This window comes from Anser cygnoides, chromosome 1 (genome assembly GCF_040182565.1).
Source record: "Anser cygnoides isolate HZ-2024a breed goose chromosome 1, Taihu_goose_T2T_genome, whole genome shotgun sequence".
NCBI classification, from domain to species: Eukaryota; Metazoa; Chordata; class Aves; order Anseriformes; family Anatidae; genus Anser; species Anser cygnoides.
In genome coordinates this window covers 202,251,535-202,323,623 of record NC_089873.1, presented here as the reverse complement: position 1 = coordinate 202,323,623, position 72,089 = coordinate 202,251,535, and the positions used below count along the sequence as shown (strand labels likewise).

At 37.4% G+C, this 72,089-nt stretch overlaps 2 long non-coding RNA genes across 2 annotated transcripts; one reads left to right on the top strand and one right to left on the bottom strand.

Moving 5' to 3' along the window:
* Positions 1-34,862: 34,862 nt before the first annotated feature.
* LOC136789623 (uncharacterized) lies at positions 34,863-70,910 on the bottom strand. The gene is made up of 3 exons (XR_010828421.1): positions 70,054-70,910; positions 36,529-36,680; positions 34,863-35,973 (listed from the first exon to the last, which is right to left on the bottom strand). It is a non-coding gene; the product is annotated as an uncharacterized lncRNA (long non-coding RNA).
* LOC106034150 (uncharacterized) lies at positions 53,630-61,040 on the top strand. The gene is made up of 5 exons (XR_007168272.2): positions 53,630-53,762; positions 53,874-53,941; positions 54,925-55,014; positions 57,048-57,197; positions 59,416-61,040. It is a non-coding gene; the product is annotated as an uncharacterized lncRNA (long non-coding RNA).
* Positions 70,911-72,089: the final 1,179 nt, after the last annotated feature.

Here is a 72,089-nt window from a genome sequence, read left to right as displayed (position 1 = left end):
TCCTAATCTGAGGCAGTGGCAAGTCAGTCAGAGGGTGCTCTGAGATCATGGATGCATGGTGTGTTCACACATAGCAAATGGCCAGCTGCACAGCAGAATGAAAAAAGGTGGTGTGTCAGGCAAGAGTCACGTCTTTGAGTGTCAGTCCAGTGGGGAAGGACACAGAGGGCATTCTGTGTTATACAGGCTCCATACAAACCTCTACGTGAGGTCAGTTACTATCAAGTGCACAACTAGGATGTTTTATTCTCTATCTTTTGTAACTCCCATCTGTGGCCATCAAAGAAAAACATTTCTCTCTCTTACCTGTTCTCTCCTTGAAAACACACATTATCAATAGAAATCTTTATAAAGTCACATAAAATGCATATGGTTGTTATTCTGAATTCACTGATTGAAATATTATATATTGCATCAAATCCAGGGCAGGATTCAAAAACTGCACTTTTACTGAACATTTTTTCAATCTTTCATTACATATATTTAAAACAAAACTCAATTTTTCAGAAAATTATAGACCTAAGTCAATGACAATAATACAATACTGGTACATTAGTAAGATCTTAGTAGCTTCTTTTTAAGAAGTTTTATCAAAATATATAAACTATTTTTTAGAATTCAAATGTGTCTAGGGTAGACTGTCATGAGAGCTGGTATAGCTCTTGTAATTCCCTTCTAAGGGAATCTCATTTACTGTCTATGATTATTATTTGAATCAAAGAGATTGCTAATCAGATAATCCAACACAACCAACACACAGGGTTAGAATATTGCCTAGGTGAGACTCAAAGGCTTAAACTTATGGGCACTTTAACATCTACACTGTTATTCTTTCTCTGATTTTTTGAGCTAGACCTATCCCAGAAATGTCAATAGATATAAAGGAGCTGCATAAAATTCATGTTTTGCAAAGCCAAATATGACAACCTAATGTTACTCAGAAGTAGTTAAGAAAAATATACTGGTTTAACATAGGAAGAGCATTATAAAAAGAGCTGTCATGATATATATTAGTCATGTTGCAACTCATCATTTGGGGGTGTTGAGGTGGCACTAGGACAGGTGCAGTGTAGGGCTCAGTGGTTTAGACTGGACTAGTCTAAATGGAAAACTACTTTTCCCAGTCTCAGATAAAAACAGAAAAATTGCTTTCCAGTTACTCTCATAGGCAAAACAGATCTGACTGAGGGAAAATTATTTGAATGTGTTGCCAATTAAAATAAGTTGTATAGTGAGAAACAAAGACAAAAATTAAAACACCTCCCTGACCCATTCCCAGCCTGAGTTCCATTCCTGGCTTCTCCATTCTCCATCCCCACAAGCAGCACAGATAAATGGCCAATGGGGGATACGGTCAATACCTAACAACTCCTTCAACTTCAATGAGCTTCAGTTCTTCAAGAACTGTTCCAGAATGGGACCTATCCATGGCATACACTCCTTCTGGAACAGGCTGGCCTTCCTTGGCTCCCCCATAGTCTGCAGTGTGGATATCTGCTCTGGCCTGGTCCTCTCCACAGGCTGCAGGGAAACACATGCTTCACCATGGCCTCAGACACAGCATACAGGGCAGTATCTGCTCTGATGCCTGAAACACCAGCTCTCCTTCTCTAGTGTTTATGGTTGGCGGCATTGGAGCCAGCTGAAACAGGCTGTGCCCAGCCCAGGACAGCATCAGCCTCTCCTTACAGAGGCCTGTTCAGCCGCCATGCTACCAACACCTTGGCCAGGGACACCTCATAGACATATTGTAGACTTTCGTGTAGCTCAGCTTCTTTTTGGAAACAGCCCCAGGTTCTGTTTTGCTGCACCAGGGCTGGCTTAGTATGGATCACATCATGTCTGTGGGTAGTAAGTGCTGCTTCAGAGGAAAAGGGAACACCTGCTGAGAGTGCGCTGGCCCCAGCCTGGATGCCATGAAGAGTGCCTAGGTGCTGGTGTGTTTTGCCTGGTCCCTTCAGGGGATCAAATTATGCCCAGAATCATAAGCTTCATTTGCACCCATGTTTTAACTTCCAGCAGCAAATTCTTTTGGGCAAAACAGTCCTGTGTGACCACCCAGGAGTTTTTGAACTTGTTTCTTCTCCCCTTAGGAAGAGCAGAAAAAGAGATGAATATTTGAGAAGTCACAAAGCATTGTGGCAAGAATGATGAAGCGGAATATATCAATGCTTCTGTTTAACCAGGATACATCTACTGAGGAAAAAAAGGAATAACATATTTATATTTCAGTTTACTATTTTAGTTTCTCAGGGGCAACATTTGTGTTCCTTACAGAGACACTTATGAAAACATCACCAGTGTTCTGTATCTTACTTAAGTGCCATGAGACTGGTAATGTATAATAAAGTTAGATACATGCCTTGCAGATTACAGGTGTGCATTGCAAACAAGCAATGCAACACCTAGTTTGTGCAATTTTAAGTTACTATTTTCAACGCAAGCAATAAAAAACACTAAACATTTCCGGTATGATTTAGTTTTTAAACCAGTATTGCCCAGGAATGCAAGTATACGAAAAACTTTCCAAATATTACTACAATCCTGCTTTTCAAATTCTTGAGTATTCTTGAGAACAGTACTTGAGTATTATTTGGAATCAAAAGTTCTTGTTACAGCACATCTCCACTAACAAGATACTGGAGTATAAGACTTCAGTAGCAAGTAATTAAATCCTCACTACAGTGGAAATTGGAACCTCCTGCATCTCAGACAGTAGCCAAAATATGGCTTACCACTCGTACACCATGAGACACTTTCATTATCTCCCTCAAATATTGATGAAAAAAAATCAGATGTTCTTTGGTTCTTTTTCATCAGCAATGTGAATACACTTATGTTTAGAAATTATGTGAGATGCTACAGATGAGAATGAAGTTTCTTGTAAATTCCTGTTCTTCTGTAGTAACTGAAAGATTTGTGTCACTCCTCAGTACCCAGCTTTATTCTCTTCACCCTTAATATACTTCCAGATCAGGAAATATACTATGAAAAGTATGAATTCCTTGAAAGCTGTGAATACAGAGGTGGGCATGAAAGAAGTATGACCATGTTCAAAGAGCTGCATTGAAGTGGCATTGGGAATACTACTTTTAGGATCTGGTAATTCTGTGAACATTACTTTACATAATGTTCTTTTCACTAATGTTTTCTTAAATATTTTATTTTTAAATATAATTGTCTTCCAAAGGAGAATGTGTAGCAAATTCTACACTGTACTGGTCATTTGCATCAAATATCATCAGTATAATTTGATCACCGTCTTCAATGTTACTGTACCATTCAAACTATATAACTGGCACAAACAGTCCTCTTTGGGCCATCTTCACAGTTATAGGTACCAGTGGGATGAAACACAGCTCAGGTATTCTTGACCCAGCAGACAAGATCTCTGAGATCATATATTCAGGCAGTATGTGAATATGGGAAAGGATGTATTCCTCTGAGTCTACCCCATCTCATTTGCTGCTGTTCCTCTGGGAGTGTTTTTTACTGCAGATGTCATTGGTGTAGAGCTTTGTTAATCGCTCTGTAGATGGACATTCCTGTTTGTCTGTTTTTCTAGCACACTCACAAAATTTGTCCAAATGGCACTTGGAAAAAGGATGATGGCAATACTCCTAAAACTTCCAAAGCGGCCTAAAAGCAGGAATCCCTAACAGGTCCTAAAATACTCATTGGACTCCGTATACAACTCCTACCCAGAAAAGTATATACTGGGCATACCATGACCCAAATTAAATGTCCAGTGATCTGGCAATCCTCATTATTGACATCTTTGGGATACACTAAAGTAGTTGAAGCAATAGCTGGTAAGACAATATATATTGCTAAAATGTACATCAGCAGAGTTTGTTAAAATAAAACAACAAGAAGAAAAGGAATTTCATTGTAAAATTGCTCTACAAGGTGAAAGCCTTTTTGATAAAGTTGGATTTAATTTTATGGTTACACTCACTTTTGAATTTCATTTCTAGTTTGTTTTCAGTTTGTGCTTGTTGTATATATGTGAGGTAATTGCTCCAAAGGATCTTCCAATTAACCTTTGTTGCCAAGGAAAAGAATGATTAAACAACTTATATATATTCCGTTTTTTTTTTAATGTTTCAGGTCTATAAACAAGTAGCCTGCTTTTAAAGAAAACACATTGCTTCCCTTATCTAAAGACTAGAAACACACTTTTTTTCAGTTTAAGAATTGAAAAAAGTGTATTAACTTCAGTACGTGACAAGTAACACCACTTAACACCAAAGAAACAAGGAATGAATATCTGTTTTAATATTCCTATAATCTATCAAAATGTAACATTTTCTTTACAATACTGAGAAAGAAAAAGCCCAATATTTCATCACAGCAATGATTAAATCTGCCTATAACTGATTGCATCATCAACAAAGGTGGCTGCAATAATTATTTTGCATATACAGAAACAGACATACACACACATATATATACAGATATATACATAAAAAAAAAAAAAGTATTGAAAGATATGTTTGCATTAACATAAAAGTCAGGAGACTTCAAGGAGACTTTCCTTTTGCCAGGTAAGTTCAGAAAGATTGTAGTATGCTGCATGCTAGACCAGAGTACTGTAAATGCATGACTGAGTTTACACAGCAAAGGAGATCAAATTCTAATCTCATATTTTTAGTTTTATGTTTTCTGAAGTAAATGTATTTATTTGTTTATCAGGCAAGATAGAACAAGCTTTTTCTGTCCTTAGAAATGCTTTTTTTTTTTTTTTTCTATTTCTGTGAGCTGAAACAAATGTATCTCTTCTAAATTTAAATAGTTTAAAAAATCCAAATTGCATGCCACAGTAGTCAATATTGCCCAGTTTTTTCAATCAATGAGAAATTTTTGGTTTGGTGTGTCTATTGGTAAATTCAGACTGGTAAATGCTGAACCTAACAGATGATGTGGAACAAAAACTTTCATTCAACAAAAGTTAGATTCGAACTTTGTGCATCTTGAGGTTCAGTGATTCAAACATTTTCAGTTGTGCACTAGACCCTACTCCTTTTTTTATAGTAAATGTTAAACCAAAGATGGGAGTATAAATAAATAGTCTTTATTCAAGGTTAAGTTCAATTGTCTTTACTGCAGCACTTCCAAAAATTTTGAGAATAGTAAAGAAGTATGAGAGTTTGCAGTTTTATGATTCTTTGAGAGTATTTCATGAATAATTCACACATTCTATGCATTCTTTAGTTGTGACTTTACACATTGATACGTAGCTTGAAGAGAACTGTATTGCCTTAACTGCGTGTTTACGCTAGTAATTCCACATAGTTTAAATTCAGCAGTGAGCTACAACATAGTTCTTTTAATTTGAGATATCAGGAAACCCATACTGAATTGAGAGTGCAAATTAAATGGCATAAAGCTAGTGTAAGAGGAGCTTTATTACAAGCCACGTCAGGCCTCTGAGCAGGTCTGCTGGGAAATCTATTAAGAAGTCACTTGAGAACCTGTAGACTTATGCAGCTAATAAAAGTATTTTGTCTTTTCTTAGGGCCAGCCCAGCTCCTGAGTCTATTAGGTGTTCAGTATCAGAACTGATATTTCTAAGATATCATCAACATTTATTATAGAGTATTGCGGAAACATAGGGCTTCCTTGATTCCTTAGTAGACCTGCTGGCTCAGCTGTCCCTGAAACTTGATTAATTGAATTGACATGGAAATCATCTGCTTGGTGCTGATTGGGGCCTTAATGAGGAGGGTATGATTATTGCCTGCAGTGCATTTTGGTGTAATCAGAACTGGGAAGGTGGGAGAAAGAGCTATACCTGACATTGTTATGACAATTAGGTAGACAAAACCAACAAAAACACTCTGTATCTCAATAAGTTTATGAGAACTGAATGCAGTCTTCACGTGTGGCTGCTTGAAGTGAATCATATTCACAAATTCCTTTCTTAAGAAGTCACCCACAGAAAATGTGCACTGACATAGAAATTCAGCCTGAGAACAAAATAGGTTTAGTAGAATGTTTTCTCACACTGAAGGAAATCCTTGGTGAAATCTTATGGCATGTATTATTCAAAGAGGTAAGGGCTCTGGTGACTGTAACAATGCCTTAGCACCTTAAATAAAAGGTTGACAAAGAATAGGAGAGAATGAAAGACCTTATATTTACATCATTAATATTTTTATATTCTCTGGTCATTTTCATCATCTCCGTTGCTTTATATCGGAGTTCTGTGTTCAGCATTGCCAAATCTTAGCAAATAAAACCAGAAAATAAATAAAAGAAAATAGAAAATGACTTTTCTGTACATTTGGGATGCTGCTATAGAACTGAAAGGAAAAACTATATCTTAGCAATTGAATTTATAGAATAAAATAAAATCTTTATTGCAAGGGAACAGTTTTCTATGCTTTCTAAAAGATGAAATCCAGGCTCAACCATGTCACTGTTGCAATAACATCATTTTGACTGGGATTTCTGCACATCTTTTCAAAGTTGTTTTAATATTCAGTAGACCACTATGTCAGTTGCACTCAATTCTGTTTCATCTCTATGCACTTCTGTGAAGACGCTCAGTGGAAAAGAATGCATTCATCTTTCACTGGCCATAGTTACCATGGAGCAGTCAGTCACAAGAGCAGAACCATCACAGTTCAGGACCTTAAAACATTTATTCTTTGCCAGCTGCAATTCAGCGAGTTTACTACTCCATCTCTTACTCGTGGAAAAACATATGACTACATGGAGGCAAGAAATAGTTAATAACCTTCCTGTTTCTGAAAACTAGAATGGTTTTATGCCAAGTCCCTAAGGAAGTGCATCCCTTGAAGAATTTGAAAACTTCACTGTTTCTATTATGCTATTTTTGCTTCATCTGCCTAATTGATAGGTTCATTAAAAGGGGAAATAATAGATGCAGGAGGATGCAGAAAAAATTTACATGCAAAAGCAAATACAGTGTATAATGCTCTTGGAAGGTCCCAGTCTCTAAATCCTGGCTTCCCTCTGCCTCCAAGAAATGACTGCAGAACAAGAACTTTCAGTGAAGCTTTTCCACAACATTTCAATATAAGATGGAAGGAACAATTCAGGATTTCATTCCCTTCCACTGAGGCTGCTAATGATAGTTCCCGTGAAGTGAAAAGCCTTGGATTCAAATTGCTGTGACTTGGGTATCTCAGCCTTGACTGGGTGTTTTAATTACTAATTTCCTAATTGTTGCTGATTCATGTTCCCTTGGCTATAGAAAAAGTCATATTTTACTAGTTTATAGAAAAGTTTTCAAAGCTAGAGCTCTGGAAAGTAAAGTGGATTAAATTCAGTGTGTAATCAGGGAAGGTGAGAAATTTCCAGTATTAATTCTGGAATACTGTGGAAGAAATTTTTTCCACATTTTGCTTCAAAACAGCAGTTTTCTTTTATAAGCAGTTCCAACAATTAACAGTTTACTTAAAGTAATTATTTAGATTCAAAACTAAGTTAAAGACCCCATTTTAGATCAATTTGAGAAGTAACAGTTTTTGCTTTTCTGAAAATAAAGGGAAAAGTCCATTTTGGCTCAATCCAAATTGCTACTCCCTGGATACTTTTCCTGTCCACCCACTAAGTCCTGTTCCAATATCACAGAACAGTGAGTTTCAGATCTTTTTTGTTGTTTCTTATTGCTGTAAAAATATTGGTCGGTATCAGTCAAATCACACTCCTGAGTTTTTCCTGGTAAACACCAAAACTTATTTAAAGCTATGAAGAAAAGGAATAAAATCATTATAATGGCAAGAGTTAAAATGTGCTGAGTAAGAAAATAACTTCTAAGTATCCAAGACTTCTCTAGGTCAGCTGTGAAACCTACTTCTCTAGGTGTCACAGTATTTATCTGGAACCCAGTAGTAGAGGTATTTGGAGGTCTTGTTTCATGTACCAGAATTTCCCGCATCCTCTCCCTTCTGTGATTCTTTACCACCCCAGTGATGAAGAGAAGTTCCCCTAATCTACGATCAATGTTCCATCTCTTCAGTCTCAGCAACGTTCCTACTCTCAGTGCAGTGTCCAACCACCAAAGGCCATATTCACTACTGTCTGCATCACAACCTGCCTTCCAACTCTGTAAAGCTCTTGAATTTTGCTATTATTTCATCACATTTTTTTCTAAACTGAGATGCTTTTGCAAGTGCAGAATATTATGGTTGAATTCTGGCTGCTTTAGCCAAGTGATTTTGGAACCACGTGGATATATATATACAATTTTTATAAAGTTTCTGAACCGGAAGAAACAGAGGTGGGCTCTCTCACAGTGCTGGCTGAAAGGCATGATGAAAACTGTAATTCTGCAACAAAAAGATTTCCGACAAGTTCAACTACCTCCCAGAAAAATATTTCCCAGGTTACACCTTGTATTCTCTACATTTATGGATACAGGTGCAGAATGCGACAGACAGCAAAAGGGAAAGGTGGGGGTGTGAAGAGGATGTAATCAGTGAAGGGTGTGTAATAACATGGTACTGAAAGCGTAGAACAGGAGGCATGTAGGAAGGAGGGGAAAGAGAGGTAATATACCATGTTATACAAGGAAACCTAGAAACAAATTAAAGCGACATTCCAGCTGCATGCTTCACAGCTCACATTTACTCATTACTGCTTAAATATCAAACACTGAAACACATCTGGTGAAAATTGCATTCTGATGCTTTAAGAAAACATATGAAACCCCATGAAACAATGAAAACCCAATGTGAAAGCAGCTGAGAGACTCTTTAATTAACTTGATTTTCAGGAAATAATAAGAACTTGTTCATGCGTATCACTGAACACCACATATACTCACTGAATGCCAAGACTTGTCCAATGCAGGATCAGGCTCACAAAATTTTACTTTCAAATGGACTATGAAGCTAAGAAAATGGCTCATGCTTAAGGGGAGCATTTGTGTAAAGCACTGTATCACTCTGTGAGAAAAAGATTGTCATTGATTCTGCTTTCATAATTCAAATCATTAGAAATTATATCCCCTAAGAAAGGGGAGGGGTAGACTAGCATTTTCTATCATCTGTCCATTACAAGCAGACTAAGCAGGACTCGCCCACATGGGATCTTACTTTGCCAAGGCAGCAGCAAAGATGTCCTTCCTTCCTCTATGACTTCATCAGCACTTTAAAGCTCTGCAAACACACCTCCACAGGGGTACCTGCATAAGTGGGAAGCTCCACAGCAGGAGTATCAGCTTGTATTAGTACCATTTCTTCTGGAATTAGGCTACCTGAAAAAATGGGAAGAAAAAGACTAACAAGAATGCTGATAATACAGCTGGTCATAATTTTCCAACAGAAAGATTAGTTGGCATGTGTGCTGTGTTAACATCTCAGAAAAAAAAAAGTAAATCTATTGAATCTTTTCACTTTTGAAAGACATAGATTTTAATTTTGACTAAGTCATTTTGTGGAGTATTCATCTGCCTTAATTTGGGCATTTAAAACCCATAGAGGTTCAAGTCTCAAGTAATAACCCTAAATTGCCTTCATAATCAGGTGGGAAAAAAATGATACCTTCAAGTGCAATTCATATCATCATAAGAAAAACATCTAAGATATCCCCCAGTTTCCAGATTTTACCACTACAACTGCAAATGTAGCCAATATCTATCAGCAGACCAGTCTGTAGCTGAATCAGGATATCCACATTTTTCGCACTTTGGATTAGTCTATGGTCCTTCTGAATTCCTTTCTTACAGAAATTCAAAAATATGTGACTCGTGCATTTTTCTTGAATGTATTGCTCTTTTAGTTAATTAAGAATAGAGTGATGAAATTAAATTCTTTGTTCCCAGAAACAAGAAAAACTACACAATCTAAGATGAGTACTAAATTAGCAGCAAAAGAAAAAGAAAACCCACCACACTGGAGAAATCCATTCCCATATTGAGTGTTTATTGGCCTGCTATTAATGTTTGGTAATTTCCTAACTAATTAATTTATATAATAGGAAGGTGGAAATAATAGGCTTGTGTATGAAAGCACAATATAGAATAGAATATATTAATGTTGACCACAAAATACTAAATTTGGGGAGTTATTTTAGAAAACACAGACTCAATTATTATTAAGAATTTATTGCTATATAGTCCAGTGTGCTGAATCCAGGTTCACGACTACATAGTCGACAAGTGATTGGAAATAAGCTGTTTAGGTGATACCACATGGAGAAGGAATGCCTACTATTTCACCACTTGTACTTGTACAAACCTGAGGGTTCTCATGTCAACTCTAAGGCTGATAATGATACTCTATGCCTGGAGTAATAAAGAAGAGAGGCAAGGGAGCTACTTTTTCATTCTTTTTATTCGCCAGGGTAATCACAGATGCAGTACAACAAAGGAGTGTGGATTGGAAAGCCATCCATCCCTGGGACTCAAATTAATGGCTTTACCCATCTAACACAAAGGCTGTGTTCTTCTCTTAGTTCCCTACCTGTTACATTTTGAGGGGAAAAAGTAAGCAGAAAAAAAAAAAAAAGGAAAAGAAACACCAGGGCTGCTTCTGAGCTGACCCTCTCTGAGAAATTTAATTTGAATGCTAATTGTTAAAGAGAAGAACAGTAACAAGCAGTGCTGCACAGAGTTGCTCCAATGGGAGGCCATTCACAAGCTTTAGAAGGGCAGTCACTGTTTTTCCAGGAGAATAAATGTTACACCTTTCACAGCACACAAGAAACTCAAACGACATGTAACCAATAGCAGAAAAATTAAGGGTGATATCCAGCATAGTTCATATTATATCTAAAGTATATTAAACTCCTCTTTAAGGGAGTTAGGACCCTGGCTTCACTTACAGTAGATTTTATTTCTTTTTAAAATTTTTGCACGGTATTTTCAGTTTCATTTTCATTGTTTCAAGAGTATATCTAGAAGGATAATAAATTTAAAGGCATGAAGAGTATTTATGCTAACTATAAGATTTTCTTTTTCAAAGTGATAACAAGAAAAACTTTCTAAAGACAATAACTATGCAGCAAAGTCTTAGTTGTGGCAGTTCCCCTGGTGTAATAGGAAAATGTGGGAAAAGAATAGCCTCACATCATCAAGCTGAGGAGCATTATAAGATGAGACCTGATCATTTCATATATTTGCTCTTTAATATGAACTGAAGAAACAGATTACAGTGATACAGTGAAAATCAGTGTTTTGCCTTCCCATAGATAAATCTGACCCATTCATAGCAAAAACTTCAGTACTGCTACCTGGGAGAGCCTCTGTGAATGAAGCAGAGACCTGGGTGCATCTGTAGTTTGTCGAGCAAATGCATTTAAAGAAAATGACTCAGAAGTTATAAGGTTTCTTAAAAAAATAAGAAGCATAAAGCTATCTCCATTTGCCTTCTGCTTTATTAGGCTTGGCTCTGTTTTTATGTAATTTATTATTTTTTAAAGGAAAGCTGAAAATCCTATGTAATCATGTTTCCCAGATACTGGGCTTTAAGAAATACATAGATGGTATTATCATTCATATTTATAAGTTGAGGAAGTACCACTGTGACAAGGTAGTCCAACCTCCTACACAGCATAGACCCGCAGGAATTCTTTGACTGAATTCAGTGCTTAAATTATGAACAGTCTTGTCAGAGAACCCATCACAGCCACTAAAATGTTGTTGCAAAGATTGGTTACAATTTGTTTCAGAAATGAGAGTCTAATTTCAGTTGTCTGTCATTTAGTATCCATTTCTAGCCACTGGATCATGTTATAGCCATGCTTGCTCTCTTAGGACTGCCACTGGCACGGCTTACCTCCCAAGACCGAAGGTTGCTTGTGTGAGCTTCTGGGCTGGGGAGAGGAGCTGGAGCTGGACGCCTGAACGTGGTGGTCAGGGCCAATATGCACCCACGGGTCACTCAGAGTCACTGTTTGAGAAGTAGGGCCCCCTCTGAGAAGTGCAGCCTTTGCTCTTTGCTCCTGCATACAGAATTTTCTGTCTCAGTGGAAAAAAACAAAACAAAACAAAACACTACTTTTACCCTACTTACTGGGAGAACCATTTTGTTGTACAACTCATTCATTATTTTTTCCTCAATCTTTCTGTCTTCTCCATATGGATTAGTAATATTTTTAAGGATGGATTTATTTATTTATTTATTTGTATATGGCTGAAAACGGTGCGCTGTGAAAGGGAAAGAGCTAAGACTTTCATAACCCTCTTGGACTAATATGTGGCACCTATAGCCAGATTGTTTCCCATGTGTTTACTGTGGGCTATTTACTGAATTTAGGTAAGTTGTTCTATAATACCAGGTAAAATTCAAATAAAAATTTATGTACTTCATATTACAAGAAAATTCTTACTTGTATCAATCTGAATAACATTTAAACAGGTACTAAGTTACAGGAAATTTATTCTCCATAATTCCATACTTCCATATTGCTTGTCATTAGTTAGTGTCTTTTGTTGTTGTTGTTGTTGTTGTTGTTTTAATTATTAGTCAAGACTTCTACCAGCTGCTTCATTGTTTTGCCTAGGCTGAATTTTAGACTGATGAACTTGTAGTTTCCTGTCTTCTCCCTTCCCCATTTTTAGAATTGGCACAGCTTTAGCTTTCTACCACTTGGCCTCCCCTCAGCTGCAAGATTTACTGGAAAACAATGTAATTTAAAAATAAAGTCTGTTAGGAGCAAAAATAAAATATATGCAATTGTTATTAAATTCTTGAAACTATATTTATTTCTTTCAGGTTAGGAATTGAATTATAATTTAATCTGAATCACAGAAAATGTATTTATACATTCTTAAATCATAGAATCATAGAATATCCCAAGTAGGAAGGGACCATCAAAGAACATGGAGTCCAACTCCTGGCTGCACGTGGGACAACCCAAAAATCAGACCATGTGTCTGAGAGCGTTGTCCAAATGCTTCTTGAACTCTGGCAGGCTCAGTGCCGTGATCACTTCCCTGGAGAGCCTGTCCCAGTGCCCAACCACCCTGTCAGTGAAGAACCTTTCCCTAACACCCAGCCTGACCCTCCCCTGTCCCAGCTCCATGCCGTTCCCTCGGGTCCTGTCGCTGTCCCCAGAGAGCAGAGCTCAGCGCCTGCCCCTCCGCTCCCCTCGTGAGGGAGCTGCAGGCCGCCATGAGGCCTCCCCTCAGCCTGCTCTGCTCTGGGCTGAGCAAACCAAGGGACCTCAACAGCTCCTCATATGTCATGCCCTCTAGACCCTTCAACATCTTCATAGTTCTCCTTTGGACACTGTAATAGTTTTATGTCCTTTTTATACTGTGGCATCCAAAACTGTACCCAGTACTTGGGGTGAGGCCACACCAGTGTGGAGCAGAGAGGGACTATCCATTCCATTGACCTCCTTCTTATGAAAAAAGAAAATATACTTTTAAAAATATTTTAGAAACAACACATACTAGATAACTATACATACAAATCATCCGATTTTGCATAGTATGGTACTTACATGCATTTTTTCTGCTGCAGCATTTCTGAAACAGGTTAACTGGCAACAAAATAAAACTAATAATAAAAAAATAAAACAAATTTTGTAAGACTGAAAACTGTTTTGCAAGGCTTAGAAATGTAAAACTTGGAAATGTAAATACAGGTTCATCTGACCAAATGCAGTACATTGAGATTTTTAAAATTGTTTCTCAAAGTCTTTTTTTTTTTTTTTCATAACAGCCTTTAGAATGAGAAAAGAATGACTGATGAAGAATAATATTATATTTCACTCTCCCAACTTTTTATTATTGTCTATTCTCCCATTTCCAAGAAGTATGGGAAAAATGCCATATTGAAAAGTCTTGTTTCTTGTATTTATTATCATATTTAACTGTTAGACATGTTTCCTCGTGTGCTGTAGTTTCCATTAAAGACATTATTTGGACTCTTTTAGCTTTTAATGTGTATTTGTTGCTATACAGTACCTACTGTTTTATTTTATTGTTTTGAACCTTCAGCCATAATAGAGTTAGAGCTAGATCAATTACTAGATGTATTTTATGTGTATGTAAGAAAATACTATATCTTTATTCAAATATAAAGAAACGAAGCAAACACACATCATGTTATTATGTATCCCTTAAGTGGCAACATTAGTAATATGAAATAAAAAATGCATACATAAGACATTGCTTTTTAAGATATATTCAGTAAACCCCTGTTGTTTATATGCACAGAGAAGTGCCTTCAGTTTCCCAAATATCAGTTTTCTCTCCCTGATTATGCATTTCAGTATATTATTGTTCAAGTCATATGAGTTTTTCTTGACAACTTGCTTTTCCTTGTCCCTGCAAAACACGGGACCAGAATCATCTATGCAATCACAGCCAGGATTTCAGAGAACAAACCAGGTTCTACAGAGACAGTGGGGAGGCAAAGCTTGGAGGACACCATGACAAGAATCACACAGTGGTGGCTACAGATGAAGAAGCAGGATTCAATAGGTATGGAAAAGTATGATCAATTTAGATCTGATTCGTTGAATGGGGTAGCAGAAATAAGCAACCTGCACATTATTGGCAGTTATTAAAAACAGGATTTGTCCTTGTTTAACCCATGATTGATTTTGTATGCTTCCCAAGTAATTATGTTTTCTAATTATAGGCACCCTCACGATTTTTCTCCCATTCTTATCTTTCTGTGCATTTGGGACAAGATCTTTTTGAACTTGACAACTTTTATGTTGTATGGTCCAGTGTTGCCCATCTTTGTTACTTTATTTTAAGGCTTGGTACTTCTGGGGGTTTATTTTAAACCCCAGGCTTTTGAAACACTGGTTATATTTTTTTAGCTGAGAAAAAATAAAAGACCCTACAAAGTTTCCAACCCTGCTTCAAGTCCAGTTGGGAGAACCAAGAAAAGCGTATTCTGAATGCTCATAAACTTCAAGGCAGATAAAGAATACTGCAACATTTTTCTCATTATTTCTCATACAACTTTATCAGTCTTATATATAATCATATTTGTGACATTTGAACTTTTAGAGTTGAAATACTGATATTTTTCAGTGCAAGGATCTGTACTTTTCAGAAGTGTCTGAACAGCTGAAAACCTGGGCTAATGCAGCGTCGGGTTGTGTTGGGGTAGAGGTAAGCGCTTAAAACTGCCCCTTAAGAGCTCAGCTCCTGACTTCATGTTACATTAAATCTTCTTCACAATGACAGAGACTTACCTTCCCTTGTGGTAAGCTTATGAGACAGATGTCAAGAGCCATATGAGGGAAAAGTTGTGATGTTCCACCTCATGCAGAAAGTGAATGCATCTCCGACTGAAATCCTTTGATACATGGAGTGGACGAGCATTTGCTATCTGACCTAAATCAAACAAAGACACAAAACAACTTGAATCTTCCATCCCCATTTAAAATGAGTTAGTCTGTCCTGCTTGAAGAACAGTAAAAACTGCAGAGGAGGCCAAGCTCTACTCATACAAATCTTCCCTTGCTATTTATACACATAAGTGGTTCACATTTCCTGCATTCACCATACACCCTAACTTCCTTATATGCATTGTCATCATCTCTTCTACACATAAATATTTCTATATATTCTATATTTCCATGCATGCATGCAGCTGGATTCAGAAGGACTGGCTTTCTGGAGAATCACTGCAGAAAATGCCAGTTTACCTAGCTTCTGAGCAAACTGAATGGAAATGAATAGGTGGATGGTACATCCATCCACCTCAGGTGTAAAGCTGAAACCCTGGAGAATTTGTGAAACCCTGTCAGAAGACATTGATGAGGCAATACAGATTTTACCTGCAGTGCACATCAGGTGTGTCTTAGGGAAATAATTGTCTACATAAGCTTTATTCTGACTTGAAAGGTAATTAAAGCAGCAATGATATGGAAATTTTGATACAGGCTATATATGTCTGTGAAGGGCTGATATACCTAATTCCAGGAACGGGAAGCTGAAAAGATACCAAGAGAAGAGAAATAGAGTTAAATGAGGCAAAAGATGCCTCAAATGCCGAAAGATCTCCACTATCTGTAATTACAACCATTGACAACCATACAAGGTACAATACAGCTAGGATTGCTGTTCATGCTACAATCATACTGTCATTTTGCAGAGCAGGCAAATCCTTGATTCCCTGAGGTTATTCCACTCATTAGCTCACTGAGAGACTGTCACTCCAGCTTCTGCAATAGTTTGGGTTCTGGGAAAGTGGACGTTTATCTCTGCAAAAATGAGAGATAAGAGAGCACAAGAATCTCAAGCTTATTTCACAGAGCTGCCAAAACAGAATCCCATTTTAAGGAGAGTTTGTCAGAAAGTAAAATGGTAGCAATTATTGACAGTAGCCAACAGTAGTGGAGTGTGACATGAATGTATCTGTGTATGCAGAGCTTCCAGTATTGCGCAGCTAAGAAAAAATCATTTAAATGCTTGAGTTAACCCCCCAATGCAAGATCAACAACACATTTCCAACCAACAATTCGCATTTTCTCTCATTTTTTCTGCTAACAAGAACCTATTTATTAACTATGCAAGAAGAAGTATGAGTGATGAAGAAACTATATTAAATATATATAGTTCAGCATTTGACAGAATGGATTTGGGACACTAATCATTGAATCTGACTGTAGTTAAGAGGACAAAACATGTTTTTTCCCTTAATCACCTGTGCATGCACACAAGTATGAAAAATGGTTTCTTCCATCCAACTGGGAAGCTATAAATTCACCCTTTTATTCCTCTCAGCAAGAGCATGTGTAGTTTTCCAAATATAACTTCTTATGATCAGTGGATTGGCACATCACTGCAAGGGAAAAAAAAAAAAAAAAAAAACAACACTGAAGTCAAGCCACATTAGGGATATGGGTGAGGACTGGTAGTCCATTTGAATTCCAATTTATTAAACACGCATTACTGGGTAGGTTTAGGGACCCTCAAAATGTGAAACATTGGAGCAGAAGTAAAGTAATGCCTCTTATTTAGACAATTTATTATTATTTGAGAAGCCTGAGGGAGCTGGAGAACTGTCATAGCAAATGGAAATTGTCTTTGCTAATATAAATTAATTATGACTCCAAGGAAGTACTAATGGGAACAAGCAGAAATATCTAACATCGCCGTGTAAGACAACAGAAGAATGACATCCAAAGATCCAGCTTCACTTTCAGTGACAGCATGAACTAATCAGACTAGAGAGGCCAACGGAGCTCAATTTGTCTCAGCTTTGCTTTTCTCTTAGATATTCCAGACGGTTGATTTCACACATCAGATACTTGCCAATTGTGCATGGTAGCCATGGTCTAATTTAAGATAACAAGTCTTAGAAGATCTTTCAAGCTGTAATGCACATATCGTGTATAAATATGGATGTGTGTATGGGCATGCTACTTTTCTCAGGAGGCCAGGATACTTGGGTATCATCTATTATCTCTTCCTTAGACACTATTTTTTTTTTTTTGTCTCAGAGGCCTGTTTATATGTGCTGTATGTTTCTCTTCATCCTTGCAAGACTGAGGTAGTCACTTAACTGTATCCTACCCATTCTGTTTAAGAAGGCTGTATTTAGTCCAGTGCCAAATACACTCTGAAGGCATTTCAGCAAACTAAAATAATAATAATAATAATAATAATAATAATAATAATAATAAATAAATAAATACATGAAGGCCTGAGCACTCTAAAATGTACTTTACCTTGGGATAATTATTTCAAAGTTACCTTCAAGAATACATCACTTTTCCTGCACATAAACTAGCAGTCCCTGGCTAGCTAAGGACATGCCCACACTATGCAGTGGACTGTGTTTTCAACAGCCCTGACCTTGCAGGGCAGAGCAGAACAACAGAGAAAACCCAGTTCAGGTTTTGAAGGCAATATAACTGCATTAACACATTTCTGCTCCTGACCTAATGTGCACCTCAGCAGAGATAATCATCTTGGTTATCATGTCAGAATCACCAGTACTGATGACAATGTTTCCAATGTCCATTTGGGGCAAGTTTGCTCCATTGCTACTCATTACTTCTCTCAGAAATACTCTAACTCATCCATACTTGTTTCTGCTGAAAGATGGAATAATGCTAGAAATGTTAATCTTTACTCCATCTCATCTATGACAGCCAATGGAGAAAAAAAAAAAAAAGTTGAAGGTAATTCTAAACTCTCTTTGTGTGCTTATATTCTGGAGTATTTTGTGTGACAAAATCAGTAACAAAATCTTTTTGGAGCAACTCTGGTAGCGGGTTAGATTTTTATAATACTTTCTACAGAAATTGTAGACTACACTTTATCTCCCTGTACAGTTCCAACCTACAGCTTCTAGGATTTTGTGTGGGAAACAAGACAGGTCAATTCCTGGCCTTGTGCTGAAGGAACTCTGACAAGGAACTACATGGCCACTGTGTGTTGACCCTGGCCATCAGCTCGCCCATCCAGTCATTCTCTCTCCTTGCAATGAGATGGAAGACAGAATTGGAAAGGCAAAAGTGACAAAAACTCATGAATTGTGATAGAGATAAATCAGTAAGCGAACGACGGGAAAGAAAAAAAAAAAAAGTGATGTAAAGGCAATCACTCACCACCTCCTACCAGCAGACTAATGCCTAGACAAAGTCCGAGTAATGGCTACCTTGGAAAAACTCCTCCCCTATTCCCTGCCCCAGTTTTACTGCTGAGCATGATGCTATTTGGTATGAAATGTCTCTTTGGCCAGTTTTAGTCAGCTGTGTCACTTCCCAGTCTCCTACCCAACCCCAGCTAACTCACTGCAGCAGCACAGTGGGATAAAGAAGGGGCCTTGGCACCATGTAAAGTACTGTTCAGCAGTAGGTAAAACACTGGAGTGTTATCAACTCTGTTTTGGTCACCAGTCTAAAGCACAGCTCCTACGGGTTGCTATGAAGAAAATAAATTCCATCTCAGCTAGACCCAGTGCAGTGGTTCACCACAAAATGGTGCTGTTGTGCAAACAATCACATCTTTTTAAATAATCAGGGGAGCAGGACCTCAGTGTGCAAATGAGGAAAATGCTGCTTCACACTTTAATGCACCTTTATTAAATCCTTTAATCTGACCAACTGTAGGAATACCATTTCTCTGTTCTATCACCATTGACATGTGAGGAAATTGAGTAAATATTGTTAACCATACATGAAATTGAGTATCCTGCCCCAGTTTCAAACACTGTAAGAGAAACCAGAGTCTATTTCTATCAATACTGGGAAGCTCCATGCTTGAGCCTGTGGTTCCCATGATTGATTAAGACCATTCATTAAGTAACTTGATGAAGAGTAATTTCCTCTCGAGATTGATCATCTCTTGGAGATAGCCTATCTCACAGTCAAGCAACAGTATAAGCAACATACAGAAGACAGGTTTTCCTTTTATTAATACCTTACTGGCTGTCAGCAGACCAGAAGACAACTCAGGGAAAATTAAAAAGTACATAAACATAGCCCTTCTTTGAATCCACAGTGTAAAAAGTAGGAAATTACAATATTTCTGGCAGTATTTCTAAATATTCCACAGGTAAACCTCCAGAACAAAAAATACTTAATGCTCAAATGTATTGCCTGAACATATGCATCTGTGATTTGAGATGTTCAATGGTTATGAGACCTCTGCTGAGGGCTAATGAATATAACAAAATGTTTATGGGAAAACCATCACAATCTGAAACACCCAGGACATCCTTGGACATCCAGGTCACCTCAGTACTAGGCAAGTGTTTAGACAGCTTGAGAAACCAGGCATGTATTCACACAATCAGTTTGAAAGCATTGAGAGCTTTTATTCTACAACACCAGATAAGAGTAATTTTATTTGCAAAACAGTAAAACAAGTTTTAATGATAAGCGATACCAGAAGATTTTCTAAAACTGTTGCAGAGATGTTAGTTCTAATTACTATAAAAGGATAGTAAATAGTTTTTCTGTCTTTCCTAAGCCAGACATTTAGTTTGCTTAAGAGAATGCAGATGATAACTTATACCCGATTGCTGTAGATTACATAGCCTGGCCAAAATTACAGCCCATGAAGAAAAATAAATACATGTAGCAACAAAATTAAAGCTTCCATCTAATACAAATTTTGAATAGTAGCATTACATTTAGGTCTTTTGTGAATTTTTAATATCTTCATGGAAAGTGAAAATATCCTGCACAGAAAAAGGCCAAGTTTTACAAAAAAATACGATTAAGACATTATTTACTGTATTTCATTAAAAAAAAAAAAAAAAGTTTCTCAAAGAGCTACAATACGTTGCTTTTTATCAATGAGATTTATGTTCGTTTCACTGAATTCAATGAGTTTAAGCAGAACTACATTCTTTCATATTATCAAATCTTTCATATTATCAAAGAAGGGAAAGAAATGTTTCTTCACCTCTATTTAATGGTAAGATAAATTCCTCTCTGGCCTGAGATGTGCACTCAACAACATTAAACAGAGCCAGCTCTGTGTCTTACAAAGTCAGAGTAGCTTTTTGTCTTCAAAATTATTTGGTAAGAGACATGATGGTTATACAAATGTTCTCCCAAAGATATTCTTACTATAAAGACCAGACTATAAGGTCTGGTCACCTCCAGATAACCCTGAAGAGTTTAGTGAGGGAGATAGACTGTGGAAGCTAACTAAATGGAAGAGTGCCTGTTTAGGATACTTATGAACCGATCACTCCTACCTGTCTCTAAAGCATTAAAAAAGAGAGCGAACTGCCAAGGTGAAGTATCATTCCCTTGAAAAGAACTCATTTATCATTGTATTTAAGAACTTGGGCTGTCACTGTCGATAAATGAAATGGTCCATTGATATAACTCAAGTCACTGATGTGTGGCTCCAATATATAATGCTTAATTAGGTGTACTAGATTAACTTATTTTTATGTAAAGTGTTTATGTTTTATGGAATGAGCCATTTAATTAAAAGGCCCAAGTAGAACACTGTCTCACATCAAAGGCCCACCCTTTGATTGCAAATAAAATTTCCAAACTGAAAATCTAAATCAGAGAAACAACAGAAAAATTAACTGTTGTGAAGACTATTGTCTCCCAGCATGTATATGCTCTCTAATTAATTTATAAGAAATGCTTTGAAACTATTCTAGCTGTAAAACTGACATCTTTTTTTGTTCAGTTCAGGCCTAATATTTAGGGTCTGAACATGGGCAGAAAGTCATAGCGTTTACCTCATCTGGTACAGGCTATAATCTGCTGAGAAAGACAAACTCTGGTGTTCGTCCTATTCCAAAATATTTATCCAAGACCAATATGATTAACTGCTATTTTGAGATAGTCTCTCTTCATTGTCCATAGACAAATCACAGGCTATAGACAACTACTATCTTGGAATAGACACCTCATGTATTGATAATAAAAGTCAAGTTAAATGAATACTGATCATAGAAGCTAGTGAGACAAAAACTTCCAAAGAAGCTAGTGAAGACTTCAAACAGACATTGAATAATGATTGCTTTCTAAAAAGATGGGAATGACAGCAAGAAGGTATTCAATGTGGGGCACATAAAATACAACCACACCTGTTCAGGCTTATCATAAGAGGAAATTTGGAATGAAAGGCTTAGAGACTCATCTATATGATATACCTTTTCTGGTAAGAGGGATAGATATATTCAATAAGGATATATATTTTCCTGTAACTGTTTCTTTATAAAAGTCCTTCCATAAAAAATTCATGACAAGACATCATAAGTTTCCTACCTGTCCCTCTTTCTGTCCATCAGTATAAACTTGTATTAACAAGTTAACAATGAACATTAACACTGAAAGTCAAAGTTAAAGTTTGAGTTCCTAACAGTTGTTGTTTTGTTTGTATGTTTGTTTGGTTTTAATTAATGGTGCTCTAGCCATGTTTACAGCCACCATGACAAAGGCTTAAAGAAGAGCCAAAGGCTCTTACAGAAGAGCCAGGAATGCAGAAACTACATCAAATCATTAGCTTGGCTAGTCCTTCACCTTTCTTCAAATTTGGAGACTCACAAGAGGGCAGTCCTGTAATCACTGACTCCAGTGACAAAGCTTCTGCTGACTATACTGGCTCAGGATAAACTGCTAGGAAGTACTAATATGTATCTCTAGGCAATAAGAAACACCTCAAGACTTTTCTATTGAAGATTTCTGTCCTTTCGAAACCTTCAATATTAGTAGCTAGTGGGCAAAAAATATCTATAAATATAACCAGTTAAAAAGAGCTAAATATTTTATGAATTAAAAGTGAACCTGTAAGAGGTAATTTGCATGGATTATTTTCTGAAGGTGTGTTTTATTGATGTTAGAATTCAAAATCATTGAATTTGTAAAAAATCTTAGGAAGCATATCAGTAAGAAGAGATGTCTATTTTCTATATACTTTTTTTTTTAACCTATCAGATACACAGACATTTTCTAATTTTAAAAGTTCATTAATTTTCATTTACTCACATTTAACTTTATCTGTACATAAAGACCAAAATCAGAACTAAGACTGATTGTATGTTACATGCAAGTCTAGTAAATCACAAAGAACACTGAATATTCTAGAGATTCAAAATCACAGAACCTTTTCCAAGAAAAAAAAAAATGTGAATTTTCACAATACACAAAAAAATTCTCCATAAGTGTAAATCACAGCTGAGGAGAACCCCTACATTTTCAGGTTCTCAGAATGGAAATTTTCATTCAGTAAAATATACAGACACACACAGATCTTTAAATGCACAAGTACTCTCCATTGGTATTACATTTTGCCTGTTTATGTCCTGGGAGATTTACTTCATAAATCAGTCAATGTGAGTGTAACCTAATTACCCTGGAATGGCTCCATTGCAGACCAGAAATTCATCCTCATGTAGCAAGTCAGAGGAACAGAAGTGAAGTTTTCCTTGAAAAAAAAAAAAAAAAGAAAAAGGAAAAAAAGAGAGACCTGCTTATGAACATTAATTTGGTCCTCCTTAGTCCTTAGCAAAGTTTCTTTTTTCTTTTTTTTTCTTTTTTTTTTCTTTTTTCTTCTAAATTGTAAATTCACAGTCAAAATGACCGAAAGGAACTGTGAAGGTGTGCAGGTAGTCTTTCATCATTCAAAATTCCTTTTATTTTTAATTTGTTCATCTAAACACATTGTAATGATTCAATCACATTGTAATGATTCAATTTACTTATTTATTTATTTTTCTACTGTTGTCAAGGTATGACTTCCACAAAGCAAATTTTGCAGCCAGACCTCCTCCATCTTTTTTCCATTCTGCGTCACAATGTTCTGTAACTATCAAAGTGTGAGAACATATCTCTGGAAACTATGTGCCATTTCAAATTATTCAGTTGATCATGAGTGTTTTGCAATTGAATATTGGAAAAACTTTAAACAATGTCACCGGTTAAAAAAGAATGAAACATTGGTGTATAAAAATGAGCATCAACGTCAATGAAAAGAATCTCACATAACAAGGTCTAAGCCAATGCTGCAGTCCTCATGGAAGTGTTAAAAATGTGCTTCTCCAAAACTCTGAGTTAAAACCTCCTGCTTAAGACTGAGAATGAGCAGACATGATTTTCAGCTTGCCCTGGAATGTCATTCATAAACGAAAAAAATCAAAACTTTCATTGTTTGCTAAAGTCTGTCTTTTTTAACAAAGAAATCAACAATAAGAAACCAGTGTTCATCTCAGTGCTTTTCTTTAAGCTTTATCTCTTAGAACTATTCAACTGCCATCTTCTGGGGATCTGTGCCCTCTTTTCTTGTTCAGGTGTGGAAGCTGATTCTACAAACCTTATTCCTCATACAGTTGAATTTACTTCAACACTTTTTTTTTTTTTTGCAAGACAGGGTAGAATTATCCCTGTTTTACAGATGAAAAATTGAGACACTGAAGGAGAGAGCAGAATACCTCATTAAGTACTTCTAATTTAAGCATTTCAGTATCTCAGTATTAGGATTCTGACTCATCTTAATTTGAGGCAACAAGTCAAAGTTCCTAATATAGAAGGTTATTTATCTTTGTTGTTTTCTGTTATCAACCAACTGGAATAGGTTTCATCTGACTGAACATTTGAATGACCCCCTGTAGGACAGTTACACTCCTGTCTGCTATTTACTCATTACAGTGCTCAGTGAGCAGTGGGGTGAACCCATGCTTTTATGCATGGATCCAGAGAACTCAGAATATCTAAATTTGGCTTCTCTGCTTCCTCTCATTGGGTGCCAAGCACTCCTGAGCTTAAGCACCCTAGTCATTCTGCCAATGGGCACTGAACATTCAAATGTCACCTAAAATCCAAATCCCTCAATTGCCTGAGGAACGGAAATCAGAGCATACTCTCGCCAGTTCCCATTGAGTAGTCTTGCAACTAGGCTTCTGAACTATGCTTTTTTTTTTTTTTCTTGCCATCCTTCTGGTTCAGATTCACAATTTTGGCATTATTTCTGAAGAAGCTCCCAGTGTCTGAACACAACGTTTGAACACTGCATTGGGACACAAAACCAAGTAGCTTTAGAACTGATTGATACCTCCCACTTTGATCTAAGCTGCTTTTATTTTATTTATTCTTTTATTTTTTTCTCAGTAGGGGATGTCTTCCTTAGGTTTGATTTTGAATGAGATTTCTGTGCTGTAGGTTGTAATCCATGTCTTTGTCATGTGCAGGGCACAGCTAAGAGCTTGGCCTCCCTGGAGAATTAAGCAGAAATCAGTTGTTTTTTTTTTTTTACCCCCAAGTTATCTAAAATCTCAAATAAGCTTGATGAGAATGCTTCTTAATCTGTGCTTCTCAGCACAGATGTGTATGTAAGTTATATTTCCTTTGAAGATAAATCATTAAACTGAACCTTAATGAAAATTTAATGGCCACTGGAGCATGGACTACCATGATCACTGTCAGGGTTCTGAGGGCCCTGATACACTTTGACAGCCCTGTCCAGCCTCCTCAGGACCTCCACCAACCCTGTCTGTGTCCCAGTTCAGCCCAGACCAAGGCTGTCAGTCCCTTCCCCAGTGGTGCCGTAGGATGTTGGTCTCCTGCCAAGGGCCCCACTGCTCCAGGACCACCTTTGGGTTGACACACCAGCCTAGCCCCGACATGTCCCCATCCCTATGGAGGTGACCAGGGCTGGGGCTGCCCAGTTGCCCCCTGGCCTGCCCTGTGCCCTGGATGGTGTGGCGGGATTGGCCCTGGCTGCCAGGCCGTGTCCTGCCACCCCAAGGAGCCCCTGCTTCTCCCAGCACCCTGACAATCACCTCCTTGAATTTAATTATTTGTTAAATTCCTTTTTAAGCATTTAGTCATTCCAGCTCTCAAAATGGTCTGCTTGAAGATACTTGTGTTGCACAGGATCTTTAAAATAAGTGCAGTCTTCTAAGCCCAGGAAAACCTTATTATGGCACATTGCCTACTCTAAGTAGTCAATATACAGCAGTATATATAGTTTGCAATATAGTTTGCTGGTGAAATGGGTCCGGAGAAAGGTAGTGGCAATCTGTTATGTTAAGATTTATAAGACAATTCCCAATTGTCATATTTGCATTCACTCCTCCTGCAACCCATTAATCAAGAGAAAAACAGCTCATCTCTACGATTAGAAACAGTTACCCAACTTCTCCCCTACAGTGGCCTCCCCTGCTAGATGCAAAATGGATCATGAAGCAAAGCCCTCAGATGCTTTAATGTTCAACAAGTACCATGAGCAAAAATTGAAACTGATAGCACTTTGAGAGAACACCAGCTGCCAAGAACAATTTTTGCTAAGAAGCGGACGTACCACCTATTTTGCCAATTCTTTTAGGGGCAGTAGTTTCTGTCAGAAGGGCAGGGCAGACAGCTGGAGATGGTAATTTCTTAAATTGTCCTGTATTAAGCCATCAGAACTCATTAGTCTGGTCTACATTATTTGCTATTCTCACATACTTTGTAGATGCAGTGTGAGGTGTTTCATGTCCTGTGGCTGAGAAATAACTGAGCTTTAAAGTTCAGATGCAGATTTGAGTTTCCAGCATGATGAAAAGACATTTTGATGCAGTTTCCGTTGTAGGTCACAAACTTACATTTAGTTTAAGGCCACTGTATTTTTTTTTTTAATGATTGTTCCAATTTCAATTTTTTTTTTTTTGAGACTGCACAATTTTTTCTTAAATATGTTTCCTCTTTTAAATGCTACGTATATAACATACACTTAAGCAAGTACGTTTCACAGATACATTACATTAATATAGTAATATAGGCCATATGGTTCAAATTCTCTTGGAATAAATTAGGAGCCATTATATGTGTTGTTATTCCAAGTGGATTTTTATGAATGGTTGCTTTATTCTCTGTAGCATATGTCTTCAGTATGATTCTTTTCTTAATGTTTGTGCAGTGAATTTGTTCAAACCAACCAGGTTTGCCGCATATGAACTTTTAATTTTGCAAATGTGATATTCTTATAATTTGTAATAACATTGCACTTATCTGTTAAAGTGTCCACATAGAGTGAGATATATTTTCAACCTGTCTTTTAATAGTGTTAGAATTATTCTGCTAATTACAAATGCATCATGCTGAGTTGCTTATTTAATTAGTACTAACATGTTAATCAGAAGCACAAAAAATAAGTTTAGGAAGGAAAGATTGTTCTGAAATCTTTAATTTCTTTTTCCCATCAGTCACATGGGGCTATTGCATAATAATATCAATTCTCTCCTTATTCACAGGCAAATGAAAGTGGTCTTGCCTGTAGTTGAAAAATAATCCATTGGAGTCTATCAAACACAAAGCCATATGCCTACCTGTCAAATCATCTTCAATCTGAGACTTTTATGTACAGGACAGTGGCAACTGAGAGACCAGGACAAGAGTTAGAACAAACAGAAACAGGTTCATTTCACTATCCTCTTTCTAGAAGTGAGCAAAACACTCACTTTCCATACTGCATGTGATACCTAGAAGACTAATCTTTAGTGTAGTATGATGTACTCCAAAATACTGAGAAACTTGTAATTAATAATTTGGAGTCAAAGTTTAACAAACCATTTGAAAATCAAGCCATTTTTTTGAGCTTTTGAGCTTTTTTTTGAACTCAAAAGAAGAGCCTCATTTTATAAGAGGATGGTGTAATTCTATGGCCTCATTACCACATGATTACACTAGAAACAATCTGGTTATGCTACCGAACATGATAAAGCATTTATTATAAGGTATCACAAATTAGTTGGCATAAAAATTCCAGCCATCCTTGCTGTAGGCTGTGATAATGCTTTTGTAGAAAGATCTGCACAGTCACACAAGATAACTACAAGGGAAGATGAAACAAATGGTAGCAATCACTTCACACTATGGGTAGGTACAGGGTTGTGTCCTTCATAAAGAGTAACCTGTTTCCAAGGATTCTGCTCTAATGGTCCTGGCATCCAACTTCAAGCTCATGCCTAAATATCTACCTATATCTTTGCAGTGGAGATATGGCTCAAATTTAGACTCAAACATAGCCTCAAGTCTGTGCTTGAAATCTGAGGTACACGTGGCCACTTACAATGCATTCTTCATCACACTGAGTCTTAACAGCCTTGGGAGAGAAGATACTGTTAATATGTAAGGTAAGTGGCAAATTGTCTTTCTTTTCCAAAGGGTGTTTTGACATTTCAGAAATTATTCTTCCATGCTGTGGAAACATGCTAATTTTTTTTTAATTTTTTTTTTTTGACAGGAACCAGGGACTGAGATGGTTTCTGCCACCCTCTTCTAAGAATCAGTGATGAGAGCATCCACTGAAGATATTAGAGAAGTAGGAGAAATCTTTACTTTCTCAGACATATTATTCCTGTTTCTACCTCGGTCTTACATACAACCACACACAAGACTTCTTTTTAAATTTTAAATTATGTCAGGACTTAAATTTTGACTAGAAAACTTATCTTTTTTATTTATTTATTTATTTATTTTTTGTTTCTTCACACTGATTCTTATATTCTCAAGGGAAATACCAGTTTCAGCTAGTCAACATTTTCTGGTTATGGAGATTTAAAAGAGAATTTCAAAGTAGTTCTGCTTATGATATCAGTTTACAGAAGAACCATTAGACAAGTCAGCTCACTTGTAGTCAGGGGGCACCAGACTCTTAATGCAAGATTAATCTTGTATCCCCTCCTAATGACATACTATCCTACTTCTTTTTATTTATTTATTTTTATATATTTTTTTTTAGTTCAGCATAATTTTCTTTTGTGTGCCCAGGATTTGATTTTTCCAGCAGTCAACCTTCACTGGGGCTGGGAGTGAAAGGCAGGAAGTAGGGAAGGGGTATCAGGATAGGAGACAAAGATTCTTAGGCTCTTCTTTGTCAAATATGTTATGTGACTTTAAGGTCTTCTCCTACGTGGTGCATTGTGTCTCCTCTGAAAGTTCATGACACTTACTGACAGTGATGCACAGGAAGTTGCCTGTGCTGGATTGCATGGAAGCTGTGACAACACTTCTAGGTAGTAAGTTAAGGTGTTCACATCACAAAAGCTGTCAAAAAGCATCAGATGTCAGCAGCACTCTGTCAGCAGCTTTCTGCTCTTATCCTGCCCAGCTGTGCACAAAACCGTGGCCAGGACAGGTTCTGTATCACACTGTACTTACTATAATTCGGCAATAAATTGAAGTCTATTAATAAGTTTCATGGCCAGCCTAAACTGTAAACAATTTTGCAAAGCAATGGGCAAATAGCCATTCACTGGAAGAATGAAAGGTTTTAAAACTTATTACTCAGCTTTTAACACAGGCTGTCAGAATTTTTTCCAGTGTTTTCTTTCCCCCAAAAAAAAGACAATAACCCTTCCTCGGAGAGCACACACTTGTAGTATCGTATTCTGGAGTCCTTGCCAGACATCTCCTTCACCTCCTACACCTTTCACAGGACAGTCTTTGAGCCAAATTATATCCTAGTTTATTGGCACAATTCATATATATCACCATAAAATACACAGGAAGTCTGCAGATTTCCTCATGGATGTTGGTATCATACTTCAGGTCTATCAAACCTTCTGGTATTTTCCCCAGTTGTCTGTCTTGAAACTGTGTTTGGTATAATTATTCTCATGTGTATTCTCATCATTACCTGCCTTGTTCTGCCTGCTGGGAGGTAGTGTCTTGCAGATGTTCACAGTGGCTCCCTGCAGAGATTAAAAGAATGATGATCTACTTGCCATCCGTTTTTTATAACTTTGTAACTTCTGTAGTTAAGTAATTAAACTGTGCAAAATCACTGCTTTTTGTGGGGACATGTTTGCATGTGTCCTCTCTGAAATGGTCTGTGATTGCCATGGCCTCTCTACTTGGTAACTCAGTCAAGGTCACTCAGTGGCTCAGTTATAAATATTGCTGCTACTCTATGAAATATTTAGAGCATTTGCAAACCTGTCACATTCCTAAGCTGTGTTGACACTGTAGGAAAAGAGCAATCCTCGAAAGCATGAAGTAAAAAAACATTCTCCTAGTTCTGCCATCATTTCTGCACCTGCTTAACTTTTAACTGTCAAATGAATGTAGTGATTTCATTCAAATCTGTAAAACTGCATTATCAAAAAAAAAAAAAAAGTTTTCAGTGGTAGACTGAGATGTTGAATATAAAACCTGGGCTAAAATATTCAGACAAAAGAAGCAGACAGCTAGGGAGGGCAAATCAGGGCACACGAGCTAAACTGTAGAACTGTAGCTAGCACTTCCCTTTCGCTGTTGACTCTGAGTTAGTTGCTTAAAACAATTCCATTCGTGCCATCTTACACTTGAGAATTCAGATGCTTTTTACTACAAGACTCTGTGTCATTCCTATCAGTGTAGTTTCTTCTCAGCTCTGAAGAGAGTAATCAAAGACTCCTTCAGTTCTTGCCTGATACCTGTCCCTTCAGATTACCACTACAAGTCCATTCATGGAAGCACTAGAAATTCCACTTTAGAAAGCAGGTATAAGGAAGTGACTGAGGGCTAATGACTTTTTGTAGCTTCACCATATTGATTAAAAGTTGTCCCTTGCTAACTACAAACATAATTTCTAACTTGAAAATGAAGCATGAAATTTAATGGGAGATGGAAAAGCATGGAGGGCCCAGAACTCAGTGAGATTTTAGGCTGTTATCTGAAAGTAATTACAGAAAGTACCTTTTTTTTTTCTTTTTTGGAGGCGGGAGCGGTGTCATGTGTAGAAAATTTCTGCATAAAAGGCAACAAATGCCTGACTAGGGATGCCCATACATGAAAACTCCAGATGAAATAACTAGTTTCAAAACAAAAATTGTGTTGTGTGTCTGTGTTATTCTAAAACAGATTTCAAACCGATGTCCCCTAAAACAGGCTGGTCTGGTACAGACTAGGTCTCATGTTACTCCTTGTCCTACTGTCCTGTGTACTGTCCTGTGTTTAGCAAACAAGCCCTAGGGGACAGGAATCAGTCTTCATCATATGCTCGTAAAATTCATAGCTTAGTGAGGAACTGGCCTGTGTGCCGATCAGGCAGTCCCTGCAACCTAGAATCCCCAGAGTTATTTAATCTCCTTTGTTCTGCTTAGGTGTCTTCCTCCTGCAAATCTGAGTGGGAAACCATGTCAAAGCCTACATGCTTTTATGGCTAGGGATCTTAAATAAAGCTTGGCACATGCTACTTTTTCATATATATAATGAATTGTTACCCTAAGGGTTTCAAAAACATTTACAACCTAATTGAAATGCAGTCATCACTCTAGAAATTATTATTTTATGTTGCTCAGGTTATGATATTGTATAAAATGTGCCATGTACGATGCAGGCAGATATGAGTAAAGACACAGCCACTGCTTGGGAGATACTAGAATCCATAAAAATTGAGACTGCCAAAGGGGAAGAGCAGAAAAAGGGAGAGAAATGATAGGTATATCCTGCAAGAAGATGGTCTAAAAATATTAGAACAATTTTAAAAGCATTTTACATAACATCTTAAAGTAACATCCAAGCTATGCTTGATTTCAAATCAAGAAACTTGGTAACTAATTCCTGGAAAGGACCTTTCTTTTCTTAATCATAATTAAGATATTTAAGATTTTTCTTAATGGAGCAAAGGCTGTGCTGACATTGTTAATTAAAGGAATTAGACTCCAAAGCCACCAAACTTTGCATGTCTTAATGTACATCCTTCCCTTTCTCGTGGGCATACCTAAACTCAGATCAGTTTCTTCAAGAACCGAAGGCTTTTCTATTATTATATTATTTTTCTATTATTATTCTAACTATTGCTTTTCTACTGATCTCTAAAGAATTAAGAGCACCAGGTTGTCATCTAGGAAGTTATCCCAGAGATCTGTAGCAGGAGATAAAGGAGACCCTGAATTGGGATAAACATGATCAAGCCCATCTTGCTGCTTCTGCTCTCCAAGAAGGAAGGTGAGAAGGTCTGTGGTGTCAATGATGAAGACAGCTGGAGGAGATAGGGATATTGAGAGAGACACCTTGAGAGAAAGTCCTTCTTGCAATCTCCCATCCCCATATGCTGTCCTCTCTGAGCTCCTTCACTTTTGTCTGAACTACTTTGGGTCTATTCCTTTTGCTCCAAAACAGGGCTTGAATTTCAAGAGGGTTTATCTGTCTTCTCTTGTTTTGGAGAGTGTACCCTACCTTTTATCATAACTGAACTTAACTTCTGTGTCCCCAGTACAACCTTCTGTTGCCATTTTTCTCCCTTTAAATGTTTGATTCTGTGGGTTTGTAGCCAAAAGACAGATTAAAAACATAGGTATTTCATCAACCTCTTGCCATATATTGGTTGCAAATTATGATATTACCCCAGAACTTGCACATTCTGCAGCTCTGGATTATTACTATTTTTTTCTTTTGTTGTTGTTGTTTGCCACAGGGAAGAGATGATTAAAACAGTTGTATTCAGTCCTGTGTATTCAGTTCATGGTCTGATTAGCCCATAGAGTGGGTGCAAGGAAATGGAAAAGTTCATTGTCATTTCACTATGATGTGTGTTCCATAACATAACCTTTCCAGTGGTATTTATTTCCACATTTCTACGAAGTTAAAAAACTGTCTCACCAAAATGGTTCCCAACCCCTTTCACCAGTAAGGTGAATCTCTGCAAGGTATCTCTGCATCTGCATCTCTGTAAGGCAGGTGCAAAGACCACTGCTGTTTTCCCAAGGTAAACAAAACAGGTCCCAAGGTAAACAAAACAGGTGCAGTACAAGGTAGGTAGGGCTGAGTCTGTGTAAAGGATCTCAGACTTTTCAAGCTGGGCTCAGAAACACTGTTAATGAACTTTGATGTCAATGTAATTCATGGGCTCATTTTCTGTATGACCGAAAGATCTAGAAAGGTTGGAGTAATGTTTTGAATTCCAATGTCAATTGTAATTTATCTTATTTAAAATAGGAAAGCCTCCTTGCTGGGTGATCTGAAGAAAATTCTTCACTGGAAATCAGACATGATAATAAATCACTTCTTGGTTTTCTCACATGAATAATTTGTATCTTGTTATGCAAAGCCTGGCAGCTAATTTGAAGTTGAGACCAGAAACACACAAATAATCAATGTTTCTCATTCTCAGATTTGCTTTTCAGAGAGGCAAAAGCACTCTGCGTAAGAAATCAAGTAGTATACTGAAGAGTGAAGAAATAAATGCAGTGACAAGTTAAGGCTTAGCAATAACAATACTGCAACACAGCAAGCAACATAGCCAATAAGTGACAGGGGCAATGTCACCTTGAGCTTCAGTACCTCCCTCCAAATGTATATGTCTTAAGGAAAGAGGAAGCATAGCATATCTTACCTCTACACTGAAAAGAAAGGGACTGCACCATAGGCAAGGCTGGGGCATTTTAAGAACTGAGCTGTAGAAGACAGAAAATTATTTTTTTTTGGTGGATAAATAATATTTGGGTCTGATGTGTTCTTTGGTCATTTCCACTGCACCACACTCAAATGCTTGTGCCAACAGAAGATCAGAAGTTAAAGAGGGGCACAAATGAGCAGCTGTAGTGAGAACAGGGCAAAAGATTGTTTCTTCTGATGACTGCTCTGGCTCATGCTAGCTGAAAACATACATCAAGCTTCATATGAACTGTAGTCTGCACTCACTTTGGAAAAGCTGTGAGAAAGACTATGACCTTTAGCTGTAAACACAGAAATCTGCCAAGTTATTTTTGCTCCTGGAATATCACAATGTATGGACCAGATTCAGGTCACTTATTCCACCTAAAGCTTTCTACCAGATGTTTCCTATCGGTTGCCTTACTTGTGTTCCACTCAGCACCATGCTTAGCCCTTCTGAAAGTCTGAAGTATTAAGTATCAGAGGTATTAGGTTCCCTCTTCTAACAGTCTCATGAATACTGCTGACATAGGGATTGCCTGGGTATAGCTGTATTTACACCGTCAGCCATAAAGCCAGTTAGATTTTTGATAGGTTCAGAGTTTCTTCTTCAGTATCTGCAGAAACAGGTAATTTCTCAGTTAGGCAAGAGTAGTTTTAAGAATAAAATTAAGACTTTTTGACTGTATTTAATATCCAACAGAGAATCAGAATACAACAAGGATGGTGATGTTGTGTTGAGTGGCTAACTATTTGGGTTTCCATGTTCTGTAAGATATCAGAGCCTTTTCAGGTTATATTACTTTATTTTTAAATCTCCATTTTAGCAATCACTTATGAATTTGTGGCTAGACAGTTCCTTCTGGAAAAGTGTGGGAATGGCACATAATTTATTAACTATGTGCAGGAGGAAATAACCATTTCTGATTTTATGTTGTTTTGTTTTATGTTGTTTTACCTCTGAACAGTTCAGAAATGCCCAGACACTGAAAAGTGTTTGGCCAAAATATGATTGGTAATGTGGAAAGAAAAAGCTCTCCTCATCTTTTTGAATCATTAGAAGCCCTGAGTCAGATTCAGTTATTTCTCTTTCACCATGCTACTGATTTCAGCTTCTGTTAAAAAAAAAAAAAAGGATACCTTGCTACTACTGGGCAATCTAATTCTGTTCGTACAAATCTGAACTCAGTTCATTAAAAGATTTTATTTCAGATATTTTCTTGCACCCTTGTATGAGGCCTGTTAATTTTGATAACAAAACTAATTATGTCTGATAACAAGGCATACCCAAAAGACTTATAATAGGAAGATAGAAAGTCTTGTAGTCCAAGATGTAGTGTTTTATCTAGGTAATCTTGGTTCTAATTTAGATTATATAATGGTTTTACTATTTGTAATTTAACAAATCCCTTGCTTATGCTAGTGCAAATTAATCCTACCTGAGTTAGACACTAAAGACCATCATGCCTTTTGCAGTCAATGGAGGGAGACAGACTTCCAACGGGTGTTCACATCTCAGATTTTCTGACCTGTGAAGGTTCCCTTTCCTTTCTGCTGATGACAGAGAATAAGTGTATGGCTAATGAAAACATCTTCAAATTTTAAAGTGAAACAAAATTATGTGGATAGCCTCAAGTATGTTTCTATTGCAGAATATCCAAGCTGGTTCTTACTGAGATAATTGACAGCAGAGGTATTCCTGTGTGAGCAGCCGTGGCAACACTGGGACATCTCAGCTCTGTAAAGTCCCGTTCCACCTTCCTTCCTGTGTTTTAGGAAGTGCTATGTGGCATGTTCTATGTATGCAATATGTTCATCTTCTTCCATACACTTTTATATCCACAAACATTTTTTCCTTCAGGATAAAGAGGGTGTAGTCCAGAATATTTATTATCATCTAATAAATCATAAATCTTATTCTTCACTCATATTTATCACTATTATATTTCAGCAGTGCAGATTTCTATGGAATTACATTCATGAAAAGCAAATGAGGATAAATCAATGGGATTCATCGAACCTAATATTAAGCATTCACACTGTAAAAAGACTTTTTATGCAGTTAATCATTTTGACCTACATTTTTAATCCAAGGGAAAGAAAAATAGGCTTGTCTATAGTACGCCATGTGAACTGATTTAGATTTCTTCTTTTGTGGCAGCTGTATTATGTGCAAAAGGTCGATCTTCACCACTGAGATGACAGTGACTAGCTCAGGTGTAGACGTTTCCCCTGTAGATATTTACATTCAGTGAGATTCATGCCTTCTGAAATGTCGAAAAATGCTGTGATCTTTGGTTCTTTCTGACACAACTTTTGCTAGGCCAGCTCCTACACACATACTCCACACTATTCCATACTCCATTAACTATATCAATATGTTCTCAGGTCTAATTAATCATCTTCATGGTTTTCTAGATCACCATCCTTACTCAACATGATCTGCCCACTGATAGGAAAAGGTGACCGTGTCTTTTCTGCCTGATTTCTCTCATGAGATTATCTCATTACCATTCCAAGACCATATTTGAAATCTGAGCAGAAGTCTGGAGTATTTCTATGTCCAAATTCATTACCTAGGTATTTTTGAAACAAGTATGACCTCAGTGTGTCTCACCTGTTATTCAGTTTTTGGCAGCTTCTCATGAGTGATGTTTCAAAGGAAGTTTGGAAAGTTCTGTAATGTATTTAAACATCTGGGTGATGCAGTAGTTGGTGAAAGTTTTCCTTCCTGAACTACACAGATAAATGGCTTGTGATTCAAAGATGAGACCAATCAGTCTTCAGAGCATGATTCTGGGTACATCTCTACCTTGCATCATGCTGGAGTATATGGAACATTTATATAATATTACTCAGTTCTTGGCAGAGATATCCAGTTGGACCCTGCAAACCGGGCAGCGTTAATACATCACAGGACATAAGTGAATTACCTTGGTCTGTTAGCAATACTAATTAACCAGGACTCAAAGACACACTTACTTGGTTATTTTATTCTATTTCCAGAGATAGCTTGTCTGACATAGCTCATAAATTTATACACCTTTATTCTTTGCATGGAGGAGATGTGCCCTGGAGTGTCCTGGCTCCTAATGGGTGTCACTTCCTGGGTAGCCTCTTTTATTTCACTGTGGTATAAATCCTTATAAAATTAGCCAAACCTAGCTGTGCTTGCTTATAGCAAAAATCATATTGTTCTTGATGTTATCTGAAAACTGTTAGGCAGTAGAGAATCATCTATTTTTCTTCAGAGAAGCTCATCTAAGAACAGAAAACAGCATACAAGAATTAGTCTTTTTAGCCATAATCATAAGTGATTTTTATGTAACAAAGCTTTTATGATAACAAAACCATAGTACTTGACTCAACTCACAACAGTCTTTAACTAAAAACAAAACTAAATGTGTTAGCAGCATGGTAATTTAATTATTTCATTTATATTACTAAATCTGGAAGATATATTTAGATATATTAAAAGATTGAAACATTTTGCAAGGAACTGTCTGATTATAACAGAAGAAGACAGTTTTTGTCTTAGGGGAGTCTGTACTTGAATAGACAAGAAAGATAAAAGAGAAACAGAAAGACTGGGGGTGAAATAACTCACCTAAGCTCATAGAGCAGATCAAGGGCAGAGCTATATTTTACTTCTCCCTCCAAGTGTTCCCTGTCTTTCCTTATGTATTCTTTTGCAAGATGTTAAATTCATTCATTGATTCTTAAACTTCATGTGAATTCTGGGTTCAGAAGCAGTGTGATAAACTCAGAGGCTAAAATCTCCTCAACAGCTGCAGGAAGAAGTAAATTCAAACTCACTTGTCAAATGCAAGCCTGCTGCTCGGCACTTCGAGCTCCCGGGGGCTATGTGTGGATTGTATCGGAATCACCCTTACTGCTGATGAAGCAAAACACATGTGTTCAAGTCCATTCAGCCACTGAGACCCATAGAAAGCTTGTCACCTGGAAAGCTGTAGAAATGCAGGAAGAGAAATTGAGCCAAAAATCATATTTACTTCATATTTTAGTAGCAATTCAACTTATTCTCTTCCACAGCATAGAAAAAACAGCCTGGTTCCTCTCTGGCTGGCTAAGCACGTACATTGGAAATGTTCCTGGACCTTCTTCCACTTGTCTCCAGCCAACCATGGCAGCAAGACTGAGCCCACTATGTTTGCAGTGTTTTAGCAACAGGGAAAAGTACTATATTCCCTATTGGAAAGAGTTTTATTATCTTTGAGACTGATGGATTTAGTGAGAAATGTGTGTTTATAAGGATGAAGATATGACTCATGGCAAGGAAAATCCTAAACATCTGACCTTGTCATATAATCTTTCCTATTCCTTAGTTTCATACAGCTGAAGACCAGGGGAGATTATTGAAGCAGGAGCAAGGAGGAAACTGTTGTCACATTTACAGAATTAAACACAAAACAAAAGTGATTTTTAAATGTCCCCAACTGCTAAAATGCCCTAATCATGCAGTGGAATGCATAGTGTCACTTTGGGAAAAGGCTGTTTGGCTGCCTCAACTGTGCCTGTCACAAGCCATCAAGTATCATCTACTTACCTCCATGCAGAGGCCGGTCAAGTAGTCTCAGATCACTATCCCATGTCACTACAAATATACAAAACTATAGTGTATATATAAAGCAAGAGAAATAACAATGCCACCAATGCTCACAGCCTCAAATAGCTTTGAGAAAAGTCATTCAAGTAATTCTAACAGGTAACTCATGCCCCATGACCAGCTGTGCCCAAAGCTTGATGCTTTTGAAAGTATGGAGAGACAGGTGAGGCAAAAACAGATGAAAAAGAATATCTGTACAGTCATGCTTTGGAGGGAAAATTGTTTTGTTGCCTGTTGAATCCAAATGGATCAGTATCCAGTTAACTAATTGACACCCCATCAAATCCACCCTTTGATCAATCCCCTCAGTTTACTACAAGATTTTTCAGACAAATTAGCATAGCATTTTCAATACTCCTCTGTAACATAAAGAAAGGAGAAAGTGGAAATATGGGAAAGGGTGCATTTGTATGTACTAATATATGCACAATATATATATGTGAGATTTATGTATCTGAATCTAAGTGTCATCTCCTATTTTCTTCCTCAGATTAAAGTCAGTCTATTTTCAAAGGTTTATTTTCAAAGTGGATTTTGGGGCTCTAACTTTATCAAATGAAATGATAGAAATATTGAGATGCCTCCTTATTTTGGAAGCCTTTAGAAAGCAAACCAACTTAATTTGTTAGTAGTCCTTGAATGGTCTTAATTAGGCAAGATTTAATGCTGGGAGAAAAAATTTGGCTCCTAACAAAGGATGATGTCTTATCTTGTAGGCACTTGACTTCCCATTAACTGGGCCTACACAACCTGGATATCGTCCACTAGCCCATTAATTGGCTTCCTTCCCTGCATGACACACTTAACACATTTCACACTAATAAGGGTTCAAAAGTTCATTAACACTCCAGTTTGTGGAGTGAACTTAAATATTAATAGCAATAGAGTTTTGTAGTACACATTTATTCACAGATTTAACATGAGTATGTAGTTAATGTACAGAAACTTTATGCACATACAACAAAACTGCCTGAATCTGTGTTTATTTTTTTTTTCTTCCCTCATAAAAACTTCAAGTTCTATCTTTCACTCAGTTCTGATTGTCTATAGCCCATTTTCACACTCCCTCACCTTGAGGGACACGGGCTACAGGCTTGGCACATGGGCTTGGATTTTCGCCAGTCTTAACTGGGAGATGCAATATGATGAGGACTTTGCATGGCTTTCTGCTCTCCTGTACCAAAAACCAAAATGAGCAGAGTATTCACAGAGCTAGAGCTATACTAATTCATTCCAGGGCCAGAAGAGGCCACCAGACCCATACAAACTGTAAATGGATTGTTTTTTGTTGTGTTTTTTTTTTAATCCTGACAAATACCTAGTTTCATTTGAAATACTTCAGAAGACAGTGAGTCCTTCACAAATACAGAGACATATTGGACAAGATGTTTCAATGCCTTAATTTCGCTAATAGGAAATTATGTCTTAATTTGTACAACTTCAGTTTTCATCTGTTGAGTCTTGTTTTCCCTCTGACAGAAAGGCTGAAAAAAAGCCTTTCCACCATCCAATTCTCTCTATGCACAGTGCAGTACAAGATAGAGGTTATCTGGTTTCATGTTACAAGGTCACTTTCGAACCTGTGGATGATTTTATAAGGATCTCTTTGAGTACCAGTATTTTCACATCATTCCTGAAGTGGACACTATAAATGGGCAAGATGTTCTATAGTATCTCTGCTGTGTGACTAGAAACTGCAGTTGGAAGGATTCTCTGTTCATACCTGTGGGGTGGTTTTAGTCACAGAATTGCACTGAAAACTCACAGTGAGGTGAGCACAGTTCCAAAGTCTTCCTTTAATTTATTTCTTTCCATCAGTCTCTAGTTCTCTGAGTGTAATCTTCTTTCTCTGATTCTGTATTTAATCTGTCTTCACCTACCTCACCAAACTTCTGTCAACTGTAAATTTAACCAGCTTTTTTCTATTACTTTGTAGATCATTTATCCTCACAACACCATTCCAGAACCCAGGTGTTCCTTTCCCATCTTTGGAAGATCTTCAGGAGATTATTGGTAAGAAAAAAAGTTAATCCAGGCTTTATGGGACTTCTGGTGAATGGATCATTGTGTTTTCCTTTGGATTAGGCACAGGATTAGGCCTGCTGAATTGGGTTGTCACGTGGAATCCAAGTGGTTTAATCCTGTCAGGGCAGACGTTCCTCTAGGTATCTGGCATTCAGGCTTATAGACAATGTTCTAGAAGAAAGGTGACACTTGGAGACTTTAAGAAGCTGAATGGTTTCAAAATCTGAAGTCATATTGGAAAAAGATTATTAAAATATAAGATTTTTTTGTGGATCTACATTGTGTATCTTGATTTTATGATGGAGTGTCCTGGTTCCAGTTAGGACAGAGTTAAGTAGCTCATAGTAGCTGGTAGGGTGCTATGTTTTGGATTAGGATGAGAAGAGCGCTGATAACATGCTGATGTTTTAATTGTTGCAGAGCAGTGTTTACACCAGGCCAAGGACTTTTCGGCTTCTCGCTCTGTCCTGCCAGCGAGCAGGCTGGGGGTGCAGCAGGAGCTGGGAGGGGACAGACCCAGGACAGCTGACCCAAACTGGCCAAAGGGGTATTCCATACCATCTGACGTCATGCTAAACAATATATAGGGGTGGCTGGCCGGGGTGGGGGGGCCGGCTGCTCGGGAATAGGCTGGGCATCGGTCAGCGGGTGGTGAGCAATTGCATTGTGCATCACTTGTTTTCTTACACATTATTATTGTTAATACTATTATCATTATCACTATTATTATTATTATTGTTATTATTATATTCCTTATATTCCTTATATTCCTGTCTTAATAAACTGTCTTTATCTCAACTCACCGGCTTCACTTTCCCGTTTCTCTCCCCCATCCCAGAGAGGGAGGGGGGAGGGTGAGCGAACGGCTGTGTGGTGTTTAGCTGCCAGCCGGGTTAAACCACAACATGGAGTTGGGAAGAATCATAGAAATCACATGCCTGCTAGATCTATCTGTGGGAACAGAGTGACTCAGGTTACTCACTATGTACATCCACATTAATAAATAAGAGAACCAGGGATGTCAGCACTAGACCCCTTGTTCTTTTCCACTCCTTCGTAGCTAGCTCATTCCCTGGCTTGATTCTCGTAGCTGCTGTGCTGTGTTGAGGTCAATGAAATCAAGTGCATTTATACCCTCTGAGAACAGCACCACTGGGTCACATTATCGGCTTGGGTTCAGTGTTGCTCTGGGCAAGCCGTACTGTACTTCATGGAGGAATGGGAAGGGAACTGTGCTCTGTCACTTTCCCTGCCAAATAATGGACATACTAATAATGTACCGGGACACACAAAAAAACCTAATATGACCAGTTCAGACATTAGCTATTTTCACCTAATGAGTGCATGTCCTCCTAGACACATAAAGTAGGTAGTTGTGGTGGTTTTCGCTGGACAGCAGAACTCCACAGCAATCACTCACTCATTCCCCCTTTTCAAAGAAAAAGAAGAAGAAATTATGGTGACAAGAAAAAATAAAAAAAAAAAAAGGCTTACAGGTTGAGATAAGGAAAGGGAGAGCACTCACCAGTTACTGTTACAGGCAAAACAGACTCATCATAGAGAGATTGCCTATTTATTTGCCTATTTATATGCCTATTACTTACAGACTAGATCAGTGAGAACTAAAAACAAACTACAAACACCTTCCCTCCATCCACTCTCTTCCATCTCCTGCCCCCGAGCGGCACAGAGGAACGGGGAATGGCGGCTGCGGTCAGTCCCTCTTGCTTCATCTCCGCCGCTCCTTCACGGTCCTTCACGGTCACTCTCCACGCGGGGTCCCTCCCACGGGATGCCATCCTTCCCGAACTGAGCCTGCGGGGGCTTCCCACAGGCTGCAGCTCTTCAAGAACTGCTCCCACACGGCTCCGTACCACGGGGTCCATCCCCCAGGAGCAAACTGCTCCAGCACGGGTCCCCCACGGGCGGCAGCTCCCCCCAGACCCCCTGCTCCTGCGTGGGCTCCTCTCCATGGGCTGCAGCTCTGGCCCGGGGCCTGCTCCTGCGGGGGCTCTCCATGGGCCGCAGCCTCCTCCAGGCCACATCCACCTGCTCCACCGGGGGCTCCTCCACGGGCTGCAGCGTGGAGATCTGCTCCGTGTGGGACCCGTGGGCTGCAGGGGGACAGCCTGCTCCACCAGGGGCCTCTCCACGGGCCGCAGGGGAACTTGTGCTGCGTGCCTGGAGCACCTCCTGCCCTCCTGCTGCACTCACCTTGGGGGCTGCAGGGCTGCTTCTCGCTCAGCTCTCACCCCTCTCTCCCAGCTGCTGTTGTACAGCAGTTTTTTTTTTTGTTGTTGGTGGTGGTGGTTGGTTGGTTTGTTTTTCCTTTCTTAAATCTGCTTTCACAGAGGTGTAAACAACATCTCATTGGCTCAGCTTTAGCCAGCATCGGGTCCCTTTGGAGCTGTCTGAAACTGGCCCTTATCTAACATGGGCCAGCTTCTTGACTCTACTCACAGAGGCCACCCCTGCAGTGCCCCACTACAAAAAGCCTTGACATATAAACCCAATACAGTAGTGAAATGGGACCTTCAGCAAAGAAGGTGGCAGGGAGAGGGCAGCAAAATATCTCCTGCCTCTTCCCCTACCTGAGAAGCTGGGGGGATGAGGAAGTGAAGATCCCACCACAGCTTAGCTACCTCTATGGCTTGGTCACCCCACTCCAGCTTCAGCTGTGAATCATGCTGCGTACAGAAATTTGAGTTAATGGGTCTTCTGGTTTCATTGCTTTTATTTCTCAATTTTCTTGTTCAACGGGCATTTAAAAGGTAAGATTTGCCCCAGAAGTCAATCTTAGCTCATCTACAGCTAACATCCTATACAGCCTCTAAATCTCCATTCCTATTCTCCTCTTCATTCTCCCCCAGAGGAGAGCAGAATGAGATAAAAATCCATATGTATGGTATAAAGTATGATTTTTATTTATTATACTTTTCACACACTCCTATGTGCAACTGTCTACATAAACAAGTTTTTTAAAGAAACCTTATCAATTCTGTATACCTCCCAAACATGCCTTTAAACTGAAATATCAAATGAGTTGTTTTTTCTTCCTGACAGCAGACTCACCACTTCCAAAGATATTCACAACTCTTATGTAACCACTGCGTGGTTATCCGTGTGAAATATTACTGCAGGTCTGTGTACATGTTAGCCTCGAGAGGTCAGTCTACACAGACACATTCATCCTGACTGTGGCATTACTTTGGCATATGTTAAGAGTTCCTCATTTAAAAAAATGCTGGCTGACACATTTTAATTTCCTTTCAGCTTTCAATTTATCTCACAAAAGACAAGAAGGGACAAATTTATTTATTTATTTATTTAAATCAATTTCTGCAGTTTTTCTTCTCAAGCACTTAAAAGGTTGCTGCAAGCATCTCTGTTGCATGCTTAGGACACAGAACAGTTCATTGATTTGCCAAAGGCTACAGAGAAAATATGTGGCTAATTCATTAAATTAATTAACTTCTTTAATCCTATATCTACCACTCAGACTCTATCTTCTCTTTCAGATCAAAATTAGCACTCATTTGTGTAATTGTTATGGAAAGACCCAAAGAAACAGGATAACAGTGAGATGTTAAAATTAGTACCTGAAGCAGGCAATGAAGGAAAAGCTGATGTTAAGAATTATCATGTCTTAAGAAAAAGCTCTTGCTTTTCAAAAGCTCTTGCTTCTACAGTTTATTGGTTCTGTTGTTTTATTTGTTAGATAACCTTTATTTGTTAGATTTCTTAGATCACCTAAGACATCTCTGTTTTTTTCCTAACTGCCATTTGCTCTACTAAAAGAGAGTAACAATGACACTTCTGCAGAGAAACAGAAGATATTGAGGCCTAATACATTTCCTGATTTTTTATGATTTTTTTCTGTTTACTTTTCTGAAGGTCCTCTACACTGACTCTTCTGCTCCTCTGTTTTAGATCCTACTCTTAGAAAAACTTTGTGTTAGTATAGAACTACTGAAGTATTGAAAATGAAGTTTCTGAAGTCTTGAAGCACCCAGGGCTAAAGGTGTAGTCCAGCCACAGGTGTTTCCATTGGAGAGTGCTTTGCTGGATCAAGTGGAGGTAGAGGATGTGTGCCCATGATGAGGAAAAATTGAGTATGCATTGCATTACTCTTTGCATGAGGGTGAACTAAATCTATGTCAGTTTCAGGTAATGGTCTCTAAATTGAGTCTAAGTATTGCTATTATCAAAAACCACTGAAATGCCTTAGTGGAGTTTCTACTTCTGGTGTCTACAACCTTTCAGACTGTGGTCAGTGCTTTTAACTGAAATGAATCACCTGGGTTTCAAAACATTATCCTCCTATATCATTCATACATCTGCTCTATTTTTAATCTCTCTTTTTTTTTTTTTTTTCTTTTCCTCTCCACTCTTTGTTCACTTTCCATCTTCAGTTTAAGAAACACAACTACACAGGAAAGACGCTTTACTTTCACAGAGCTCATTGAACCATATCAGAGGTAATTAGTCAATTTAACATCCACTGGGAAAATCTCATCTGTTCATCAGATGTGACCAATGCCATCCTGTTCCAGACTGATGGTAAAACAGTTGTGCCATCAACTATGGATACATTTTTAAACCAACACCTGAATGGAAATGACAAGAAGGCGTTTCTGTTCTGGCTGTCTTTGTAGCTCTGAGTCCTTTCCTGACGATATCTCTAACTTCAAAAATGAACACAGAAGACATTCATTTTTAAAAGGCCCTGAAGAAAGGCTGCCCCCTTTCTAGTCTTTCTGTAAATGACCACCGCGCCTAGTGGTAGAACATGTTGAAAACCTGAAGTTCAGTTCTCTCAGCCTGGAAAGCTTCAAATCTACATCTTTCAATGTAGAGACCTGGGGGACGGCTTACGTGGAGACAGGAGGAAAGGGAGTTTTTAGCCCTCTTCTAGAAAGGCGGAAACTGTTCCAGTTCCTATTTCCAGCACTGTTTACACATTTTACATAAAATGGTAAAGTAGTAAAAGGTGTGAAAAATCCTTAATACAGGTGCTGGAAAGTAGCCTCGGTGAGTTCCCTAATTTTTCACTCAAAAAATAATTTAATTTGAATGTTGTGATTTCTTTGATATTTGATCTAATCCGTGCTTATTTTTTCCTGTATGCAGCATATACACTGACAATAATTCTGCTGTGTTGGGGAAATGCAGTTCCAGAGCTGAAGAGAAGTGTCAGGGATGAAGTAGAATTAGGTATCCCACACTCTAGTTCTAATAACTCAGCTGTTGTATATGTACAACAAACCCGTTTCTGTTATGTTTACAAGGAAAGCCCTGGCCAGGTCTTTCTGAGTAGCTTGGTCTTGTCAGCCTGTCTGACATGGTCTGAAAATTGTGACCAGGATGACATTCATTGGGGTGAGATTTATCTTCCCTGGTCTGAGGTTTTTGTGGTGTAGACATTTACTCCTGAACTCATCCCACGTGCTCCTTTTTAAAGTTGTGGGAAGCAGGAACGTTCAGAACATGGGTCATTTTAACTATTTTTTGTCAGATTGTTCTCTGAGCTCATTCAGCTTGCTAATGTGGAAGAAAATGATCCAGTCACTTTTCCTTGGTTATTTCTTTGTTAGGTTAGTGAGTTAAATTAACTCACAAAGGGGTGCCAACAGGAAAGATGAAGACAAGCGTGAACAGATATAAAGAGTTAGATTAGTGCATCCTGTCTTTTCAAACTGAAGCCTTTGACACCTAAATTCTGTTTATATCACTATTTAGATGTCTGGATTTGTCTCATAGCACAGCAGTTTCTGAAGCAACACACCCATCTATTTCTGCTGATGGGGATATGTAGTTTGAGAGAAGCACTGTTGTTTCCAAGTCAAATTAAGTGAATGCACTGAATATTGCAGTTTTTACAGCAAGATGAAGGTATGAATGAGAATGGGGAATGATATTGAATTGATTTAATGATAATACATATAAAATATGTTTTTAAATATTTAAGGTATCTCTGAAAATGGAATAACACCTTTGACCTGTTAAATTTCTGGAAAGAAAGAGGTAAGATATATATTGTCAGCTTAAAACTAGTCCTAGTGAAACTTTCATTGAAGAGAACAGATAGATCCTCTTTAATGTGGAAAAGTGATTTGAAAAGACAAATTTTGAAACATTTGTCTGAATGAGTATGCATTTGATAGTTGGTTTATACAAAACTTGCTCACTATAGAACACTGTAATAATACACAGACTACTTTGCCAGCTAAAGATATAATATGAATAAGTAAAGATTTAATTTTGAATTTACATTGGGTTGTAGGTTTTGGACCTAGGCAGAGATACACCTACAGAATATTTTGCAGATGACATGTCCAGCCTCCTCTATCTCAGCCAAATCTGAGCAAACTCCAAAGAAGAAACTACAATTTATGCACTGCTGAAAGGCAGAATATGTTTGCTTAGGCTCTGAAGTATGGTCACATACCTACCAGGCCCCTAGTTTGGAACTGGCAACTGCTGCCACAGGTCTGTAATTCCAAACACACGAGAAACAACATTAACATTGGAAAATTAACATAGGGATTTATTCCTCAGGAATGACAGCTTCAGGATTTTTTTCAAGGATATAAATATATCTGAGTAACTAAATGCAAGCCTGGAAAAGAGTCTGTCTTGAAAGAATTTCTATTCACCTCTCTCACAGGGGTATTGGAAGAATTGATTTGACCTAGACATGCAATATACATTAAGGTTTCTAGACAAGAGGCTCTGTATTTTCAGGGTTCTATTACAATGAACGAGCTGAGTATGCTGAGAGTGTCGTTGCAATTTTAATAAAATCAATTTAATTTGAATTGGTAAGCAGTTGCTGAGAGACAGCAGTTCCCACTCCCACCTGTAAAGGAAAGCAGATCCTTAAAGAACTTTGAAAGATGTATAAATGTAATAAAGGATGCATTAAAAAGTCTACAAATGAGTTTCAAACTAAGCAGGAGAATGATTGAATCATGTCTCTTCCCAGGCTTGATTTAAGCTAATTCTGAAAGAAACTTCCCATGAAGAAAGTACAGGGTGGTGGGTTTCTTGATAGCAGCACTAAAGGTAAATACTTGTAGTAAGTATTAGACAGGCTTGCATTTAATCTGCTCACTGTTAGAAGTATACTTTCACAAATACTGCTGTCTAGTTCTGAAAGCTAAAGCCCAGTTCTGATGTCATAGATAGTTTGGACAGTGTGATTAATTGGACTCTGAGGAAATTATATCCAACGTAATTAAGAAGTATACCTAGAGTTTAAAGAAAGGATGCTCTAACAGAGCAAAAGGAAAGGATGTGTTGCCAGACTCAAATATGCATAAAAAAAAATAAAAATGATAGATGAGATGAGAAGCTAGACAGAGATGGAAGTTTGCGAAAAGGAGCTAGAGAAAGGAAAGAAGGCTTCTTGGGACTTGGGAAATTATCCAGCTGTAGGAAATCATCCCATCTCCTAAATTCATGCAGTAAACACAGACATGCTGAGCCATGTTCCCTTCTTCTGTCTGTCTCCCATCCTGTGGAAACTGGGTGGGTTTGGACTTCAGCACAATTTCAGCAAGAGGTGGAACTGGGAAACTGCTGCAGGTTTTGTAACTGTGGTTTTTCCTGGTAGATTAAAGATGTTGGGATGTAACACCATCAGTAAACCACATGGCTATCGATGTAGTGTAGAAGTCTGGAGAAGCTGTTAATTAATATTTACAGAGTTGGCCACTGTATTATAAAATATAAAATGATGGTGTCTCTTCAACACTTGGAAGGCACTACTGAGAGCATGTAATATTCATGTAGTCAGGGCAAACAGTAGCTAAACTCCCTAAGAAGATAACTAGCTGTAGATGAACAGGACTTAGCATCCAAATTACTGCAAAGATCAGAGTCAACACAGGTGTACTATTTGATAACAGCCTACAAACTGGGAATATCAATCAGATTTAGAGCTTTCTTGTGACCCAATATAGGCTCCCTCTATTGTTCTCCACAAACCATTCTGCTTTTCTCACCAGTTCCTATGTTTAGCTTGAGCTGCTCCTCACACAGCTCTCCTAAAAGCGGGAATCTCATTCAGAAGGGTTTGTATCTCGCTCTAACACAGGTCAGGATTTCCTGCTCGTGCCTAAGATTTGGGTGAAATATCTAGATCCCAGAGTTTTACAAAGACTTTGTGACAACAGATTTCATAATGGCTGTGAGATGCTCAGGTAATTTGGAAGTAGGAACTCTCCGGGTGATTTAGTTAGGTGGGTTAAAAAGCCCAATTTCTGTTCCAGTCCTGCTACCCACACCTCCCACATGCCACCACCCAGTGCAGTACAAGTCAGCAAACGGGCTGTGCAGGTGAACAGTCCCAACATTGTCCCCCCTCATCAGCAGATGACACAGTTCCTTCCAAACCAGTCTGATTCTTTCTAGAAGCTTTGGGATGATGCTGTGTTCATTTTGGGACAAAACTGTTATTCTAACTCTTTCCTCTTAACTGAACAATTCAGAACAAACCTCCATAAAACTCTTTACCAGAGTGACACCTGGACCTACTACAGGTTCTTGTCTTGTTTTACGTTACTGTTGTTAAGCTTGTTTTAATCTCCTGTGGCTCCTTGTATTTGAGTATTGACTGGTGCCATTATTGCCGAGCTGTGTAATTGCACAGTGGATCTCTCGGTGGTACTAAATGTATAATTATGAAGTTCTCCAAAGTAGAAGGACAAAAAAACTGTTCAGTGTTTGCAGCCAGCAGAGTTTTACTGTATGCACTTTCCATACCACTTAGTTTACTGCCTACTTAACTTTCCATAAAGTGTAATTAGGTTCTGGGTAGGGTTGGAAGACACATGGAGTCTAATGTATTAACTGCACTTCTTATTCATAAAGTAACAAAGACTCTGCATCAAGTTAATGCCAACAGTTTCCCTTGGAAATAGCACAAATAATTTGTCACTGCTCATTACTCTCACACTACTACACCACTGCTGGCTTTTGAAAAGACAGTTTCTAAAATTATCCAGAAGAGCTGATTACTGGTTTTGGTATTGTAATGTTTAAATGGACCAAAACAATTCAAGATCTATGCATTTAACGCAAGCAAATAGAAGAACTTTGTTTTTGCATTTGTCTTTCTGGCATGTATGGATTGTTTTCTTTCTTTCTGAAGGATGAAGAGTTCCCAGTGGAATACAGACAGCAGAGAGCCAGTGCAAGACCTCTGTTTAAGTGAGGTGCAGACATTTGTCTTTTGAACAGAAGGCAGTCTGACCTGAGCCTTTTACCAATGACAGGAGTGTTAGCTCTTTGGAGGCAGAGACACCAACAGAAGAGGTTAGGTCATGTTGCATGAGAGGCTTTCACAAACTCACTGAGGTTTGTCTGTCTGAAGAGACAAGCTGGACAAAAAAGGGAGAAAAGAAATTCTCCAAGGTCATACACAACAGACTCATAGCAGAACTAGGAATAAAAGTAAGAATTCCTAAATGCTGTTAGTGCCAGGTCCACTTGAGCATGCTGTTTAGCCTCCCTGTAGCCCCCCTAACCCACCCCAAACTCATTAGGGATCCATTGCTGAAAGAGTTTCTTCCTGTGAATCCAGCTTAATTCATCAATCACTGTACATTTTGATGCTTTCTTTGAAGACACAGCCAGGCACCCTCCACTCACAGTGTTCACACCTGCATCAACAGCACTGGCAGGGGAAACTGGTGTACTTTCCACTCGTACACTCACAAGACTGAGAGATCTGATTGTCATGCCACTTGTGGTTTACCAGAATATGAATCCTTCTCTCCTTTTCCTACTGTTGTTTGTCACTTGAGTAATCACCCAGAGAGACTCAGTGTGGTACTAGCTTTTGTGAGCATATCCATGTTTCACTTGAACTGAATTTCTGTTTCCATATTTAAAGAGTTAAGCTTCTGTTACACTAAGGCAAGGTGATGACATGCTAAACAGAGGCATAAAGAAACTCTTCCTATAGCTACAGAAAATGCAGATAACAGAAAGTAACTTCTCATTTCAAAATCTTCTCATAATAATAATTTCTGATCCTTATAGAGAGAAAAAGACCCTTAATTAACCCTGTTTGCTTATCTGTCTTCCATCATATTCAAGCATATTGTGTCGGACTCCATAGGTTTATATACTGCAGCACAGTCTCATCAATTGTGATTATGGTTCCTTGCCTGTCTTGAGTATCTTTGTTCAGCAGTGGATCTGAAACACAGGCAAAGCTGAAACAGCTACCAGCAATGGCACATGAGGACAAAAGAACAGCATGAATGCCTTAAGTAAGCTTCAATACCATAACAATGCTTCTCAACAGCATGGCTTATCAATATGAGGCCCTTAAAATGCAGTTTAAAATGTTAAATAATAGCTTTATCCCCACCAGCATCACATATAAAAACACTGAACTGAAGCAACTGTTAACTTCAATTGCTTCTAATTAGAGATGACTGACTATTCCCATTAAAAACACTTTCATTTTAATAGGAAACTAATTGTTTTCCTCCAAAAACTACTTTTATCACATATTTCTTTGGCTTTCAAATCAGTCTATTAGTCCACCTAAACTTGTCATTCTTTCCTCCCAAGAACCTGTTTTTATTTGGAAAGTAAAAATTTCTAAATGTAAATATTAAATTAGGATTTTCTACAAGAAAGCTGTGTCCAAATTCTGTTACCCATTTCTGTGTCTTTCAGTAAAGCTTCGTTGTATGATTCTATGGTTCTATGGTTCTATGATTCTATGAAGCAGAAACTGAATCCCCTGAAATACAAGGACATTTATAGACTGGGGAAAAATAAATAAAATAAAATAAAATAAAATAAAATAAAATAAAATAAAATAAAATAAAATAAAATAAAATAAAATAAAATAAATAAATCCTTGTTGCATCAAATGTCAGCTAATTATTTAATTAAAAAAAAAAAAAAAAACACACAATTATAGAGATCATTCTCCTACTTCTTATTTAGAAATAGAAACTTTAGGTACAGAAAATTCAGGGTGCCTTTAGCTGTGTTGTAAAGTTGATATAAATTGCATGTGACTCAGTTCAGTATCTGGTATATAAGGCTTTCTTTTCTCCCCAGAATATTCCAGAAAGACTAATGTCCTTGGCCACAACGAGGGCAGAGGGAGAGGGGAAAGAAGAGAAGGTCAAGAAGATTCTGATTAATCTATTTCCACTTCTAGAGATTCTCCTTTTGCCTTCAGTGAGAGCAAAAAGCTATTCCTAAACATGTTGAAGACCAAATCAGACATGGGGCATGATGTTTATTTATCTGCTACTTAAAGACTGACAGTATGGGCAATTTATTTTTTTATATCCATAGAATCATAAAATCATAAAACAGCTTGGATTGGAAGGGACCTTAAAGCCCATCCGGTTCCACCCCCCCCCTGCCACCTCCCACCAGACCAGGTTGCCCAAAGCCCCATCCAGCCTGGCCTTGAACACCTCCAGGGATGGGGCATCCACAGCTTCTCTGGGCAACCTGTGTCAGGTCCTCACCACACTCTGAGTAAAGAATTTATTCCTAATACCTAATCTAAATCTCCCCTCTTTTAGTTTAAAACCATTCCCCCTTGTCCAATCATTATCTGCCCAAGTAAAAGGTCTCTCTCCGATAGTCATTAGTGAACAGATTGATGCAATACAATCCTCCCCTTGTGTGTCCCACAAATGCTGTCATCACAGAGTGAATAGCAGTAGTCACTGGCTTTTAGACTCCACACTGCGCTTCTATTTAGTAATAAAGGAAATCAAATATCATAGTAATATTTAGATAGGAGCAATTGGTTTTACATCCAGAGCTCACAGTTGTCCAGGAGACACAGTGGAGAGGGTAATCTCCTCCGACAGCAGACAGACTCGTTTACTGGCCAGGGAAAAGTTTAAACTGCTTCAAGACGCTGTAAATGACACTGCGTCACTTGCAAACAATATTATTCCCTGGGGACATTTCTACTTGTCAGATCCATCTATCATAGAATGACAGGTCAAGTCAACACAACATGTCAGGGAGAGATCATCATGAATGTAAAGAAAGCAACTGCAGAATGACTTTTGGCTGGTTTTGCACAGTTCTCACTTCTATCTCATATCTCCTCCTGCCAGCCCTGGTGCCTGAGTTGTTTCCTGTTCCACATGTAGTGATGGGAATGCTGCAACGTTCAGTGTTGTACAAACAGTAAAAATGTTCCCTTTGTCCTAGAACACTTCTTATTGTAATATATGTTATTTCCAAAGTAAATGATAAAACTTCCTCTGGCTTTGCTGGGGAATGAGCAGACCTCAAGCCATATAGGAACTCAGGACATACAGAGTCAGGAAGAATATCTAATTCTCATAACTTGCTATTCTTAATTTGGTCTAAGACAGACTGATAAAAAAAAAAAAAAAAAAAAAAGGTTTCCTGTTACCTGCCATTTGCATTGGTCATGCAGTCCTGCCTTTTCCCTTGGGTTGGCATGGATTTGGCTGCGTGGTGAGTCTGAGGTGTTGTGAACACCAGAGGGACCATTTTCCATTAGATTCAGCAACGTGTTTGCTTCACCCCTTGGTTCTATAATCCCTGAACTAAAGCATGGCAGCAGCAAGAATACAAACCTGGCTGGCAAAGTGTAGTAGTGGAGGAAGTAGGGGTGAGGAGGACTCCATCAGTTAGCCCAGTGGGATCACATAAGCATAACATGAAACCCAAATTACCAGTCACAACCCACATGAAGCACACAGAGAATTGTTTAATCACCTTTGCACTCCTGGGGTCCAGGATCTGCTTTGTTCTGTAAAATAGCATAACTCCTAGGCAGCTCTAATTATGTTCTTCTGATTTCAGTAAACAGGATGCACTCTTTTATCATCCCCTTCCTAGCTCAGCCTCTCACACTGGGATCCCAGAAAGGCAATGCTGTTTTCATAATGTGAGATCTAAAATTCCTTTCCACCAGGAGAGGAATACTGTAGCTATTTAAAAAAAAAAAAAAAAAAAAAAAAAAGAGGATTCTGACTATATGCTCATACTTTTTTAAAATTCCCTTCTCTCCTGAGGAAGTAAAATTTACAGAATTTTGGGAAACATTGTTAATGTTATATTTAGGATTCAAGCACATTCAACTCAGTTGAGTCAAACTGTGTACATAATTTTAAAACTGGTCCCATGAACACTTATCGGGCAAGAACTGCAAGAACTGCAAGAACTGTAAATGTATAAGGCTGATGACTGACCGCAAGAGTGCAGCATGAAGGAAGAAGGAAGAAAAAGTGAGAATTTTCTTCTTTTGTATATCAGAGGGGAAAGAAGCCAGGTGTAAAATCTTTTCATTAAAAAAAAAAAAAAAAGCTAATATTTGTGGCATCACTGTTCAAAAGTGTCGTAAAAACTAAGGAAATTGTATAACTTTTATATGTATTAATATTGAGAGCAATTAATTATGTCTAAATGTGCCTGAGTAAATATTCTCCCTAACCTAAAGGAACCTTGAAGTGGTGGAACCTTGAACTTGCTGCACATCAGGTAGGACCATTCTTGAGCTTGCAGGAAATGATCCTTGAAAATCAACCAGCTCTTGTTGACCCCATCTCTTCAGGACTGATTCCCAGGAAAACATAGAATCACATTTTTGTTTGGGTTAAAAGGGACCTTAAAGATCATCCATTTCCAACCCCCCTGCCATGGGCAGAGGCACATCCCACTAGATCAGGTTGCCCAGGGCTTTGTCCAACCTGGCCTTGAACACCTCCAGGGATGGGGCATCCACAGCTTCTCTGGGCAACCTGTGCCAGTGCCTCACTGCCATTCCCCCTTTTCCTATCATTATATGCCTGAGCAAAAAGTGGCTCTCCATCTTTCTTATAAGCCCCTTTTAAGTATTGAAAAGCTGCAATGAGGTCTCTCTGGAGCCTTCTGTACTTCAGGCTGAACAATCTCAGCTCTCACATCCTTTCTTCATAGGAGAATATTTCCCTGAAAAGGCCAAAGTCTGCTCTTTTCAAATCTGGGTTTTTAATCCTGATTTTTGCCCTGCTCATTCCTCCAAAGATCCTGAACTCCACCATTTCATGATCACTGCAGCTTTCCTAGTTTTCACATCCCTGACCTGTTATTTGTTGTTTGTAAGTAGTCTCTCATTGGTTCATCAGTCTCTTGTGTTGACAGTTCACTATAGAAACATTCTGGATTGCTTGCGTCCTATTATGTTGTCCCTTTAGCAGCTACTCAGGTGGTTGAAGTGCCCCATAAGGACCAGGGCCTGCAAACATGAGGCTTCTTTATTCTGTTGGAAGAAGGCTTTATCTAATTTCTCCTGATCAAGTGGCTAGAACCAGGTACTGACAATGTTGGTCTGTGCTGTAATCCTGATGGATGAGTCCCAGACTGTCTCCTCTCTCATTCCCAGGTAGAGCTCCATGCATCCCTTCTGCTATCTCAGAGGCAAATCTCCCTCCTCACCCTCCCAGCTTGTCCTCCCTAAAAAGCCTGTAAACTTGAAGAGCACCTATCTTTACAGAACTCCAGATGTGTGAGCTACCCCACCATGTCTCTGTGATCCTCATGAGATGATAGCCTTGCACGCAGGTATCTAATTCCTCCTCTTTTCCCCTATGCTGCATACATTAGCATACAGACACTTCAGAGAGACACCCACTCGTCCTGTCCTTTTCCCACAAAAGGTATGAAAACTTACCTCATAATCCTTTCCTTTAGGCTCTTTATCCATGTACAGTGGGAAAGGGACTTCTTCCCACAAAGGACTTGTTTTCAGGGTGTCTCCTGTACAAATCAGCTCTACCCTTTAGTTGCCAACCTGGTCCATCACTTCCTCACTTGATTGTAGGTTATCTTCTTCCTCCCCTGTAATTCCTAGCTTATTTAAGAGTTGAATAACTCTATGTAAGGTAATTTATTCAATCAATGAGCTCTTTAATAAAAATTAGTGCACAATAAATGAGTAATCCAGGATCAACCATGCACACAGTACAATATCTATGGAATTTCATAAATGACAGATTCAGTAACCTGAATCTATAAATAGGATAAGAACCTATATTTATCCTTATTACTTGGTATATTTTGTTTCATTCAGTCTTTAGAAATTTTTATGTGTGCTGTTACAAAGACAGGTTGCCATTGTGTCTCTACCAGGCCATGAGAAACATTGGAAATAAATGTAAACACAGTGTAAAGCTCTTTTAAAGATATTGATGACTCAATCTACTCACTCTTAGTTTCTGTTCTGAATCAGTTCTTTTTTTTTCTTTTTTTTTCTTTTTTTTTTCCCCTGCTTTTTAAAGCATACATCCAAACCAGAAACACACATACAGTAAAGGATTGAGTTTTCCCTATATCCACTCTGTATCATCCACTGAAAAGTTCTTGTCACAGCAAAGATATCTGCTGTCAGTATAGATGGTCGATATGCACCTGAATTATATTCCAGAGACTGGTAAATAGAGATTATTATTATTATTATTATTGTTATTGTTATTGTTATTGTTATTATTGTTATTATTATTATTTATTACTGTAGAGGACAAGAATATGAATCATTTCCCTTTCAGAACTTCTACCTTCTACTTGATTTAAGAAAGGGACCCATGTGGAAAATATTTCATCCAGAGACTGAATAGGACTCTCTTACGTAGACAAAGGTACTTGCTTAAATGCTTGGATTTGGGCTTAAATATTTCAGCTTGAAACAGCTTGACCTTTCAGGGCCTTCACTGGTCTCAGAAAAATCTTGAGAACAGTTGATCAAATCTGAAAAACGTTCATGCTTTAGAGACTACAATGGTCAAAAAGGATCCAGACAGACAGACTTTTGCATGGAACAAGATTCTTGCATTTGCAAGCTATTGTCAAAACTCTGAGATATTAATATCTTTATGCTCTTTCAATTATCATTATTTAATTAATTGTCACAATTTTTATCAATTCCATTTACCAATAGAAATGAGGAAAGGATCCTGCCTTTGCTGTGCTTTTAGTCAAATTGAACAGATAATAAAAGCTACCCACGGCAGAATAGAAAGGAGGAATGATTTCTTAACAAGTCAGAGGCTGAATTAAGCCTGAAAAGAGTATTTAAAAAAAAAAAAAATAGGTCACAGGGGTGTCTTCCTCTGACAGAAGAATCTGGGGGCAGAGGTATAACTTGGAAGCAGCTCTGATTGACCAGGTGGAGGAGCAGGAATATGACACTGTTAGTTTCTCTGTCAAAAAATCCTATAGGTGCGGGAAGCTCAAAACAAAATGTGAGAGGGATATATCTGCCAAGGTAAGAAGCATTTCATTGTGCTTTCTCCAGCCTCACCTGGTTCTGCATTTGTCAGTCAGCCATGCAAGTATGACTCTCGGAGACTTTTTCTTCTTATTAGTCCTGTCTTCCTCCCAGAGTTTTGGGAATACTTTCGTTACAGTGAAGGCTTTTTTTCCAGGAATCAAATAGGAGTAATGGCATATGTGCTTAGAGAAAGAGGAGAAAGAGTCCAAGAAAGTGGTAGGTCTAGAATGACTGTCCCCATGGTTATACCTTCACATCTTCCAGCAGTTTAGGAATTCACTGAACTGGAGACTGCATCTGGGCCAATGTTATTGCTTTAAATGTTGCAATCATTTTTTATTGCTTTAATCATTTATACATTAAAAGCCCAATGGGGTCCTCAGAGCTAAGTCAAAGGATAGTAGCAATGCCTGCTCTTTTGTGGGGATGCAGCTGCCACAAGGAAGTATAGCTTGTACCTGAGACCCCAACAGAAAAAAAAAAAAAAAAAAAAAGTAAACACTTTGAGGTAATATTCATCTGAAGGCATTTAAGGGTGGAAAAAAATGGCTTGTTTTGCTGTTTCACAGATACTTTGCCTGTTACAGGATATAACAAAATATTTAATGAGCATATAAAACAATAACAGGATACAACACATCATTATAGGCAAAATATTTGGAACATAATGTGAAATTGCAGCAAATCCCATCCGTCCCCCAACTCACCCTGTTCTAGCCATCATCATAAAGATACTTACTCTACATAAAGGCAGTCAATTCTTGATTATGCGTAAGTACATTAGCAGCCTGCACAATAATATAGACCACATTTCTTCCCTAACACCACAGTCTGGAGAAAAGTCTACAGAAAGCCCATACTGCCTATATCAAGCTATGTCAAATTTCTAAAGAAACCAATTCACGAGATTTACCAATTCAAAAAAGATGTATTAAATATGTTTCTACAGATTAATTTAAATAAACATTGTATTAGCTACATCTTTCCTTTGTTAAAACTACCCTGTCCCGCTGTGACTCTAGATTGCTAAGAGTTGGCTCTACTCATGTATTAAGAACAGGTTTTTTTAATCTCCTAGCTTTTCTCACCTACCAGGAAAGGGGAGGACAATTTCAAGATGAACTTGGGGGTCTAGTCCAAACTCTTTCTTATAGCTCAGAAATCTTACCAGTTAAGCTGTTTCTCTGTGCAGTACTAGAAGTGGGAAATTTAGAATGATCAAATTAAAGTTTTACTATCATTTGTTTCAAATGTATCTGAGTATGCCCTGCAACAAGATTGATATAGACAGATAGACTGATATGTTTTTTGTATTTTTTATAACTACTTCTGTATTTTTTATGACAATTTATGACATAATTACAGGACTTGTAATTATCTCTTTATTCAATATCTCCAAAGCTATCACAGTTTGTATTCAGCACACAACAGGAAAATAGATGCAGTTTAAATTATTTCCATGGGTAAATCACAGAAGTGAGAGAGTTCTTCAAGTTCCAGAATCACCAGATATAGTAGAACCACAAAAGCTGTAGATAACTGCTAGAAAAGGTAAGGAAAATTTTATTTATTAAGAATGACTTTTCAGTTGGAAAATGGCATACTTCAAAGAAAACATAGCTTAGGTCTATGAAGCCAGCAGTGACATGGAAAAATAATAACTGTAGCATAATTTGTACATTGGCTTTTCCAGGGACATGTGAATGGAAAGATCAAGCAATGTTGCATTTCTTGAATGACATTTATTTTTTCAAGGTTTGGAATTCCTTACGTCAGGACTTTGTGGATGCTGAAAGATTATAAGTACTCAAAAAAAAAAATCACAGAAGAAAAAAAAAATCAAGGAATGATTAAAAACAAAACACAGATCTTGGCTCAAGATGACCCCAAGCCAAAATTTCTAGGGAAGATACTCCTAAGGAAGTGTTAATTATCTTATTATAATATCCGGCCTAAGCACCTGCTATTAGATTCACTATGAGAGGCAGCACATTGGCTGAAGTAGACTTTTGCCTACTGTGTAAGACAATAATAGTATTTTTATGTGCTAATATGGTTAAAATATGTAGCTCTCAGGATACCAAACTGTGTCTGAGTAACTAAAACACAAATGAGATTTACATGAGAACAAAGTCCTTCTTTACTGGTAGCTGTAAGTTCAGCAGAATAACTTAGGAAAACTAAGTTGGCATAATACAGCTGCCTTAGAGCAAATGAGACCTTGGAGATCTAGTCAATACAGACAATGGACTTTGGAGAGCTATTCAGTTCAATTTATAGTAGACACATACCTTTAGACATTCGAATAGTTCACTAGATCACTTTGGATTAAGTGGGGTGTCCATAACAAGAGTTTAATCTCATCCTTAATGTTAAAAGTCCACCAGAGAGAAAACGTCTCCATTTAAAATTCTTCCTATTTATTAGACACATACATCAATAGATATTTTACTAAAAAGTTTAAAAGATATGCTTTTTAGGTAAGATATCTTCTATAGAGATTCTTAGCAAACAGATCTTTTTAAGGATCTGTTAAGAGGAAAAAATAAAATAAAATCATCACTATGAGTACAATTTGATTTTGTTAATAAGTGAATAGAAACTGGAGAAATGAAAATCTGAAAATATACGTGGAACAGAGTCAGTCAGACAGAGATTTCTTAGAGCTGAAAAAATAAGCTTGTCTAGGAAAAATCGAGGCACCGGTGCCCCTTTAGTTAAAACAGCAGTAAAATATTTCTCTAGAAGTTTGCTAATGGAATCTGAAAAGCGAAAGTCCTCTTTAGGTAAACACTGGACATCAATGGCAATGAATTAAGGCAAATAATTTCCTTTTCTTCCTCACCTTTACTCCCCTTTTAAAAATAAAATTGCCAGAGGACAATCTGTTGCTGCAATTTCTTGAGAATAATACCAAAACTGAATACCAGGAAGGAAGTGAATGCCTGTATCAAGTATATATTCAAATGAACAGTTTCTACTCAACTATTTCAAAAGCTATTTACAAACTCTTTTTCTCTTTTACATAGAGAGAAATAATCAAACCTCAAACCTTTTTTTTTTTTTTTTTTTTTTTAACTGAGATGAAACTCTCTTACATTGGTATACATTGTCTCTTACATAAGAGGCATAAGAGGCATTAGGATAACTGAGGTGTAACTTAAATGATTTTATTTAATTCAGGAAAAAATGAGTGAGAGACCCAAATTTTCAGTTGTATTTATTGGATTTATGATAGAAAATTGGGGTCTTTCAGGTCTTTACTTTCAAAAGAATTAATACTTTATGAAACCATCATTTGTAGTGAAGTTACTGTAAAAATGCAAGAGGAGTTGTAGCGAAATGCTGGAACAAAAGTGATCAGCCAGACCAGTTATCAGTAGTACAGCTCCAAACCAGAATAAATATATATATTTTTTTTCAGTTTGGATTGGCACACTAAATACATTCCTTCAACCAGATAGGTTTCTTATGCAAGCACTCCTTCACAAATCTAGAACTTTAAATGATTTCCTTATAGAATTATAGAGCCATAACTGTACAGCTTTTCATATATATCTTAAATAAGGCAGTATTTTTCTATCTTAAATCTTAATCTAATTTGTTAAAAGAATGAAGTGATCCCAGAAAAAAAAAAAAGGGGGGGGGGGGGGGTGGGGGGTGGGGCAGAAATGACTGTCAATTAGAACAAAATTTGAACTTAACATCAAGTGCTGTAAAGTTATTTTGGAGCCTAGCCTCAAGTTCTTTTATCCTTATGTTCTAACAGAGTCCTGACCGTTTTCCAGAGGCATGAGATAACAGCTCCCCTAAGACTTTGGCTGTCTCCCAGAATAAAGGAACAGAACTGTTCCTAATGATATTTGTCTGTGCCAACAGTCAGTATTGATTTTTTTTTTCAATAAATTTTCAAATGAGGCTTTCAAGTAAAGCTATACTCATCCTTGAGAGTTCCTTGCTGTTCCAGCTGTGAATTTTGTCTAAAACTAATCCATGTGAGGTTAATGACAGCATCAGGATTACCTGCATGGTCAACTAAATGTTCTAAAACAAATGAAAATGAGTTCATGTATAGAAAAAAAAAAAAAAAAGTAATGGGTGGGGGGAGAGAATCTTCATAGAAATCTTCATAGAATCTTCATAGAAAACTAGAGTTTTCTAGTTATCTATATGTGCAAGCTATTGCTTGTATATGGAAGGATACATGTGTTTGTAAATGCAATGCTTAAGTCACCAGTTAAAATCCAACAGTCCTATAATCTTTATAAGAATTTCTCTTGTAACCTCCATCCTGTTTGATTTTTATTCCCTTACAATAACACATGAACTCACATGCAACCTAAATTCTTCCTTTGTTCATTTCATGTCAAAAAATGTTTTTCTATTTGAATATTCTTTGCTGTATTAGTAATAAATAAATAATAAATTTAATGATATGTAAGCATATTTTCGGTTTCTCTAGAAGACCTCTTAACACTGTCCCATTCCACCCCCCTCACCCCACCTCCCCTTCATCTCAGCCAAATTTGAAAGAAACATCAAGGACTCAAAATTACAAAGTTTTATAGAAACTATTGCATAGTTAACCACAGGGGGATGGATATAGATGGGACAAATGCATTAAAAAAAAAACAGGCATTATTGGATCTGCTTCCCACAGAACAATCTGCTCTGCCCTTGGTAAAACACGTGCTAAATATCAAGAGTTAAAGCTCATGAGGCCTAATTATTTCATTGTAATATTTTGACTATGCTGCTTCCATGCTTGGGGCAATGGCTGTGTTGAAAACCTTCACCATAAAGAAATCATAGAGCCTTTTCCACATCTAACTTTTCCTCAACCAAGCTAATTTTCAGATTATCCAAACAACGTGTTTACTCTCATGTGCCTTTTGAAATCAAGTAACTTATATTCAGACTAACTTTTAGGGCAGGTCTTTTTTTAGAAGGCTTTCATTCAATGAATTTGGATCGACTGTCAATCCCATCGTTAGGATTTTAATATATTATTACCCAATAAGTAATCCTAAAATTACTGACTGTAATGAAGGGAGGGTGCAAAGAAGATGAAGCCTCGTTATTTTCACTGGTGCCCAGTAGCAGGACAAGAAGCAGTGGACACAAACTGGAACACAAGTGGTTCCATCTAAACATCAGGAAGCACTTTTTTATGGGCAATGGAGTACTGGCACATGTTGTCCATAAAGGTTGTCGAGTATCCCTCCATGGAGATCTTCAAAAGCTGCCTGGACATGGTGCTTGGCACACAACTCTGGGTGCCCATGTTTACACAGGGGTTGGACCAGCTGGCCTCCAGAGATGCCTTCTAACCTCAGCCATTCTGTGATTTTGTAAACATGTTTATCTCGTCATCTTTTGTTATGTATTGCTACAGCAAACTGCTTAGAAAAAATACCTATCATAATAGAACTTCATGTGTTTGAGAAAGGCTTTTCAAACTATAAACAATCATGTTTATGGTTGTGGAAATAAATGTATCTGATTTGTTTCTTATGCTGAAGAGAGTACATCTCATCTATTCCTTATATAGTTAGGGAACTCCAATTAAATCATATTATTTTATTTACATCTTCTCATTCAAACTTTCCATATCTTTTTTTCCCTTTGAAAGAATGTAGATAGATTTCATAGTCTCTGATGAAATCTCAGTGCTATCTATTGCTCAAGAGTTTATTATTGCTTTAAACTAACTTTAGAAAAAGTTGAGACTAAGAAAAGAGAAAAAGAAAAAAAAGAAAAAGAAAAAGACCCATGATCCAATTTAATCTGCAAGTGACATTTAAATAGGCAAAAAGCAAAGATATAATTTGATCAAGATTCAGAGATGATTTATTACTTTTCTTATGATAAAAGCCAGAGGCTTTCATCATGTATAAATGCTCTATTGTGCTAGTTGTTTTACATAGCATAATGAAATGTCAGGTCCCTTCACTCTTCTATATTAAGAATTTGTTAGAAGATAATGTAAGGGCCTTCCAAATTCTAACCCTCCATGCTAGCAACAAGCATCTTGAAACTGTATTGACTACTTTGGTTTTAAGACTCCTCTTATTAACAGACAAAGAGCCAACACCTAAAGGAAAAATAAAAATTAAAAAAAAAAAATTATGTATATATATATATTTAAGTAGATATGGACAGAGGAAAGAACAACAAAAATGAAGTAATACCATACCAGTTTTAGTATGCAAGCCACTGGTATTCATTTTATCTCACTTCAGAGAGTTTAAACACCCACAACTGAAATAGAAAACTAAGGTTTTCTTTGTAGTAAAACACAAGAAATCAGCATGTCCAGATTTATATTCATGTAAGTCACTTCAGTAATTTCAATTCTAAAATGATACATATTGCAGCATAAAAGTTCCCATATTTTTTCAAAAAGCAAGCCTAAAGTGACTGAGATTAAGGTTATGTTAAAAGGCAAAGATGTGTATATTGTGTCTATAAACCATTTGCTGGGAGGATTTACCTGGATATTGCATCAAATGAATTTCATTTGGTTGTGTTATTTGTGAGAATCATTCTTCACACAAAGAGGCTCTGCCAGCAGGATATAAGCATGTTAAAATAATAAATATATGCAACTTCAATGACAAAGCAATTATTTACTGGCTAACACAGAAATGATGGCTAGAATGTAATGAACTCCTAGCCTAAGCACTAGTTCAGCATCCCATTAAGTCATTTGAATAGTCTTTGCTCGTCAGACAAACATTGGTCAGGAACAGAAGTGGTGGCCTCTCCTGCTCAATAAAACAGCTTCTCCATGCTGCTGACTTCCACCAACTCCGTCAGCTCATTGTTTGTTTGCTTGTTTTGTTTGTTTGTTTGTTTCGCTTTAGGATCACGTACTTTCCAATTTTGATGTTTTCACCTCTCAAATTATGCAAAAAATAAACAATCCTGTCTCAAGGACCCTGCCTCTATCCATGATTTTACATTTGTAACCTCCTATGGCTCTGCTCTAGTGCTCTTCTTACAGCTTTCTCACAGCTTAGCAATTTCCTGTGAAGCCTAAACCAAGGTTGCATAGCTGGGCCATATAAAATTTTGGCCTTGAATCCCTGAAGCACAGACAGACAAAGCCATGGAAAGCAATGAAGATACAGAGGGTTTACACAGAGAAGTATATGGAACATTTCTAAGAGAAATTTGAAAGGAAAAATAGAGAAGTTAGCAGATGTACCTGTGGTATTCCTCTATTTGTACCAAATAGCTTGGGTGAGAGTAAGAATAAGAAAATTTGAAAGTGTAATTTGTCAAGGATAAGAAGTGGTTTCTGACACAGCTTGATGTGGGATAAATCACTTATTAAAGAGGCTAAGACTAAGAAGTGAAGGTACAAAAAATATTTGACAATGAAGACCGAAAGTAGTTTGTATGATGCATATTCTATATGATGGAGAAAACGGAATCACATGAAAGAGACAAAGGAAAATATGACATGGTTAGAATATGACCTTTGCTGCAATATTCTGAAAGTAGGAGGGGTCAGTGGAAAGACTGGTCCAGTGGTAGAAATGTAAATGCAAATGAAGATGTAGATGGGAGGTTTTACCTAAAAAAAAAAAAAAAAAAAAAAAAAAAGGGTCTTTAAGATGTCATGGAAAAAAGTCATCAGCATTTATAGAGAGACCTTGCCACAAAGTGAGCCAACGTACTGGGATTCACAGACAGTAAAGATGATATTTTTGTTTGAGTTACTGAGAAAGAAGAGTAAACAAAAGAAAAGATCAGTAAGAAGAATGACATCCAGATATTTCAATTGTGATTAGTTTAAACTGAGAGATGACATTAATGAGGAAATATTAAAATGACAGCCTGAAACCAAGCACTTCCCTTTAGGATTCCTTGAAATCATAATACTGATGTGTTAACAACAATTGCACCTCTACCCTTATCCAGGAAAATGTTTATGAGCCTGCCTAACCTCAGATATGTTCTTACATGTCCCATCTCATATCACTATTCTCAACAATCCAGAGTAACTTGTCATGTGATCCAGATCTGTGATTAAAGGTGTTTAAGGGAGCAATTCTTTGCTCATTCATGTAGGATATGCAGGGAGGATTGTATCAGACATAAGCAAAGAGAGACAGAGAGAGGGAATGGACAAAAAATGGGCTTCCAACCTAACAAAAAATTAATGTTTTCCATGTAGTAGTTCTGCAGTCTACTTTATTGGTGTCTGATTAGTATTCTTTTATCATGGTTTATGAGAAAGACTAATGTAATTATACTTTGACCATATCAGCAAAAACAAAAACAAAAACAAAAAGTAAGATGATAAGATTCAATTAAAAATTATGCTAATTTGATAGGATGGAAAATTACTTGTGTAGGCTACAAATATATTCCTAAGATATATTGGCCTTAAGAAAAGTTTTATGGTGTTTATGAATATTTATTTTATATAAAGGAACAGATGAGGGAAAAGAAGTCTCTTGTAAACATTAATACCACTCTAGATTTATTATTGGGTTCAACAGAACCTACGCTAAAAATAAAACTTGGATGACAGTTTGTATATGTTTACTCTACCATGCCACAGAGATATTGGAGTTCATTATGGAAAAGCTGGCTTGCCTTTTAGTCTTAGGTGGCATAACTATCGACATGAACATGCCTTGTTTCTTGACAGCTATAATGAGTCTATGCTAGGCAAAGTGGCTGTAATACTTCTCTTTGCTTTGGCCTTTAGAGATTTAGCTTTTCCTTAAGTAATTTCCAAGCCCCATCTACATTTGCTTTGCTCATTGTTCTGCACACTTCAGAGGTTGTTTTTTTGTTGTTGATTTGTTTTTGTTTTCGTTTTCCTTTTCTTTTATTTTTTTCTGTTGGTAACTGAATGCATCTATGCCCACCGATGGCACAAGTCTATTACCTTGACCACTCTACCACAGAAGAGAGGTGATAACTGATAAATTTCTAAAATAACTAAAACGCAAAACCATGCATACTATAGACTACACCTTGAATAAAATCAAACAGCTTACGCTAATGAGAAACAAGATACTGTGAAAGATATCTCCATGACAATCTTCTTTCAGTGTTCTGTAATTCAGACTTTACATAAAATTATTTTAAATGTGCTTTAATAGAAATTTTATTTCTATTAATTCATAGCTTATGCTTGGGTGTCAGCATGCCCTAAATATATAAGCTAAGATATATTTGAACTTAAAAATATATATATATATCTAAATTAGTTATTCAGGTTTTCCTTCTGAAGTCAAAACTTAACATTTAACAGTAACTTAACGCACTGTATTTCACTGCCATTTCTGGCAGTTAGAGCAAAAGCAAAGGAATTCTTCAAAACAGAAAGAGGAAGGCTGGTTCTATTCCCCTGCCCAACAGTCTGGCTTTCATGCAGGACAAAGAGACTGTAGTTCCTTCTCTCGCTGAGAAAACTCAAAGACCTGTTGTAACAATATCTTATCTATCAAGTGAAAGTGTAGAATGAGGATGGACTAGCAATTTCTTCTGTATGAGTTTTCCTACTTTGCACGATATACCTAAGTATTAATAATAAAGAAAACAAAAATCAATCAATCAAACAAAGAAAAAGTTTCTCTATAGATTTTTGAAACTCTTACTTGCAAACTAACACTTGTTTGTAAAACACCTGCAATTTTCATCTATTTATTTATTTATTTATTTATTTATTTTGATTTCTTGTCTGCCAGAAAATCAATAGAATATGAATTGGACTGACTGGCATTTAAATCCATTCCAAAAGACCTGAAAGCCCAGAGGCTGCTTCCTGTTTCTGTGAGATCATGGTTTAAAGATCATCTACGAATCAAAATGAGAAGAGACTTCAACTTAGACTTCCAGGAAAATGCTTTAATTTCTGGGCTACATTGCAAATTTTGGTTTATAAAACCTGACACTTCAAATTAAATTATTTGCAGAGTGCAAACAAATTTGGGCATAGTCTCTGGAGAAATAAAATGCTTTTAATCTATAAATAGATTAATCTATAAAATAATAAAACTATTTAAAAAAATCCAGTACTAGTTTAATTCTAGCTATCTGAAAGCTAGACTCTTAATATAAAGCTATCACCCTTTACAGCTACTGGATAAAGATCCAAATTCAGAGGGCAATTTGTCCCATACAATTTGGAAGCCTATTTTATAATATGATGAATCAAAACCTTTAAGTGCTTATCATGTAGCACAGAAGAGTTAATTAAACGTGTGCCATGGTTTTGTCCGGGACAGAGTTAATTTTCTTTGTAGATACTCACACAATGTTGTGCTTTGGACTTTTGATGACAATAGTGGTGACAACACACCGATGTTTAGCTGTCATAGAGCAGTGCTCACTCAGAGCCAAGGACTGTTCAGCTCCTGGTGCTGCCCTGCCAGCGAGGTACCTGGGGATGCACAAGGAGCTGAGAGAAGACACACCCAGGAGCTGACCCAGACTGGCCAAAGGGATATAAGGACAAGCTGATAGATGAATGTCCTGCAAAGGATGGAAACACCCATCTACAAACCTGCCTTGATATCTCAGAAGGATTGCATATCGCCAGGAGCCCTCCAGGCAATTTATTCTTGTGGTTTTCCCATGCTATCACCACCTATGACACTGCCAAGTATGATACTGAGAATATCAAGGGTGACTATTGATATCTGGAGATGAGCATGAAGTATCTGCAGTTTCTCTGAGTTGATTTGCATTCTTTCTGTATCACAGCCCCTGTATTAGTAGGAGGAACAGGTCCACAAACATACTGTTGTCTTAGTTTGGCAAATATTTTGTTTCAGTTTCTGATTGATTCTTAAGGAAGTGTTGTTTCTGACAAACAGATGAATTCTGAATCACAATTGGTTGTTCTGATGGAGCTGTCAGGGGTGGCCATCATCCCAGATTTAGACAGCTCTTGAAGATCTAACTCCTGCATGTCAATCCAAGAAGTAAAATAAAACTTTATAAAATACTTGCTATTATTTTCCTCCAATGACTAAGTCTGCATCTCTATTTGAAAGAAGAAAGGCAATGGACAGTCCAATTTCTACATGATCAACAGGATTAAAATTTGTCCACATGTTCTTTTGTATAAAATTAAATGTCAAATTGTGAAAAGGTTACCATATTTTATTCCTGTCAACATCATGCTCAGTAGGAAGCATTTCACTCATTATTTGTGGATTGCTGCTTTACAATTATATCTTAATTGACTTGATCGCCAACTTGAACACTTAATATTACAGTATCATTAGCACATTTATTATTCAGCTAAATCATACAATTACAGCAATTAAATTGGTTGCCTTTGAAACACTTGGTTCACTGATCTTTAATTAGCCTTCTATGAACTGAATTACATGGAAAAAGGTGTTAAATGTTGCAATTGTCATGAAGGGGTTTATTTGCCCTATTATACAGCTGAGTTAGATAGATGTCATATGTATTACAACATGCCATCTCCTTGATACTTTCTGGTAACCTAGTGATTCAGAGACTACTTACTAGATAATATGGTAGGAAGCTTCGTTCTCTTTTAATCTTACTATAGGTTATGTATAAAAGGAGTATAAACATAACTAGCATTTCAAATCCGGAGATTAACCTGCAGTATATTAAATTATACATATAGTTTTTTTCTGTCATCCATTTTTACAGAAGGGAAGATCTTGGTGACATGTTAACAGACTGAAAGTGTATCTTTGGTCCTTGCCTGCATCCTCCCAGCTGTTAGTTTTCATGCATTCTATTCTCCAGCTTTATGAAATTAAGTTTCCAGTATGCTATACAAGAATTTTCAATTAAAATACATAGAAAGAACTACTTGGAACACTAGGAACCTTTCTTTTTCCATGAGCATGTCATCTCTGTGTTTTCTCTCAGTCAAAAGAGAAAATTCAAGGAATAGAAAACAAAATCAGGAAGGTAATTATGCTACCACATAAATCCATGTTTTGTTTACATTTTAAAATCTAAATGTGGCTATAATCCCCCAATCTCTAAGAAATAATAGACCTCCAAAATGTTGAGGGAAAAAGATCAAAGGTCTGAAACTTCAGTTCCTCATATATAAAGAATGACTGAGTCACTAACGATATTCAGTCTGGAAAAGAGATTATTCAAACAAGAGATACACTAAGTTTATAAAATCATGAAAAGCATGAAGATGTTGAATAAAAATTGGTTATTCATTTTGTATTCTAATACAAGAAGAATAGTAAGAACTGTTAGTCAAAGTTAGTCAAAGGTTAGTTGAAGCAAGGTGCAGAACAAACCAGGAGACATATTCAAGAAAGAGTAGTAGACATACTGAAGGTCATGATGGAAAAAAAAAAAATCCTCAAAGGAGAGTATTGGAATAGGAATTCTTTATGAGTAAAAATCTGTAAATTATCTGTAAGATTTTTTTTTTCACAAAATCTCTTTTCACAGATTTTCTAACTGAAAAAAAAGAGAGAGAAACAAAAAACACCCCGCCAAAAACAACAACAAAACCAACAATAAAAACACCTAACCAAAACAACAACACAACAAACCAGCAAATAAACAAAAGAAACATTTTTACTAAAAAGCACTGTAATATATTTTGGATGCTTTGGATGTCATCTTTGAAGCAATCTGTTTCAACAAAGTACAAAGGCTATGATACATAACTTCTACCCTGCTTAGTTTGGATGAGACAGTCTGACCATGGAATGATTCAGAATGCAGACAGAAGACACCTGAACAGCATTCCTTGTAAATATGTTACAATATTTCTCAGCAGAATAGTTTTTGATTCTCTAATGAAAATTGAACTATTACAGAAATATTAATTACAAGTAGTCAATACCATTCAAACAGAAAATTCTGCTTATAAAATATTTTGCTGTAAACTCACGATTTCCAAACCTCCAGAATTCTAAAGAGGTGTAGTCAGGAGAATTGTCTAATTTCTGAAATGCTGAATAACATCACATTTAAGACATATGGTCAAGCAGAAGCTGAGCTACAGGTTTGATTTTTTTTCCCCATATTATCTTGAATAGTCTATGAAATCTAATCTGTTTCATCTCTCCTTACAAGCAGTAAGGATAATATAACAAATTTTCATTATTTCTCATGGATATGACAGGACAAAAATCCATTAATGACTAAGAAGTGTTCAGGTCTTGTGTTGATGAGGATCATACAAGTGCTTAGCAGAATAATACAGTGTTCTAGCTGTGATCTTTTAATGAAGTCATTAACAATTCACAAAAGTCAATGATGAATTTTAATCAATGAATAGAACTAACACAGTTAATTTCATAAAAGCTTTGATAACATTCTCAAACTGCGAAATGAAAAGTATCAAATTCTTAACCGGGGAGGTAATTAGAAGTGATGCAATAGAAGAAGAAACTTGATAGGTGAGTTCATTATATGGAGTCTAGTGATACAAAGATTCTCAAAATCAGGTTAATCTTGCTAGTATTGAATGATAAAACGACAAATTCTGCTTTATTAAATTTCTTAATTGAGATTTATCCAGCAGTACAAAAAATAAAAAAAAAAAAAAAAATCATGAGGAAGATAGGCATGCGTAGGAGCACTTCTAAGAACCTCGGGGTGCTTCCAGCTGTAGCTCAGCTAGTGATAAATTTTTCTACCTCTTTTTCCCCTTCTTATAGCCACCTTATATGATATGGGAGGTTGTTCTCTACTGGTGGCTATACTCTACTTTATTACTTCAGAAAGACCTGTGTTGGATCTTTCAACGCTATTTTCGATAATTGGTCTTCTTCCTTTGTGTCTATCTTTTATTTGGTGTGGGAAAGGTCAGAACAAACTTCAGAATTCCATTTCCCTGGTAAGATTTCATACTGCAGCCTTCCAACCTAGTCTTACAGACTGTACTTAATCTACCAGTGAAGACAGGCCTTTGAAAAAATCCCTGGACTCAAAGGCAAGTGGTACTATTATCTTGCATTTAATTTCTTTAGTTCCCTCTCTATAAGGTTTTTCTTGCAGATAAGTAAAGTTAAGATCTCTCATTTACACTCTTCTGTACAGTAGTGAAGATGTATCCTCTGACTGAAAGTACTGTTTTTTATATTTAAATAGCTCTTTACAGGAAGAAGAAAAAAAAATGAAAAACAAACAAACAAACATTGAGTATATTCACTGCAATTACAGTACTTACACAAATGAAGTTAAGCATCTGAATGATCAGTCTTATAAGGCACATTTAAATTCAAGAAGGTTCTTAAGTTGTAAGTATTTTATGACTGATCTGTATACATTTAAAAGTAATAGCTTAATTAATAAAAAAGTAATCGTAGATTAATCCAAGAAAATATTAAAAATGTCAAAAGGATTAAGGCATTTAGTTTCCTTTTGAATATTTCAGCAAAACTCAAACTCATCCCACTTCTTTACTTACTCTGCTGATGTTCCTAGCAGGAGCTTGTTCTTGCTTTCTGGACAATGTAGATATTGAAACTGTCCTGTAGAAGTGTCTGTCTCAGTCTGAATCTCCCCACTAGTTCTTTGATGACACCATCCTGTTATTAGGTTCCTTGTTTAAACATCTACAAGCAAATTGAAAGAGAAGAAATCTGTCTCTTTTCCTTGCCTTAATTACCTCTATAGATGACATAAACATTTGTTCACATACACTTCTATATTTTCTCTGAATCCCAGATGCAGACATAACCATTTAATGGTATGCACTTCCTTAAACGGTGTCTCTATAGAGTAAGGTTTTTGTTGAGTTAGAATCATTCTAATGTCTCATCTTTCCATGATGAATGTAAGGATTGGTATGGATGAATTGGTAAGAACAAAAGTGTGCTTCTATCTTAAATTTCACAACGTAGGAATTCAACATATGTTACTGCACGTACAGGCTTATTTCCAGTACACAGTATTTTGGCAACGATCCTGACATCATTCTGAGCTGCTTTGTATTCTATCTAAAATCAACAGCTCTATTTATTCATTTGCCTTCTGCTCTTCAGGGTTCACAGTGACAGGATGGTGTTTCCTTTTTAAATATTGATGTAGAGTTAAGCTATGTAATTGAGATCCCAAACCTCCTCTTCCTTCAGAGTGAGGAGAAAGCTTTGGAGGTGAGGGAAATTTTAGAGGCTATCCTTAAAGTGATTGCCATGCAAAAGTATAGCCAGAAGCTAGGCAATGAGTAGAAGCAGAAGTTTTCTCATGAGTAAGAATGGGGTGTGCAGTGATTTTCCTACCATCTGTCCATAGTGTGAAAAAACTGGAACAACTTAATCATGTAAGCTGCTATCCCTCAAGAATGGGCAGTCCAAGATAGACTTATATTTAGACTTTAGAGGGTGTCAAGGCACTGGAACAGGTTGCCAAGAGAAGCTGTGGATGCCTTATGCCTGGAGGTGTTCCAAGGCCAGGTTGGACAAGGCCCTGCGCAACATGATCTAGTCAGTGGCATCCCTGCCCATGGCAGTGGGGTGGAACTAGATGAACTTTAAGGTCCCTTCCAACAGAAGCGGTTATATGTTTCCGTGATTCTATGGTAGTAGCGGAGACTTTCTCTAAGATCTCAGTCAAACCTCGCACCCATTCAGTGTGCAAGCATCTTGGCCACAGGATCCCATTAAAAAATCTGAAACCTATCTAACCACTATCCTCCCAAGGCTGTTTAAATGCATAAGTCTTCAGTCTCCTGCAGGGTTTTCAGTTAGCAAACACTTTTTCTCTGGACTCATTAGAATTGATCTTGGGATGAGTATTTCTTGTTTTCTACTGTGATAAGAAAAGTATTTGCACTTTACTTGTATTTACATGTTTGATGGATAAAAGCTAGTATCCTTTGAGTTACCTCTAGTATGCTTTACCCTTCCTCCAAGTGATAAAAGTAGTTACCACTCTTCTGGACTTTCACAGGTAAGAGTTGAGCTCTACTAACATAGACAAGGTTGACTTCTTGCCTCAAGCAGAAAGACTGGCTATCCCCTTCCTGGGGTGCACAGATGCATGACTGCAGTGGTGGATAGCTTGAAGATTAACTTTATTGCACTGTTATTTTCTGTTCCTTCTAAAGCCCTCATAGTGATGGAATTGCTTTCAGTGTAATAACAGTTTGAAAGGAAGCAAAATAAAACCACTAATCTGCCCTTTCCAAACTACTTTCTTTAACAAATACCTGAAGTCCTGTCCTCCAACTGATCACAATACAGAACACCTCCAAACTGGCAGTCCATGACACCCCTCACTGCATACAACCACTCCTGGAGAAACTGAAGTATCTAGACTCCATCCTTGCAAGAGTATAAAATGAATAAAGATGGTCAAGAAGCACTGTGAAGTGATGCAGGTGACCATATGAAAAGACAAGAATTTGAGAGATTTTCAATACCATGAAAAATACTTATTCAAATTACTTTTTTTCCCAGTCTTCTCCCTTTTCATATCACAGCTTTGAATATCTCCAGCTCT